Below are 72,089 nucleotides of genomic sequence, written 5' to 3'. Positions count from 1 at the left end.
CAGTGAAATGAAGCCCCGAAATAATTTCGATAAAAACGTGAAACTAAACAACGGTATGAATGAGCGAGTACACAGGAAAAACAAGCACAGCTGCAGCGGTATTCTAGGACAAGCGCTTTCGAGATATTTTGCGAGTCTGGATACTGCATGTGTTTGTGTAACTCTACGTGGGGCTTGGTACACCGGCAGAACACTGTCCGCAGATACGCGCATGTGTCCGATGCAAATAACACTTGTGGAGGCGAAACCATCATATCTAAGAAAGGAATCGCCCGTGAAAAGCGCAACCTCATCATGCAGACATGGTGTCGTACGTGTCAAAACCATGGCTTCATTGCTAGTAAGAGTGTGCAATAATTCTGACCGCCTGCCATTCCATAGCGTGCTGCAGTATTTAAGCACATGTGTGTTCTTGCTCTTTCTTGCTCTTCGCCCCCGTCGGAATGCGGCTGCTGTGGCCCAGGGTCGACCCCATCCTCGAGGTTAGCAGCGCGACACAACAGCAAACTTTATCGAAGTTTGTACGATGGAGCGCGGGCACCGTTGGCGATTGTACTGCGAGTATTATTGTTTTACTGCGAGCATTATCGATGCTGCTTTCATCATTCATCAGAATTTTGAGAGAGGCAAAAAGCGGCCGCAAACAACAGAACAGCGTACGAAGCGAGCGCACCTATGTAGGTACGCCACCGCGGGCGTCTAAGAGTCCGTGCCGTGACGTCACCCGGGTCTCCCGTCAGGCGGCGCCACCCCAACTTTTTATGGCTAATAGGCGACATGGGGTGTTAGGCTCCTACATTAAGTTGTCCTGAATCTGTGTACAGCGATTCAGCTAAGAAGATAGCAGGCTCTGGTGTTTTTTTATTTATGCCTAACACTTAACTGGCTGTATTTGAAACTATTTCAAACCAAATTTATGCTCTGATGTCGTATCCATCATGCAGCTAAACAATATCTCCCCTTTTTGGATTGTTCTAATAAACGCGAAACATTTCTTTGTCAAGTGCGACTTTGAGCATATCTATCTATCTATCTATCTATCTATCTATCTATCTATCTATCTATCTATCTATCTATCTATCTATCTATCTATCTATCTATCTATCTATCTATCTATCTATCTATCTATCTATCTATCTATCTATCTATCTATCTATCTATCTATCTATCTATCTAGTAGCCTACGTCTGTGTGCTCTTGTAGTCTCCTACTTCGAGGGTCACTAAAGGCAAATAACAATTTATGGCAGAGTGAAAGCTCAATGTATGAAAATTTCTAAAACGGCAATATTATCAACAGCAGTGCCCTACTTACTGAGAAATTAAGCTAAATGTATCACGTGATGAGCGCCACGAGTGGGACATTTTCGAAGTGATTCCGATGACGTATGAGAGTCTGCCTACAATAAATCACTAGTAATCAAACTAGCAGCAATAAAAAAAGAACCTTCCGTGCATCAAAAGACGTAATAAAATGCTGTTCGTTCGTTTCCGTTTGATTTGTGGAAAAAAGAAGCTCTGTGGTGTTGCCATGGGGAACGGCATGCGTGGTTCAGAGGTTCCGTTTTCGCCGAACTGCACTTCGCCCGGCGCCCTGCTTCCCCCACGCGGTCGCGTCTCAGTGGTAGTTTCGGGATCGCGTACTGCCGTGTGTGTTTTGCGCGCTCGTGAAAGTCGCTCTGAAAGAAAGTTCAACAAAATGCCGCATCCAACGACGCCGGCACTACGAGCCCTCAGCAGCATACCGCGTTCATCGGGGCTCAAGTCGCTGAATTGGAGCCCAGCGTCGCGAGCCAATGTCTCTTTGTCAAGTTCTCCGTCCACATCCACTGCGGCGATTGCGGCAAGCTTCGATGGCTTCGATGGCCGTTGTTGCTGCTGTGGGTCCCGCTATTTCGCTCTGCTGCTACTAGGGTCGGCGGCCGCGCAGTAAAGGCGGGCAACGTTGGGCACGGCAGCAGTGACGTAAGAAAATCTGATTTGAGGCGGGTGATTTGAAGTGTGATAACTCGATGCGGACCACTAATGCGTAATTTTATTTCAAAATAAGCACTATCTTGGCATAAAAGTAGCACTACGAGGTTTCTCGACCGCTATTTTGAAGAATCAACGTCGGCTTAATATTTGGCTTTAGTGTCCATTTAACCTGGTGTAGCCCAAAATTGGCATGGGAAGGTCAGAGGGCTTGAAGAATATACCCTCTGCTCATGACATGAATGACATGGAAATCTTGTCAGTACGTTGTAAAACCCTTTCCTCCAGACACGTGTGGCACATACCCGTATACCATGGGCCGTGGTATGCGGGTATACGCCACAGGTGATTCATAGGTTATATCTAGCCAGGTACAGCGAGAACAGAAATTGATAATTTAAACGCGAGAGCGTTAAGAAAAAACGCCAGGCCTGCGCTGAAATCGCAGCAGAGTCACAGCGAAAGCTGGAGGAGCGGCGTTTCTAGAGCCCGTTGTAAGCTCTCTTGGGGCTACAATAGAAGTACACTAGAATGGTACCCACTACGCCATAAATCACAATTTTTGTGAAGTTGGGAAGCACCTACTGAGACATTATTCGTCATTCTGCGGAGAAGCGAGGCACCAGCTACACGTCTGAAAGGCATTATGTGCACTTTGTTGACACGACGACTGATGACGATGAAGAATTATGGCTCAGCCCTTTGTAATGGGTTGGAAGCTTTAAACGGCCCACCAGTTATGCAATTTACATTGGGTGACGCCCGGTCGCTATTTCCCTCTCCCGTCATGCTGTATAACATACGTTGACGTGGGAGAGAGACGGGGGGGGGCGAAGACCTTTACTGAGACCCCGAGGTTATGGATCATGCGCTTATGGGCTTCCTTGGCAATCAATACAAGTGAACTTGCGGGGAGCCCACTACGCTCTAAATCATTGTAGTTTTACTGAGACCCCGAGAAAATGGATCATGCGCTTATGGGCTTCCTTGGCAACCAATACAAGTGCACTTGCGAGGAACCCACTACGCTATAAATCATTGTAGTTTTTGAGAAGTAGGGCAGCAGGCACTGTGCCATTTTTCGTCATTCTACGGAGAGGCGTGGTACCTGCGAAACACATGTAAGACATTATGCACACTTTGTTGATGCTGTGCCTGATGACGACGAAGAATTATGGGAATGCTTCCAACCCTTTGTAATGGGTTGGAAGCATTCAACAACCTACTCGTTGCGCAATTCGCATTGTGTGACGCCTGGTTACAGAATTCGCGTTGTGCGACGCTTGGTGCTTATTTTACTCTTCTATCACGCTATATTGCATATGCTAATGTGGTTCCTTCCCGACATGAAGCCTGTATAGGACCTTTTTGCAAAGCAGTTTCAAGCACCGGCACGGCTCAGAGGTTGAATACTGGGCTCCCACGCAGAGGGCCCAGGTTCGAACCTCGTTCCATCCTGGAATTTTTTTCTTATTTAGTTTTTTTTCTTATTTCGAGCGATACTGGTTACGGACACCGGCGGCAGCGGCGGCGGCGGCGGTGCACAACTACGGCGCCAAAAACGGCCGGTGAAATGATCTCATAACAGCTTTCGCTGTAAAACCGAAATGGGCAGCGTTAACCTGACGAATGCAAACAATAAAAATCAGGATCCCAGCAGGAATCCAGCCCAAGTATTCCGTGTGGCAGACAGGCATTTAACTACACAGCCACGCCAGGTCTTGAAATAGCTTTGGAAGAAGACCCCATGCAGGCATACTGTCGCTGCAACGTCAATTTCGCTTTCAGTGCTGGCTATCTAATTTTGTAACAAATGAAAAAAACATTACATATGTACTCCTATGATACAGTCATGTCGGGTTAACGTCAATCGTGGTTCCAGTGTTGGCTCCGCTCTTGCAGCAGTCCAATAAACATTGCATTTGTATTCCTATGATTCAGCAAGCTTTATTCAAGCGTTGCTAGATCCCGGAGGAATAGGCAAACAAAATTTACGTATGATATTCATCATCGCATCGTAAATGTACTTCGTTTTGACAATACTGACGCTATAATGTGTGTGCTGACGTTATGTCAAGCCATAAGCTACTCTTTTAACACCAGTGTAGTCGACGTTCCTGATAAGCCCAAGATGTGCACAGAACTGCTTCCAACACATGTCGATCCATCTCATAACGCTTGACTTAATGCCCAAAAATGCAGCATAGACGATAACTCGCCAACTGCTTCGCATGAAACCGATTCCATAAGGGCGTAGCATCTGCCGAATTTTATTTAATGGGACATGTAGCAAATTGGCATGGCATGACACGACTGTATGACGAACGTCAATAAAAGATCATCACATGAAAATCATGATATGCATGCCATTAACGACATCATTTACAATGCCTACAGGATGGTATGGCGCGACAAGAGTGTACGACGATCATCACTGACAGGTCCTAATGAGCAAACCATGACACCCACGCTTGTACGGCACGATGTACACGACATGGTCTCGTGGAGCTAGCGGCTGTTTAATTTCATGGATGCATACTAAAATTAGTATGGCGAGATGTTCTTGTATGGGGAACATAAGTGACAGGTGGTAGCCTGAAATTCATGATAAGCATGTGGCATGCACATGATTTGCATATGCCACTCACAGGGATTATCGTGGCCGTTTCGCGACTGAATGAAAAAAAAACGATGTGCGAAATGACGCCTGAAACCTCTGTCATAGGAATCGGCATAACACTAAAGTGAAATGTGTCGTCACTGAAGTAGTTGATTGTTTTAGTGCATTAATATATGAGAGCTTGTACAATGTCTACTGTTGTTTCGCAGATATATCACCGCTTGCTGTGGATGCGCTCGCGTTGACGCTACTTATTAACTGTTCGGATCCAGATAAAGATATGTGGATTACCTTTTTAACTGGAACTTATATGGAACCAGATTAAGAGTGTAGTGGCACATTTCCGTACCGATGATTAACGCCCATGATCATCATTTAACCCTTGCGCTAGCTGATGTTCTCAACATATACGTGGACACCGCATATTGTGAATCCCGCGAAAATATGCAATCAAACAGCACGTAATAAACACTGGTACTGAATATGCACTCCTTCAAAGCGTCGTGAAACGCGAAGAGAAATGCTACGCGTGTCGTGTCTTCCCTCTAGCCTGGCCGTGAATTCTCACAGGGCGAGCGGGGAACGTGGTGCGACAGGCAGGCGAGCGTCCGAGAGCTATTCTTCGATATGGATAGATGCTATGAACGAGGCTTGGGCTAAAGCCACCAGCTCGCGGTGTGTTAAAGCGTTAATCAAATTACACTTTCATTGGAAATGCGCCGAATGCGACGGTCGGAGCAACAGCGCGTTTTTTAAATTCCTTAGCGAACCCCAGGCACTAAAACCGTTTCTAAGCATCTATCTATCTATCTATCTATCTATCTATCTATCTATCTATCTATCTATCTATCTATCTATCTATCTATCTATCTATCTATCTATCTATCTATCTATCTATCTATCTATCTATCTATCTATCTATCTATCTATCTATCTATCTATCTATCTATCTATCTATCTATCTAGTTGCCTACGTCTGGTTGCTTTCGCGAATGCCTGCTTAGCTTGGTGTAGGGCAAAATTGGTATGGGAGGGTAAGAGGGCTTGATGAATATGACTGTGTGGTCATGACATGAATAATGTGAAAGTCCGGTCGCTTACGTCATCAAACCCTTTCCTTCAGACACGTGTAGCAAATACCCGTATACCATAGGCCACGGGGAGCGGGTATGCGCCACACGTTAATGGCAGTGTACATCTTCCCACGAAGGGCGAGAAAAGACATCGGCAATTTAAATGCGTGAGCGTAAGAAAAACCGACATCGGCATGGCTGAGCCGATGAATGGAAAGAATCCCACAGGCATCGAACCGAAGCCTTCCGCATGGCAGTCAGGTATTCTATCGCAGAGCCATGACACGTCTTGAAACTGCTTTCGAAAAAGACCCTATGCAGGGTCAATGTCCGTGCAACGTCATTTGTGGTTGGAGTGCTGGCTACCTAATTTCATAACAGAGCAATAAACATTACATACGCTATTCTATGATACAGGTGCCATGCCGGGTTAACGTCAATTCTGGGTCCAGTGTTCACTCCGCTTTTATATAGGTCTAATAAACAATACATTTGTATTCCTATGATTCAACAAGCTATACTGAAGCGTTTCTCCACCCTGGAGGAATAGGCTAAGGAAAGTTATGTATGATGTTCGCAGACGCCAGTGTAGTCGACATGCGTGGTAAAGCCACGATGTGCACACAAATAATACGCTCACAAAACACGTTGATTCACCTCGTAACGCTTGGCCCAAAGCCGGAAAATGCTGCGTAAACAATTACTCGCTCATTGCTTCGCACTGAAACCGATTCCAATAGGCCGGGGGATCTGCCGGATTTTTTTTCTTTTTGAGCCTCTTGGCGCGCATGTAAACGTCCTCTTATAAAGGGCACGCTCATTGCATCCATCCATCCATCCATCCATCCATCCATCCATCCATCCATCCATCCATCCATCCATCCAAGAGCACTGTGAGAGTAAAGTGTGAAAGATAAAAGGCGTGTTCATGTAGTCTCCGTTATTTGTTTGGCGGCAGCTGAGTAGGCTAAACGCCCGCCAGCGATCGTCGCGGACCGAGAGGTCCTGGGTTCCACTCTTTTCAACTGAACGTTCTCTATAGTATTTTCTTTACCATTTGATGGCGTTCATTTTGCTACCATATTTCCGTGACGGAAATACGTCATGAAAGCCTTGGTGGACCCCGGCACGAAACACTTTCGTGTTAAAACACTAGGACCATCAGGAACACTTACAACAGGAGAGCGCGAACTATCAACTGAGTTTTTTTAAGAACGTTGAATACTTATACATGAAAAAGCCCATATCACCATCATGACGTGCTATGGCTCTATCGCTACATGAAGGCAATCTCTTTTTCCTCAAATGCCACTGACGCGCAGCCAATGCGCGTGTCTCCTGCGTGCAATGTAAATGTTTTTGCGCATCGTCTTAGCGCATCCAAGTCCAAGTAGTCAAGAGGAAGAACCTAAAGACATCCTGGACCGTCCAACTAGCCGGCGGCAGTTAGGACTCAAGCCAGACTACGGACCCCTTCCAGGCAATGCCTGGTAACCTAACGCTCTGACTTCTACCGCAACGATGACCAAAACAGTAGCGCCTACATCGATCTGGCTTCATCAGCCCCGGAGCCACCAACCTTCCACGGGTCATAGCTACTAGTTCCGGACAGCTGGCTGGAGGGGTACGACCAGGTCGCTGTCTTCAACAACTGCACGAATGAAGACAAACAACGGCATGTTTATTTCGCCCTAGAAGACACCGCTCGGACATGGTTCGAGAACAGAGAAGCGACGCTCACGACCTCGGACCTTTTTCGCGACGCATTTCTGGACACCTTCGGTAGCGTCGTTCCTGTTGGAGACCCGTGTACAGGCCTGAATGAAGTTATTGTGATGTACGCCGAAGAAAGGACCCGATTGTTCCGGCACGCCAACCCCGCTATGTCCGAAGAAAAAAAAAGCTCCGTTTCCTGATGCGGGGTGTGAAGCACGAGCTGTTTGCCGCACTTGTACGGAACCTGCCCAGATAGTCCCGGAGTTCATTCCGGAGGCCACAACAATTGCAAAGGCCCTAGAAATGCGAATGAGCCAATACAACCGCCGCATGCCGACGGCGAACTACGAGGAAGCGCAAGCGCTGTGTACCGACGACCTGCGTAAGCCAATCAGAGCGCTCGTGCATGAACAGCTGCGACAGATGTTTCCTGCATCGCTACCCCGGTCCGCTCCGTAGGCGACTTCGTTCGCGAGGAGCTTCAACATTCGCTGGGAATCACTGTACCACCGCGACCTGAACCAGAAGCCATAAGTTATGCTGCCGTTGCGTGCCATGCTCTCGTCACTCCGCGCAGTCAGCAAAGCCCCGCGCCGTCGCAGTTCCGTCGCCAGACACCCCCGCCACCTTCGACACCATCCCGCCCGCCTGCAGGTCAAAACTACGCCCCCCGAAATACCGAGGTTTGGTGTGCCCCTGACAACCAACCGTTCCGCTATCACTTCGGGGATGCCGGCCACACCCGCCATTACCAGTACCGCCAGATGGGCCTACACGGATTCGCCGCCAACGCACCGCTTCCACAGCGTGGTGAGCTGCCCCGAGACATCGCCGACTACTTGGCCACCACTGAATGGACACCTTGACGTACGTCGCGTTCGCCGTCGCCTGGCCGCTACCTGTGCCCTAAGCGACGATAGCAGTACAGCGGCCCTAACCGGGGCCGTTCCGCGAGCCCATATTCCGAAAACTCCGCTACCGCCGACGACGCCTCTATGAACCCTTCAGAACACGACGCGAACGAGGCAGACTCCTGACATGAACCCTCACGGGCAGAAGTGGACCTGACTACGCAACATGGAAGCAGCGGAACAAACCGACGCCGCCGTTATCCGACGCCACGACCTAACCGCAACGCAAGACGACGAACTAGCGCCCTCGACGTTCATAACGAGGCCCACAGCATCACAGCTCTCGTCGACACTGGAGCCCACTATTCCGTCGTCAGTAGGCCGTTTGCCGCGAAGTTGAAGAAATTTAGGACTGCTTGGAAAGGCCACGAAATCCGTACCGGAGGTCATCTAATAACGCCGTCTGGAGTCTGCACGGCAAGACTCACAATCCATAACCGAGGATAGCTTTGGCGCTAATCAAACGAGGACACATAACACAAAAGAATGTGTCCTCGTTCGATTCGCGCCAAAAGTATCCTCAGTTAGAAACCCGTACCAACTAACTCAAACCAGAATTCTGCTATAATCAAAAATTCGGCAGATCCCACGTACCGTGGGAGTCGATGTTATGCGAAGCATGCGGCGGGTAGGTGACTGTGACTTAACTTTGTTTACTGAGCGACACGTTACAAAATGACGGTAAAGATTTGTATGAACTTTATACGCCCACATATATATGTTGAAGAGCCGCATATGTGTTATAAAACCAGTTGTTTACGGTTGGGTAACGCTGCCAGTGGCAACGTGGGTATTGCCAACACCAGAAGCGGTAAGCTGATATGTAGTGCTCATACGTGTCCCGAGAATGCACGCACGTTTCACGAACCCGTGTGCATGTGTGCAAGACGTTCTTTACAGTTCTTGAGCAAGGACATCATCACCGTGATGAGTGAGCACCAGCAGTTTGTCATGACTTGTTATAGGATCCGGTCGTGATCGTGGTGACGAGGGTCCATGTGTAGTGAAGTATGTTGTATAGTAGAGCTGTTGGAATTCGTGGATGCCTCGGTCATTTCGTCGACAAATTGTCTGTCGACAGAGCCGGCGACATATCGGAACATGAAGCCACCCTTCGCGTTGGTGAGGTATAGGCCGTCAAGGCTAGTAGCCCTGGATAGTGCTACGAGACCAACATCAGTGGATGGTGTTTGTCGTATTCGTAGACTACCTGGGCGTATGTGGCATACGTAGCCTAGTCTACAAAGCGGTTGTCAATGAACCTGGCATCATCCTCGGTCAGCATGAGGCCATCGCCCAGCCTGCGTCGTTCTGGTGGACGAAGTGCACTTTACGGTGCGGTGATGTGGATATCATATGTAACTTTCGTTAATGTATTCCTCCGGGGTCGAGCAATGCTTCAATATAGCTTGCTGAATCGTAGGAATACAAAGGTAATGTTTATTAGACTGCTATGAAAGCGGAGCCCACACTGGAACTACAGAGGTTAATCTGATATGACGCCTGTATCGTAGGGGTACACGTCGTAGGAGTATCATGAAGTGTTTATTGCTTTCTTGTAAAATTAGATAGCCAGCACCACAATCACAATTGACATTGTGCCGATATTACGCCTGCGTAGGCTGTTTTTTCAAACCAATTTATAGACCTGGCGTGGCTTAGTGGTAAAATACCTGATTGCCACGCAGAATGCTTGGGTTCGATTCCTGCTGGCATCGTAATTTTCATTCTTTCCTTTCGTTGAGTCAACGCTGCCGATGTTGGTTTTCCTTAACGCTCTAGCATTTAAGTTACTAATGTCTCTTCTCGCCGTTCCTGGGTAGATATAAACTGTCAATCACCTGTGGCGCATACCCGTACACCGCCGTCCGTGGTAAACGGGTATGTGCTACACGTGTCTAGTGGAAAGGGTTTCACGACGTACGCGACAGGATTTTAATGTTATTCATGTCATGACCCGGTAATCATATTCGTCAGATCCTCTTACCCTTCCATGCAAATTTTGGTCTACACCAAGTTAAGGAGGCGATCATGAGAGCACCCAGACGTAGGCGGCTAGATAGATAGATAGGTAGATAGATAGATAGATACGTGGATAGAAACGCTCAAAGTGCCAGAGGTTCGCTAAGAAATGCTTCGCATTTAATAATAGCACTTATCCTGTGAGCTTCGTAATCTTGCAACGATGCTGCAGGGTTGTCCTAATTGGCATGGACTTTTTAAACCATTGCGGCGCCGTCATCAACTTAAGAACCAAATCGATAAGTCTATCGTCGGACAAAACGGCAGCTCCGGATACGAATCTATGTCAACGTGCCCTGAACGTGCTCGAGGATCAAGTCACCATTCCGCCTCGCTCCAGCGTTATAATTTTCGTCGATACTGAAAAAGCTGAAGACATTGAAGGTCAAGGCGTCATCGAAAGCACGGTGTTAGAAGTATTATAGGTGGACCGACGGCGCCTCCGGAAGCGGCGAACTTTTGTCCGCGGTTTGTGGCGTCTTGTTCACAGGGCCCTAGATGGCGCTACACTACTGGTGGCTCAAGAGCGGTATCAGGCGTGGTCGCTTCGGAGCCGCGACCGCCCCTCGAAATGAATAAAAAAACTGTGCGTTCGCGCTATAACGAGCGCAAAAATAAATAAATAAATAATAGCTTCGAATAAATCGAAATTTAGACGATACAGCCGCTACCTGTTGAATATGTTGAATTTGCCACCGCGAAGGTTGGCGGTGGCAAATTCAACATATGCTTTCCTCATTCGGACAATCAGTGACGTCACGCTGAAATATGACAAAAATTAGTTCTATTTGTAGAAGTATAGTTTAGATAGTGAGAAAAAATACCGCATTAGCGGTAGTATTACAACAGAAAATGCACAGCTGTCTTTGCTGTCGCGAACATTCGAAGTAATTTGCGGTCGTTGATCGCGGATAAAAAAATGTGTCACGAATACGACTGTTTAGCTGGTCGTGCATAAAATACTGAATTTTAGCGAATGCCAGCAGCTAAGTTTGAGGCACCGACGAAGGATATGAAAAAGCATCCTGGTTTGGCACTGCGAGAAGGGGAGACATTATGAATGGTGGATATATGTTTCCGATTCTTCTCTGTTGCCAACTGAGGAATATATTTCACTGTTTATGTCTCGCATAGTCACCCGAAGACAGCGCTACTACTTCGTCTTTCAAGGAACACGTCGATCGCGGTGTGCGGAGTCTTTACGAGCGTAGCCAGTCAACCGCGATGGTACACCGGTTACGGTACTCGGCTGCTGACCGAAGTTCCCTAGTTCGATCCCAGCCGCGGCGGTCGCATTTTGATGGAGGCGGCGTGCTAGAGACCCGTGTACTCTACGATGTCAGTGCATGTTATATAACACCACATTGCCGAAATTTGTGGAGCTCTGCCACGGCGTCCCTCATAATCATAACCTGGCGTCATTAGCCAGAGCCGCCTTTCGTGATGTGCTCACAAGAACGTGCCCTTTGTACACTGCTTCCCACGTCTTCGTTATGTACCTCGGCTCGAAGTGCTTCTCGCACACGTAATCAGTCGACTGCAGCAAGCGGTCCTTGCGCGGAATCGCATGGCGCCAAACATTCAGGCGTTCCGCATCTCAGGGTGCAGAAAAATCGACTTTTCAGTGCAGGTCTTGTACACAGAGTTGCACCGCGGCACAAAACACTTTTTGCCCATTTCACGGCTTTCTCACTCGAATAGCATGACCTGCCATCGCACAAAAAGAATTAAACGAGGAAGTAATGTGGCGACAACTGCTTCGTCACCGTGGCTTGGTCGGAAGAGAGGCCGGCGCGCGCCGCTGTGAGCCTCTTGACTGCTCCTGCCATCTCGCGGCATGACGGCGCGGAGGAACCGAAGTTCGACGCAGCGAGCGCACGGCGCCGGTGCTGCGTCGTTCCACCTCTACTTCTAACACCGTGATCGAAAGCAATCAGCGTTTGCTGCCAGACCGGGGCATTTGCGTCGCAGGAGTCATTGCTCGGTTGCATGAAGAGAAATGAAGCGTGATGCTAACAAACTTCAACCAAGAATAGAGACACTTGAGCAGTGTAATGGCGATCGCATACATCGAAGAAATCTTGGCCGTCAGCGATGCGTTTCCCTTTTGAGATACTGTCGAAGGTACAACGACGACCCCAATACCTGAGCTAGCCTTCGGCGCAAACCTAAGTCTTCCCGCCCACCCACAGCAACAGCATCCATGCCTTCTGCAGGAACACAAGGACTGTTTCTCGTCGTCATCGCGGGTCCGACAAACCTCCCTTGCGAAGCACCGCATCATAACAGAAGAAAATGCTCGACCACTCCGTCAAGGTCCCTACCGAATTTCAACACGGGAACGGGAGGCCGTTAAGAAAGAAGTCGACGAATTGCTACGCGACGACATCCAGCCGTCCAAGAATCAATGGGTTGGCTCCCGTGGAGTTAGTTAAGAAGAACGATGGGACCCTACATTTCTGCGTCGATCATCGGCGCCTGAACAAAATCACGAGGAAGGACGTGTACCCTCTTCCACGGATAGACGGCAGCATGGATCGACTCCACAATGCAAAGTACATTTCGTCGATGGACCTCAAGACCGGCTACAGGCAAACTGAAGTTAACGAGAAAGCGAGAAAAGACTGCCCTTATAACACCAGACGGCCTGTTCGAGTTTAAGGCCTGCGATGCTACCCCTCAGAGCAGTACTGGTTTGTCCCCCTTTTAATTACTGTATGGCAGGCACTCGTCGCACACAATCGACACAATGCTTCCATACAAGCCGGATCGATATGAGTGTGGGCCTATTTCTGCCACAGCCCAACTTGCTGGATAGTGTCGCGAACTTGCAAGACCTTTACTACACATGACCAAGAGCGGCAGAGGAGCATTCGCGGTGTCACAACCACTTCTGAGCCCACGTTTTTCCCTGGAGCGCTAGTATGGCTCTCGGTGCCTACCACCGCAACTGGCCTCTCTTCAAAACTCCTGCCCAGATACGAAAATCCCTACCATGTCGTCGAAAGCACAACCCCTCTAAACTACTTGATCGAACCCATTGACCCATCTGCCGTCGAGGCCGCGACATTGTCAACGTGGAGCGCCTCAAGACCTACCATGACCCGCTCATAGTGACAATCTTTTACGTCGCCAGGCGGCTCCCTTTTCGCACCCGGGGTAATTGTAGCGAAGCCTTGGAACTCTGCAGTGGGTCGTCCTCTCCAACCCCTTCTAGTGGGTTGTGCTCTTCAGCTCTTTTCGGAGAGAACGCAGCTCGTGCTGAGAGGCGGCCTCGCCTTGACTGTCGTTGTCGTGCATCGTCGCCGAGTCGCCGCTAATAAACGTCTTTACAAGACGACGGACAGCCGCCGTAACAATCATCGACGACACTTCGTGGAATACCAGCGCGGCGACCGTGTTTCGGTCTGGACGCCGATACCCCAACGTATACTTCGTGAAAAACTTTTTCACGAAGTGAAAAAGTTTGCACTTCGAGCTCTAGACCACGAGGGCGTCCCGGACGACCTGAAGTCGTCCGTATCGTGCGCCTTAAGCCGTTTTATATGCGTTAGCGAACCTTAGCACTCATTTTTCCTCTATAATTGTATTTTATTTGTATATGCACTTTCCCCCCTTCCATCATGTTCTGTTCCGAGCATCGGAACGATGCTTTTTTAGAGGGTGGCAATGCCACGCGCGCTTCTTTTGTTATTTTAATGTAACTAGTCCGTTTCACGCGTAGCCGCTGCCTTGCGCGAGCCGCGCCCTAACACCTGGGAACCTTCTAGATTATTTTAGAATCCTCTTATATGCTTGAGCACGCAAACGCGAGCAGTTGAGATTATTGTGAAACTGACGCGGCCACCAGCGATAAGACTCGAATGTTCGATTTATAAATGCCGACGCGCCTTGCTGCAGATCAGATTATAGACGGCCGACGTTGTGTTCGCCGCTATCATTATACAGCGTGCATTGCGTGCAGTTTGACTTTCCGTTTCCTGGCCAGAAGTTCGGCCAAATAAATAGTTACGTGTTTCCGAGTTCTGCTGGAGTCTTCTTCGCCGTCACGACCACGTGACAATATACACCAAAACTGGTATGGCGTGACGTGACCGTATGACGAACATAGACAGGTGTTATATGAAAATCATGAGTTAATTTCCTTTCCCTACTATCCTCTGCTAGCTTCAACACTAGCTAAGGAGGGAAGGTGTTTGAGGTTCGAATCGGCGCCCCTCGATGACTCGAGTGCACGGTGGCAGCGCGAAGGAAGAGCCGTTGTCCAGTGAAGAGACGCTTTATTGCCACGCTCAGGCGTCTGCCCGGGTCCAAGCCCGAACCTCCGCTCTCCTCTCACATCCAAAACAGCCTCTTTTCAACGTTCAGTTAGACAAAGAGTCCCTCAACAAACCAATCACACTTGGGGTTGGCATCACCACAACCAATGGCACAAACACTTTCATGACAGACACGGCATTGGTCTAACGTACGACACAATCTACAACACGCGAGGGGATAGGTTCACTGCGCAACACGTGTCATCTCGCTCTCCCCTACGTTATAGTCTGAGCATGCCCCTGACGTCCGTCAGCGCCGAAAGCTCGGCTCGGGCTCAACCGGCCCGCGTACCAACGTCTCTTTCAAGAAGCCGCCACACAAGCAGCCAGAAATTCCCCAGGCCCTGGCCACTGGTGAAATGTGTACGCGATAGTGCGTTGCTCGCCAGTCTAATGACACTCGGTCATTACATGCAGCTGGGGGCCGGTTCACCTGAACGCTCCGAGTTCCGTAATTACGACCAGACAGCGATTGTACACAAAGACATCCCCCGGTCGCATCCGGCCAAGCGGTCGCAAGACCAATTCCTCGCGTTCCCTTTTGCGGCGCCGACACGTGTTTCTTGTTAGCAGCAGGTTCTCGGAACGGCAGCGCAGGTAAACGCTCAAAGGGGTGCATGCGGATGCTAAACAATAACTGAAACCAGGCGGCCGTGTGTCGCGGTCGTCCCACCGGCGCGACGGTCTTCCCGTTCAGCTCCTATCTCCTCCCTTTTGTTACAAGCAAGGAGGCGGCTTTGGCGGCCCTGCGCTTTGACGGCGTCACCACAGAGTCGCCTTTCTTTCCCAGAGCGGGGCCTTCCGCGTCTGCTCTTTGCGGCGCCGACACGCGGGAATCTCTCTACGCTGCGCAGTTTGTACACTGAACCACACAACAACACGCCGACTCTGCATGCCTCAGACTGACTCCTCCCCCCTCAAGAGTGTTACTGGACACTCGATGTCCACGTAACACGATAAAAAAAACAAAAAAACACCGCACAAAATAAATACAAAACTCTTCACGCACGCAAGTGCTGGACCAATTTCCATTTCACACTCAAAATTACAACTTTCTCGACATACTGCGGAGAAGAAACAAACAAAATCCGTGCGACGACCAACAATTATGACACACTCTGAATGAAATCAACAGTATTAATGAGCTCAGGGTAGCTTGACACAAGGCACGCAAACTTTCCGGAGTCCTGTTGCATAGTGTCTCTCACATTCACCGCACCATCATTGTCCCAACACGTGATACTCACTTTGTGCGCCCTTCAGGCCCCGCAGAACACACTCAAAGGAGGCGACGGACTCCGCGTCAGCTATATCTTAGGCTCAAAGGATCGCACCCGGTTCGAAAAAGAATCAACACATTCCCCAAAACATCGCTTCGTTACATAGCAACACTGGCCCTACAAAACAAATCTGATACACCTATACACACAGTTCTATGACTTAAGGGTAAGTCTACACTGCAATAACAAAAGGAATGCCTACGATAACAAGACATTTTCATATATACACAAATGTTCGTCTTTCTGAGCTACTTTACAAACACTTGACACTTATATCCGAAATGCAAAAAGAAAACTTGCTCATTCATTCGATCCAGAGTAACTAGTCCAATGGCTACCGATAAAGTAATAAACAGTCTGCTTCAAACATAACAGGCTACTTACATAACATTTATAACAGTCTACTGACATAACGGTTGTATGAACACAACCCAAATGATCATCCGAGACGCGAGAGAGCATCAGCAGCCTTGTTCAGCGCGCCTTTGATATGAACAATTTCTATGTCATATTTTTGGATCGCCAATGCCCACCGCGTTAGCCTAGCACTTGAGGGGGCCGCGCGAGTCAGGAAAGTCAGCGGGTCATGGTCGGTCATTATTTTGACCTTTGTGCCAAATAGCCACGTACCCAAAGACTCTAGCGCCCACACAATTGCAAACGCCTCCCGTTCAATTGTGGACCACCTTTGTTGCGACGGGCTGAATTTCTTACTAAGGAATGCAACTGGCCGTTCAGTTTCACCTATCCTTTGGGAGAGGCAAGCTCCAATTGCCGTTTCCGATGCATCCGTGGCCAAACAAAAGGGTTTGCTGGGGTCTGGTGCTGTCATCCCAGGAATTGACGCGAGGGCCTCTTTAACTGAATCGAAAGCAACCTGTGCCTCCGAGTTCCACGGCAGTGTGTTCGGCACCCTTTTGTTTGTGAGTGCTGTTAGGGGCAAGACGAGCCTTGAATACTTCGGCACATAGTCCCGATAGTAGTTCAGAAGCCCTAGGACACTCCTCAGTTCGCGTTTTGTCGTAGGCGGCTTCAGCCGTTGGATAGCGCGTACCTTGTCAGAGTCCGGAGCGTGTAAACCTGACCCCACCACATGTCCGAGATATTTGACCTGTGGCTGAGCGAACTTGCATTTTGCCGGGTTTACCGTGAGGCCTGACTCCTGAATTGCTCGCAATACTGCCTGTAGGTGGCTCATGTGGTCTTGCCATGTCTCAGAATATATAGCTATATCGTCAATGTAAGCACATGCATACTGACGATGGTTGCTGAGCAACTCATTTACTACTCGCTGAAACGTTGCCGCAGAATTACGCAACCCGTAAGGCATAACCTTCCATGCATACAAGCCACTGGGTGTTGCAAACGCTGTCAACCTTTGCGATTCTTCGTCTAGCGGTATTTGCCAATACCCGCGGGTCATGTCTAATACTGATATATATTTTGCCCTGGCTATAGAGTACAAGAGCTCGGTCACATTTCCCATAGGGAATTGGTCAGGTTCTGTAACGGAGTTCAAGCTTCTGTAATCTACACATATCCTGATGGATCCGTCCTGTTTGGCCGCACATACCACTGGATGGGCAAAGGCACTCTGCACGGGGTAGATAAAGTCCCACGCCAGCAATTCGTGCATTTGCCGTTCAACTTCTGCCCTTAAGGCCATTGGTACTCTATACATATGTGGTCGTGTCTGCTTAGCACCGGGTGACAATGTGATTTTGTGCTCACCAAACTTGCTTCGGCCAGGCCGGTCCGACATCACCTCTCTATACTCATGAAGAACCGCACTGAGTTCCTCCCTTTGGCTAGAACTTAAATAAGTTGCTTGGGCAGCCACAGAAACTTGGCCGCACGACTTTACAGCATGCGGTGCCATCTCGATGTTCCCGAACTCTGCGTCGGCCTCGAATACCACCCCTACATTGTTAGCCCGCGCATGATACGGTCGGAGCTTATTAGCATGAACTAGCCTCTCAGCACCCGTTGCGTCCACTACAACGTAACTGTCGGCCCGCGTTCTCTCTTTTACGGCCACTGGTCCTTGCCACTTCGGTTGCAATTTGCTGCCGCCCTCACTTTGCATGACGAGGACTTGATCCCCCACTGAAAACTCCTTCCGGGTGGAGCGAAGGTTATACTTCTGTGTATAAAGCTTCTGGATTTCGCTGCTACGCTCATCCACAACTTTTGCGACCTCACTCATTTGTTGTCTCAGCTCTTTCAAATAGACTGCCGCTGGTTTTCTTTGCCCAATCGGAGGAGTCCATTCGCCAGTCCACGATTTACGGAGAATGCTGAGGGGCCCATGTGGTGCGCGACCATACATAAGTTCGAACGGTGACTTCCCCGTAATGTCATGCGCCACTTCGCGATACGCCCACAGCAAGCAAGGCACGTAGCGGTCCCAATCTCTCCCGTGCGTGCCGATTACGTGGCGCAGCATACCTTTGAACGTCCCATTCCAGCGTTCCACGATGCCGTTACTCTGCGGGTGATCGGGCGTCGCCAACCTCATTTTACGCCTAACCTATCCATGAGCTCTACCGTTAGTTTAGCCGTGAAATTTGTCCCTTGGTCGCTACATATCAGCTCAGGCGTTCCGCAGCGACTAAACACATCTATTAGAGCTTGACACGTTGCCTTGGCTGTCAATGCCCGCAGTGGAATCACTTCTGCCCACCGTGTACACAGGTCAACAACACTTAAAGCATACTTATGACCCCGCGAGGAAGCTGGCTCAAGGGGGCCTATGCAGTCAAGGTAAATTACCTCAAAAGGTGTCTGCGGTCTGTTCAAAGGCGTTATAGGCACCCGATCGGTCTTCAGCCTACGCGCGTGAACCTGACACCCATGACAGCTCTGACAATGTTGCTTTACATCCGATCCCAATGATGGCCAATAAAAGGACGCTTTAATGCGCTTTTTCGTTTCTTTTCTGAGAAGTGACCACCGCAAGGGCTGTCGTGTGCTAACTCTAGCACTTCGGCTCGGCGCGACTATAGTACTACTAACTGGAGGCACTGTTTCCCGTCTAACTGCTCCCTATGATAGAGCAACTGACCGTCAGTTACCATGCCGTGCGACCCGTCTTTTGCCTGGCGCCACGCATCGGCCAGTGACTCATCTCGTTTTTGCTCCTCTGCGAAAGAACTCTCAGTGACCGGCCCAAGCCGCTCGCTGTCCTCAATAATATCTTCTCCTACAGAATTCTGACTTTCAACCTGCCCCTGCTCCAAACCTGACGTGAAATTAGACGCCTGCGGTTCCAACGCCTGTGCGTCCTGCTCCTCATCTCCTTTATCTTCTAACGAGGTGTTAGGTACCTGTTGCTCACTGCTTGGTGGTTCCTCTAATGTGCGCTGCACGGCGTTAGCACTAGGGTTAGAGCCTTGAGACACCTGCTCTTGGTCTCTCAATGGTAAATGCTGCTCCGGTGCCATCTCCTGTGTAATGCAGCTGATTCCCATATCATACTCCTTCAGGTCACTCATTAACTCTTGACGGCAGAGACGAAGGCATTCGTAATCTTCCGAAGTAGTACGGACGCACTGGTACTCAACTGATCAGTTACGGCGCAAAGTAAAGTCACACGCTGAGTAGCGCTCCCTGACGAGTGTGGAAGGCCGAGGGGCACATACATTAGGCGCGCTGTAACGCCCTGACCGAAAGCACCAGTTAGCTTTATTATGCCACTACTCTGACCCAAAATCTCGGCAGTTACCTCCTTCGCCCGTATCACTGTTATATCCGCACCTGAGTCAATGCGCGCGAAACAGGGCTTGTCTCCGACGAAAATTTCGATCCTCGGATCTCCCATCAGTGAATTGTTCATAAAGGCAGGGTACCGCGACGGTGTGGCTGGTCTCTCAAATGACCTTTCCTTCTGGGGAGCTACGCACGCAACCTCTGCTTTCTTAGCGGCAGTGTCTCGTGAAGACTCGCAATCCCTTTGAAAGTGGCCCCTTTGTCCGCATCCAAAACATACTCCTGAGTTAGGGCTGAAGTTTGGACCAGTGGATTGTTTGGGGTGCGGCCTATAATTCTGATTTCTTGATGCAGTGCCGCGGTAAGTGCTCTGCCTGCTGCCGTCGAGGCTTTCTTCAAAATTTGCGGCTAACTCCGCTATATCCTTGGGCTTCAACCAGCCCTTTACTTCCTGCTGAGTGACCAGTGAGCGGAGATCACTTGACATTAACTGCTTCAGCCTATCTGCTATCAGCACTTCCTGAAGGCTCTCAAATGACTGCACCTCTCTACTTCTGAGGTAGTATGTGAACATTGTCTCCAGGCGTGCTGTCACTTGGCTCCAAGACTCATCTGCCTCTCTTTTAATTTCTAGAAACATTCGGCGGTACTCACTTGGAGTCATCCGCAGTTCCTTTAAAACTTTAGATTTTAGATCTGGGTACGCCATTACCCCAGCCTCCGATTGATTGGCAACGAATGTCCGCATCTTGTCACTTAAGAATGGCAATATAACAGTGCCCTGCACTTCCTCAGGTATGCTCAACGCCGCAAAAAGGGCGTCCACATTCTTGAACCAGGCGGGAATCATTGGCTCATTAGTGGGCATGGGCGCAAGGACTGCTTTCAGCTCTTTCGCGTACCATCCAATACCACTATGCCGGTTCCGGATTTCCGGCTCCTCTGAAGAGGCACGCGACGACCTCATCTTCTCCAGCTCAAGCTTGAGCTTTAATGCTTCTATCTCAAGCATCAACTCACGAGTGCGATCTGATCCATTTACACTGTCACCTTCCATAACATTTCCCTCTGAATCCGACATCTCCCAGAGTGTGCCTGAACGCAAGTGCATTCAGTAAAAAGGGCCCCGAGAGAGCACAAAGCGAGCCTCCCCTTGCCGTGATGCGTCGCCCGCCGTCGTTGTCAGTTGCAGCTGCGTCAGTTCCGTCTCTGACGCTTGTCGTTACGAAGTCGCTCGATGCTCACGGTGCTCCACCGGACCACCCTCGCCGTTGCGTCAGTCCCTCACGTCTACGTCTCTTGCCGCTCTCCTCCCGATGCAGGACACCGCAGCGCCTCGTCAGTCGCTCAACGAAGTCGTTCGGCTTCGCCCTTGTTCGCTGACACCTAGCGCTCACGTGTCGCTCAACTCCTGGCTCCAAAGTTGACCGGCAGGCTCGGAATGTCAATACTGCTTCAGGCAGCTCACCAGCAGGTCCCAATAGCTGCGAGCGTCTTGACAGCTTCGCCGGGCTTCAGCACCTTCCTCGCTGCGGGCTCTCCGATCCTGTCGACTGCGCCAGTTAATTTCCTTTCCCTACTATCCTCTGCTAGCTTCAACACTAGCTAAGGAGGGAAGGTGTTTGAGGTTCGAATCGGCGCCCCTCGATGACTCGAGTGCACGGTGGCAGCGCGAAGGAAGAGCCGTTGTCCAGTGAAGAGACGCTTTATTGCCACGCTCAGGCGTCTGCCCGGGTCCAAGCCCGAACCTCCGCTCTCCTCTCACATCCAAAACAGCCTCTTTTCAACGTTCAGTTAGACAAAGAGTCCCTCAACAAACCAATCACACTTGGGGGTTGGCATCACCACAACCAATGGCACAAACACTTTCATGACAGACACGGCATTGGTCTAACGTACGACACAATCTACAACACGCGAGGGGATGGTTCACTGCGCAACATGTGTCATCTCACTCTCCCCTACGTTATAGTCTGAGCATGCCCCTGACGTCCGCCAGCGCCGAAAGCTCGGCTCGGGCTCAACCGGCCCGCGTACCAACGTCTCTTTCAAGAAGCCGCCACACAAGCAGCGAGAAATTCCCCAGGCCCTGGCCACTGGTGAAATGTGTACGCGATAGTGCGTTGCTCGCCAGTCTAATGACACTCGGTCATTACATGCAGCTGGGGGCCGGTTCACCTGAACGCTCCGAGTTCCGTAATTACGACCAGACAGCGATTGTACACAAAGACATCCCCCGGTCGCATCCGGCCAAGCGGTCGCAAGACCAATTCCTCGCGTTCCCTTTTGCGGCGCCGACACGTGTTTCTTGTTAGCAGCAGGTTCTCGGAACGGCAGCGCAGGTAAACGCTCAAAGGGGTGCATGCGGATGCTAAACAATAACTGAAACCAGGCGGCCGTGTGTCGCGGTCGTCCCACCGGCGCGACGGTCTTCCCGTTCAGCTCCTATCTCCTCCCTTTTGTTACAAGCAAGGAGGCGGCTTTGGCGGCCCTGCGCTTTGACGGCGTCACCACAGAGTCGCCTTTCTTTCCCAGAGCGGGGCCTTCCGCGTCTGCTCTTTGCGGCGCCGACACGCGGGAATCTCTCTGCGCTGCGCAGTTTGTACACTGAACCACACAACAACACGCCGACTCTGCATGCCTCAGACTGACTTCATGACATGCATGTCATGTATAACATTAATTACATGCCGCGCTCATGGTGAGCTCGCAAGCGGTTCGCTAGCTTGATATACACCAAAACTGGTATTGCATCACGTGACTGTATGACAGACATAAATGACATGTAGGAACATGACATGTATGTTATGTACTGCATGGCGCACATGCCACCTCATGGTGCGCTCGCGGCCGGTTCGCTAGCTTGATATACGCCAAAACTGGTATTGTGCGACGTGGCTGTATGACGAATATAAATCACAGGTGGTAATACGAAAATGACGACATGCATGAAATGTAGGGCATGATTTACATTCCGCGCTCATGGTGCGTACGCGGCCAGTTCGCTAGCTTGATATCAATCAAAAGTGCTACTGCATGACGTGATTGTATGACGAACGTAAATGACAATGGCAACACGACATGCATGCCATGTACGGCATGAGTTACATGCCATGCTTATGGTGCGCTTGCGGCCGTTTCACTAGCTTAATATACAACAATATTGGTATTGTGCGACGTCAGTATATGAGGAATAGAAATGTCAAGTTGTAACATGAAAATCACGGTATGCATGTGATGTACGAGAGGGTATATGTATGTATATATATATATATATATATATATATATATATGCCACATCATGTTGCGCTCACAGCCGTTTCACTAGGTTGATATACATCGAAACTGGTGCGACGTGAATGTATGAGGAACATAAATGAAAGGCGGTGACAGGAAATTAATTACATGCATGTCATGTACGGCATGGTTTACATGGCACTGTCTTGGTGCGCTTTCGGCCGTTTTGTTAACTGGATATGTACCAAAATTGGTATGGAATGACATCAGTGTGTGGCGAACATACATGGGAGGCCATGCATTGTTTGTACCAGAATATACGTTTTAGTTACATAGTATAGTACACCAGATTGTACACGCATGCACGCATGACAAACATGCGATAGTGAGCTACATGTCATGACCTAACTGACTTCGTTTGTCTCACATACAAACAAGGCGATGTATGCGGCTGTTTGCTGGCAGCTTGGCAATACATCGATTCCCACAGTGCGTGAGATCTGCCGGATTTGTTTTTTGGCAGTTTTTTACCTGAACCGGAAGTCGGTAGGTGAAGCTGATGTGCAGCGCAAGAAACAAGAGTGCAGTATTGTGTGTCCATGTGCTTCGGGTTATTCACTAATTCAATCTCGCGCTGCCACCAATCGTTAGCATCCTGGTTAGCTCATTTAATAGAGCGAGCCCCCCCCCAAAAGTCGTGGTTTCCGGTTTCAATCCCCGGACCAGGGTTTCATCATCTAAGAAGTTTTCCTTTCTGAGAAATGAGTGTGGATTTCCTTGTGGCTACGTGATAGAAACGGATTATTTTCAAATACCTCTTTCAGGAAACGAGAGTTTCATACAGTACTCCCGCCACAATACGTCAGAAAGTTGTCGGGTGCACATCCGCTACGCTTTGTTGATTGGTACGACAGCTGTTGTATGTGTAGGATGAAGAATGCGATGAATGGTGCACTCACAGATGTAGAGCGACTGCATTAGTTTCGCCAGAGTTCTTTAACGCCGTGGGGGAGCAGTGGAGAGTTAGCCGCGGAACTTACTCTTTCCTTGAAGGCAGAGTAAAAGAGACCGCGAACTCTGTGCTACTCAGATAGCGTTCCCAATCCACAGAACTCCCGCCCGACGTAGCGTGAACAGGGTCGGGAAGCAGACGGAGTACAAGCTATCGCGAGCTTCTGGCCGACGCCGCATAGCGATGTATAACTGTCTCTTAACGATAATCCTCCGAGCGTAGACGCCACACTTGTCACTTTAATGTACAAGTTAATAGGATAGCTTTCAGTAAAATCAAAAGAAAGTGTTTGTGATCGCGAACCTTGTGTTTCTGAAACGCCAACAGAGGCAGCTTCGAAGCCTCGAACATCAACTTATAACGCATCGCCAGCTTAGTTTACGACGCAATCTAATTGCCACTGGAACAAGGTAGACACTAAAGCATTATTGCAATAAAAAGAAAGAGGCGTGAAAAAAAGGAAAGAAAACGCCTGGCAGGAGGAATCGAACCTGCAACCCTCAAATTCGCAGCCGAGGTCTCTACCACTACGCCACGCCCCAACACATCACTCATGCCGTAAAACGACTAGTCAAGACAGAGCTCACCGCTCGGCTTCATCTTTACGGGTCGCATACTGAAGACAGTCGCGATCTTCCTTTGCAAATAAAATTCGCTTCTTCATAACAAACAAACAGCTACCAACCACGAAAGACATGGAATAACGTGTATTTTCTCGTGCAATCGACGATACACCAGTACAGCGGCCTTGTCAGTGTACTGATTTGCATCTCAATCGATAGGTGCAACTATACACATAACCGATCGCCAAACACCAAATTGAACTTGCAAAAAAGTATGCCATCATGTTAGATCAACAAGGCGTACTAATTTACAAGTCTGTGTCAGCAAGTGCCGCCGAGTGCGCCCGGCGTCTTTCGGTGGCTGCTGGGGTGCGTTTGCTGAAAGCGCATCGTAACGATGCCCATCGCTTCTTGTACGGACACCGTGCGCAAGAAAAAATGGTTTATTGAAGTGAATCGATACAAAAGCTCTACTGTTCACTCATTCGTACACGTCGGAATTGCGTATCCTTAACCCAGAAGCGCCGACAGCATGTACACAGGGACTCGGCAGGTGCGCTAGGCCTACCTTCGCTGCGAGTCGTACGGGTCACATTGAGTGCGACCTATCTCGGCGCAAGTGGCTGGCGAAGGTTGAAAAATGCGTATTTTAGCATCGAAAGTTTTTCACTGTTACATTAAAATGCGACCGAGGCAAGCGAAAGTGCGAGAATCGCCAGAGATGCGTTTACATTGTGGTTATGTTGACTGGCGTTATTTTCCGGCCTATGTACATGCCGCGGCACCGCATGTCCGATCGGACGCCAGATCGTAACGTCTTAACGTATTCATCAGCCAGCCCTGGTAAAAGATCGTCGTACGTGTATTTGTATGCGCGTGGCTACAACTCTCAGACTTGGGCATGAGCGGCTGTACTGTGTTGAGCCGATATTACAGTGTCCCAGCTGATATTTGGAGTTTACTGATGAAAACAATGTCGAATATTATGCTGTTTTATAGTAAAAGTCGAATGTGCCAACATTATCCCAATTGATCATTAGATACTTACACGTGTTCCGCCTATATTTGCTGTGTAAATAGGCACAGCAGAGCTGTTGCCACCGGCACTGGAAGTGGGAAAAACATCATGGATACATATACCGGTTATCGGGTGCATGGTTGTGTGGAGCGCCAGTAGTAAATACGTTAAGTGTTGCTGTGTTGTGAATGAATGAGTGTGCTGATGTGAGTTCTGTGTATGTGTGAGGTAAGCTACAGGCATTGCAGCAAGGTTCACTGTTACAATGTAGAAAACGCACGACGGTTTTCTTCTTTTTTCCCCTTATTTAGACGTTAGTCCTAGCAGCAAGAGTGATTCTACTCTTGGAGGGAGTTCATGCACTGTAGCCCAACCAGCATTGTAAAACTCTGCGAGGGAGTAACGTAATTCCAGCCGAGAGTGTATGTACTCCTATTCAAGAGCGTGACTTTATTCTGGCGAGGGAGCTTGTTCACTCTCGTCGTTCAGCCAGAGTACCAGAACTCTGTCGAGAGAGCGTGCCTACTCTGTGCATAGGAGAGTCCCCAGCACTCCTGAAAAGGGAGTGAAATATGGGACAAGCGTTTACTCTCGCAAAGAGAGTTGCTAGCACTCTCTTGCCGCTGTGAGTGTGGTTCTCTGAGTAACCACAGGAAGTTGTACTCAGTCCACTTTAATGTATAATATCAGGGTCCTAATTACTACCGTACAATAGAACAAAAACAAATACTGTCCTCATGTTTTGTTTAGTATCCTTTCGATGCTAAGCATCGAAAGTATGCTAAGCATCCTTTCGATGGCCTCATCGATGCCCTCAATCCTCCATTTTTCATATTTCTACAGGAAAGATGTGGTCCCGGCACACTTTATTTGTTAGGAAAGCGTGCGAGAATTTATGCTCAGCCACCGGCTCAATAAAAAAATGACGTGCTACGTGGCGACAATTCGCCAAAAATTCGTCTTCACAGCTATGACACGCTCTGCCTAACACCCTGAGCGTTGCAATACGGTAATTTCTAATAGTGTAGACAAGGAAACGACCGCCACAGTAGCTGACTTCATAAAACATGGGACATGTACTTCGAAGGTGGTTGGTTTACTCCTTACCCAAGGTAACTGGCTTTTTTTCGCCCATATTAACTAATATACATTAACGTAAAAATTACGATACTACTAATAAAACTGCAATCTTTTCTTGGCTTCACTATTTGTTCGCTTCATTAGAATATGTGGGCGAAGTGACCTTTTTAAGTAATGCATATGCAGTCTATGGGTGTCCGAGAATGAAGTATCTGCGTTTTTGTTTATTGAAATCTCAACTTGTATGCTGGAAAATAATCCCACACTTGAGTGGCTTCATATAACTCAATGTAATGAAATGTCAGGGCCGAGAAGCCTTACTGAGGTAGATATAGAAGCGTAAAAATAATGAAAAGAAAAGAACTTGAAATAACTTTGCTTGTTTTTTTTTATTTCCTTGTGTAATAACGTATCACCCTGTGCACAGATGGCACACCCTATAAATCTCATGTGTCAGACACCAGAAAACAAACAAATTGCACATAAAATTATCTTAGCCAATGCCGACTTGTGCGTAGGATGCATCTCCAGCTTTATTGATTGTGCTTGAGCATAAAATTAAAATGAACTTTCTGTCTAAGAAAATGCCTCAATATATTAGATGCGCATTGGCTGTGATTGCATTACGCCAACCGCGACATTTAATATAAATTGTCGCTCTGTCTACAGCATTCTAACGTTTACCATCAGGTTGCCCACACTACGGCTTCTACTGAGTTCATAGTATTTGCTTGGTTCTTGGCAGCGGTTTAGGGAAGGGTAAGTGTAATTGTGATTTGGTAATGTCAAATGATCGGAATCAGTGGTGCTGGGTTTTTCATTTCATAATTTTTAGTAACTGATATGACTTTTCAATGATTTACCAGCACGGAACGAGACACTATGGTCGACACTCGGTGTCGTACCAACTTGCTGGCGGACGTAAACATCTTTCTCAAACATCGCCAAACACTAAACTGCTTGGACCTGCGCAACCATCAGTTGAAGCTGTTCAGGCGCGTCATTAGCAATGGGCCATTGAAGGCTAAGAAAAATTTAGAAACACTGATCGAGTAGTACTTGAGAACGTGTAAAGATCCTGTGCTTTGTCAATCGGGATAACAAATAAATGGCGGGCAAGAAATAAGGCTTAAGCCCTAAGTTCAAATATTTGTTCCATTATACCTCACCTTCTGCGTATGGTTATGTCACTAGTACTAAACCATGTCTATAAAATTTCCTTTCTTGGTATAATAATACGGCGTAAAATGCAATCCTTGGGAAGTATATCTTTCTGACGTTAGCCCGGTGACAACTCGCACCGCAGCAGCAATTTTCTCTGCCACAGACACTAACCTCAAATGCTGTGCTTTTGGGTAATATGTAGGCGAGCGTCAACAAATGAGACCAGAATAAATAATGATTTCTATGTTGATTATTAACAATTACTGGGTTGGTACGTTTCTAAACCGGGATATAATTATGAGAAACGCCGTAGTGCAGGTGTCTGAAAGTATCCATCAACTGGGTTCATTAACGTGACCTAAATGTAAGCTCATGAGCCTCTAACGTTTTGCTTCCATCAAAATGCGGCCGCCACAGACTTGATTCTATCCAGCGACATTTGGGCCAGCAGTCTTGCTGGCCCAAATGTCGCTGGATAGAATCAAGTCTGTAACCACTGCACTATCGCAGTGGGTGACCGGTATGTTTAGAGAGAGAGAGCGAGAGAATAAGAACAGAAGAAAGGCAGGTATGTTAACCAGAGCTGAGACCGGTAGGCTAGCCTGCTCTGGGGAACAGGGGAGGGGGAAAGAAAGTGACAGATGTGGAGAGAAAAGTCACTGTTCAGCCGGCGTAACGCTTCCGCGTTTGACATCACAAACGGCAAATCAGTCCGGCATCCTTGAGAAAACGCAACAGCGCTTTCGTTGCCTTTCGGAACTGTGATGGGCAGCCCCATGGTCCCAATATCTTCGGGACAGTGAAAGCGCTTCCGTACAGTTGATCTAGTGCAGTGTGGAGGTGAAGCCTCTCGTTTGCGTATGTCGGGTAGTAACAAAAAAGGTGCTCAATCGTTTCATCAACGGCACAGTCGTTGCACTCGGCCTTGTCAGCCATCTCGATTTTGAATGAGCAGGCACTGGTGAATGCTACACTCAGACGCAGACGGGATATCGCTTTATCTTCCTCCAGAGCAAGACAAGATAGTAGCCGCAGTCGCAGAGATGTGTCTAGAGAACTGTGTTGTTTGCCACTTTTGCAGTGTCATGTTCTGCGTCAGCTTATTTAGGTGTCGAGCCGCGTCAATCCTGGATAACGGTGTAGAAACAAGGTTTGTTTTACGTGTGCATTTGTGGCAGCTTCATCGGCGAGGTCGTTGCCGGAGATGCCGCAATGACTTGGTATCCACTGAAACACAAGGTTGTGTCCTTTTTAAATTGCATAGTGCAGCATTTCTCGTATCTAACACACAAGTTGTTCGTACGACGCGAAGGAGTGCCGACGAAAGACATTGTAGAGCCACCTTTGAGTCTCAGAACACTGCCCATCAATTAACCGGCGGTTGTTTGATATAATCGGCGGCACCTCGCAGGGCACCGAGCTCCGAACAAGTTGATGTACTCACGTGACAAATTTGTAAGTGAGGTTGATGTGTCGTGATGGGATGACGGTGGCGCCGGTGGAGCTGGTCGGGGTGGTAGAGCCTTCCGTGAATACGTGCATACTGTTTAAGCTTCCATGAGCCTATTATGCTCTACTATTCATTCTCATTTCTATGCCATTCTGTCTGACATCACATTGACATTAGCATAAACACAAACAAGGCCAGGAATACTTGAGGAGTCCATTAAAACTCTTTTGCTGTTTACAGGGAATCCGTAAATTTTTCTTTGGAAATGAATAATATACATGCCCTCATAGTTTCCTCTGGTCGACGAATGAAATGAGTCGATGAGTAGGAGTGGTGAGGATTTTGTTGGGCAACGCTTGAAGGTCTAAGGCGAAACAGCGGAGGATGATGGTTCCGCATGCCCCTCCTGTTCACCCTTTTCTCTTTGCGGCTTACAACAAGGCGTCAAAGACATCATCAGCGAAGATTTCGAGGAGCGGAACGATGCCTAAAACGCTAAGGGCTGCCTCAAAAGCGTCATACTATGACTGAATATATCAAATAAATTAATGTTAACCGGTAGCTACGGGTAGGTCTTGAGACTGATCGACAGGTAGTGATCTTTGATACCATGTAAGAGAAGCAGTGTGCGCCTATTCCGTGAAACTTTAAATCCTTTTTGATCTAACACGCGTTTAGTGCGTACACATCATTTCAATATCTTTACCTTTCGTGGGAACATTTCGCGGCAGCGGCTGCAGCAAAAGAACGTCGTATTTGAGTACGTGTCAAACGAACGTTGCACATCTACATAAAACACTGCCTCATGGTTTACCCGCCAGTTTTAGTTCCGAGATGAAAGCGTTTTCTGTGCATGAACTCTACATATTTGCGTAAGCAGTTTGAACTGGCAGCAAACCTCCAGCTACACTTCACAAAGACACATTGCTCTGTATGGTTAACAGTAAATTGCCCTAATACTTTTGATTTAGAAATGAGGTGCTTTTTTCCAGCTCGACCTAGTAAGTGAGAATTTTGTGCTATGAATGAACACAGTGTCCTAGCCTAAGGGCAAGAAATAAAGGCAAAGAGAATAGGACGAAGTACCTTTCAATTATGAAGTTAAATGTGTGCTTTTCGCATATGCTTTCTCGATAAAATTATGAAAGATCCTGGATATAAACATACTGTGTGCTTGCTTTTCAGGAAATAAATTATGAAACCAGCGTTTCGTCAAAACGTTCTGTTCCTTCTGCGCATATTTGTTCTTGTGTTCATGATAGAACATGTGCCCACGTACATACTTGCGTTGAATCCGGGTATGTATTTCCTTTCTTTAATTTTCACACGTAAAGCGAAACAGAAGCAGTAGGTAGATGCGAAATCAGAAAAGTGGCCGCTGTTATGCAAGAAAACAAACTATAGCGAGCCCAAGGCTGTAAGAGAGGACTTGGTCCCATTGCACTTAGCCGGCATTTTATCAGCGTGCAAGACAGAGATGAAAACGTTGCATGAGTTCAATGAAAACCAACGGGCAATCAAGGCAACGAAAGCATATGGGACGTCATCTACAGTAATTATGGTGTAAATGTGAAGAAATAAAGTGGACGAACAGACAACTGGGCGCCGGCAGGCGGTATTGTCTTTTCTCATTGAAGTTGTGTCTAACAAAGAAGAACGAAACCTTAAATTCCCCTTCTTTCTTTCATTTAGAGCTGTATGTGGCCGTTATTGGGGGGAGCTACATGAATTATGAGCTCAACGTTACTCGAGAATGTTTTGACGAGAACGACAACTGAGAAGCACTTCCTCGTACGGCTATTAATTACATCAAATCGGTTCTGCGGAATCCCGCAAGGTTGTGCAAAGATTGACGAAGGGAATTTGAAAACCACACGTTTGTAGCACGAAGCTTTAATAAGCCACAAGGAAATCTATGTGAATTTCCGTGTGGTTTTTTGCTAAAAACGGGAGGTTGTCAGTTTTCCTTCCTTAACTGCTATTAGTTGTAGACGTTGAATACATGGAAATCAAAATCCATTGGTAAAGCCTGCAAAATGGCGAGCAAAATATCCGGCGATAGATATAGAAGCATTATGCTTTTGCCGTGGGTATAATGCATGCAATACCAACCAAACTTCACGTCTAGACATTTATGTTGAATTACGAGCAGAATACTGTAAGAGGAAAAAAATCAGATATAGGCAGTCCCGCTATCAATAACTTGTATTTATTTGGAAGCCAGCATATGCTCAAGCAGTTTTCACTAATCAGCTTCCGCTTATGCCCCGCGTCGGCTTGACTACGACTGCCATTTTGAGCCAATAAATTATTCAGTGAAGCTCTTTGTGGTGCAGCTGTATATCCCAACTTGGATGATCGGTGCTTCTCAACTGAACACAGTGATATCTGTACAGGGTCATTCCACGCCAAACGCCCCAAACATTACGCTCGACCCTCTCCAATTTTATTCTAAAAAATTGTGGACGTTCATATCAGTGCACTATTTGCAATGAAATCGTTCTCTGCTCCGACTACTAACCGGCAGCCTTTAGTGCCCTTCCGAAACATTCTGCCAGCCATATACACTGTTTGTAAGTTTTCAGCAACGTGAAAACTCACAGCAGCACACGATCGTGCCACCCGCGTGGGCGCTGCATACTTCCGTTGCCCCAAGGAACAGTCGTGGCGCAGTGAAGTGGACTTACGGGCCCGCACCCAGGCACGCCGCGGACGCTCAACATAAATTTTTGTTTCTCGCCTAAAACAAAACACACTCCGATTAAACTTTCACAAATAAATCTCCTTTGTTTACTCTTCGCAATAGACCAAGCGTGCATTTTTACTTGGATCGCATCACCACTATACATGTGCCTGAACGTGGGGCTTTTCAAACATTTTTCAATGTTTGCGCCCCTTCCACTTCGAAACTACTCGGCCATCGACTTCAATACTTTTTTGACACGCTTACTGCCAACTATCCAGCCATGCGATATAGTCCAACTTTGTCTCTAATATTCGTAGAATGTTTAAAAAATAATCAAAATGGGCGCAGAATTGTAGCATTGCATCACCACAAAGCACATCGTGAGACAAAGTAGTGGTGGTCAATGGGCGATAATAAGACAGTGACATTCCTTTTCAAGTAAACAGCAAATATTTAAGGCGTTCCGTAAAGTATTGTATTTTTAGAGTATTTTTTCGCAACCTATGTTTCACCCACTACGGCAAAATTCAAATCACTGTAACAGACAAGAAATTTTTTTTCCAAAAAATACTTTCCGAGGGCAAATAGTGCACTGATATGAACGTCCACATTTTTTTACAATACAAATTGGAGAGGGTCGAGCGCAATGTTTGGGACGTTTGGCGTGGAATGACCCTACAGGGAAAGATCAATGCAGACGATGCATTCGTAGAACCATCAGCGGTCCTTTGTAAAAGGCTGCACAAGCCTTGCGCTATGCTGCACTAGTGAATAGGTAGCGATGTATGAGATCAGCATGCTGCGTAGTATCCGGCAAAAGTTTTTGAAAGTTTTTGATAGCAATATAATTATAACTATTGGCCGTTGGAGTCCTACGCCCCAAAATGACGATATCATATTGAGAGACGAGAGGGCTGCAGAAATTTCGACTACCTCAGGTTTTTTAGTGAGCGTCTTAATCTAAACACATAGGCCTGTAGCATTCTACCTCCAACGAAATGTGGCCGCCGCGGCCGGGATTCAATCCCGCGACCTTCGGGTCAGTAGTCGAGTACGGTAACCACAAAACCACGGCAGCGGGTATCTAAAAGCACGCCTCTAAATTTTTTTTTATTTTGTAACTGCTTAAATCATGAAACACGATAAACGTGCTATTTTGAAATTTGGGATATTGTTATTTACTGTGAGAAGAGCGCTCGCTCATATTTTACTGGTAGGCGCGTGACACCAGCCATTCTCATCCTCAGAGAGCAGCGGCAGATGCCGGAATATTTTCGCAAGGTTGTCGGGGGTTGAGAAGTGGCTGCAGGCCTACGTTGATCTTGTTGTCGCCATTCGAGATGGGCACTCGTAAACCACCGAGCGCGAACTCTGGGTACTTCTCTGCTCACTAAGTACACTGATAAGCTGCCAGTCGGTACTGATTATGCAAATCCGGCAGCTCCTGAATAGGAAGCAGACATTCCGCTATTTTTTTCACGGCAGCGGTTGTGAAATCAGCGCAAAGGTGATCGGAATCAGCTTGACCATCACTGTAGAGCTCATAGTCATTTCGCATCTCCCCGTAAAAAGAAAAAGAAAAACACCTGATTTTCCGATCACAGTTAACCCTGCGGCCACGGGCCAGTAGACGTTCCCAACTTTTTAAGAGGCCAGTGAACCAACCTCCATCTCTGATATTCCATTTCTGGCGCATTCCTTGAAAACGGGCTCGTTCATCGAATGAAACACACAAACCATCGCTTTTTTCGTGTGAGGGCGTCCTGCTGCAAGATCTAGCCATTCGTGCTCAGATGTTATTTCTTTATGCTGAGGACAGAACAGCTCGGCACATTCCAATGGGAGGTCGTCTGAAAACCAGAACTACTTACGTTCATGACTGTTAAAGATGCGGGAGTAGATCCGTGTTTGTCAATGCGCTTGTTTCCAAGCACGTCCTGACACGTAGGTACAAAAGAACGGGAATTTAAGCAAGTATGATGGTATTCATCATGAAAGAAAGTGAGCCGTACGCACACAAAACGTATGGGTACTTCAGGGACTGCTCCATAGGCCTTCATTTTCAGTACGCACGAACAGCCAGGTTAACGATGGCTTACAACAGTTAGGGGCGTAAAATGCACACAGCAAGCGCTAATTTTCGTTCAAGGCTTAAGGCCTGCGGAGAAGCGAACCGCTGAAGCGGTCCCCTTGTGGCATCTCCTGGTTAACGTGCCTCAAAAGAGTTGTTAGCTCCCAAAATTTAACGTCACTTACTCCATAGCTTTATCAATGCATTGGGATACGCTACTGCATTTTTAAGTTGTTTTCCTGTCCCGATGCTGCTTAAGTTTTGTCTTTGAGGCACCTTTTTAATGTTCCACTCCTGGCGTTTCGAGCACTCCAGCAAACCATTTTCGACCGAATTCGGAGCACTCCTATTATTGCGGTCCCAAGCCTAGTCAACCAAGGCATTTAGGGGACGCAGTGTCTTGGCTCCTGATTTAGCTAGCTCTTTACCTGAGACATGCTCTTTTATCTTGGTGATGTTTGGCGGAACATAAAACAGCGTATGTTCGCTATCGTGCACTTGGGTATCACGCTTCTGGGTTAGCAACGTTGAGTATGCATGAGTAGTTGCAGGCCAGTGACTGCTGTTTCTTTTTGCCTGAAGATACCCGTTTTTGTGTACTGATGCCTATACATCGCTTATTTTCTGTTTTATACATAGTTTTCGGTTCTTAGTCTTTCTGCAAGGCCATTCGCTGAATTAGTTCCACAACATCTGGCAGCACTTATATGCGTTGTCGCAGTTGCCACGCACCTAGAAATGCAGCGTAGCAAACAACTAAGGCTGTCGGTGTTCGTTGAGCTTCCAAAGCATACCATTTGCACTGCAGCTGTTTGTAATGCCAGATAAAAATGTATCTTCAGCGAAACGTACTATGCGGGTTGTCTTCAAAGTACGGACTGGCATAAAACCGCGCGCTTTTATGCCCGGCGAAGCCCTCCATCCAAGCTCTCACGATATGCAGTAGTTGCATTCTCAGACAATGAATATTGACCCCACAAGTTCGATGCGTCCATCATATCATTGCTTTAGATTTTTATTTTAACTACAGTGCATACCTGACGAAACTAGTTGAGTGACTTCAAAGCACCACAATAAAGTACGCTACATCACAACAGAGATCGCATCGACCGAGAAATTGAGCATTGATGGCGATGGAAAGCCTTAGATAGCCACAAAAAGAAATTATCCTAGTGTTATTCGGCATTTATATTACTGTAATAATCGATTATAAATAAGCAACAATCACCATGTCACGCACGCACATGCAAACACGAATCCACCGCGCTCGTCTGCGAACGCTGGCTGCCTCAAAGCTAGCGTCATGAGCATTGGAAATAGAAGTGACCAAACGAAATGCATTACCGATACATGCGTAGTCTGTACAACGATACAAATGCTTACGAATGCAAAGGAATCTTGGGCTAGATTTGAGCACAATCTTGTGGTGCAGTTATTTTGCCTGAAAATAATCCTCTCTCCGCGCTCAATTATTTCTTCTCTATACGGCAGGAAATGAACCAATTTACACCCTCGCTGGACACCCGGGAAATCCGAAAGATAGAATAAATATGCCTCTCCCACCGCTACCTAACAAGGGTACGTAAGTACTCGGTTTTATGCATTAGATCTTAAATATAAAAAGAAACCGAATGTACAAGCTCGACAGGAAATGTGCTAGCAAAGATGGAGAATACCGCAGCATATAGATCGAGACACTGTGCCTCTTGTGACCCAGCACGGCAAGAAAAGGGTTGCAAGCATGATCTACCTGTTAAAGATGGACCGACCGGCAATAAGCAGCGCATTTTAAGGACCAAATTTCCAATGCTGTTTGAGGTTTTGTTGGTCTGGTCATCGGTAACTAGTGTGAAGTTTTTTTTTTGTCCCCGGTGACTGTACCTTGCCTAGGTAAAAAAACTCCAAAATTTAATGCCAGTAATGTGCATAACCTTTTTCCACCGTGTATAGTTTGTGTCACATGGGTGTACTGGCTCATGCTCACTTGTACCACTGTGAATATCACTTAGCATAGCCGGGTTCCAAGTTGCATGGCGTTGTGATCTAGAAAAAGTGCTCACACTAGTTTCTATACTTAAACTACTGATAGTACGTTTTATTCCGTGAGCGTTGTGCATGCCAAATCGCGTTGTGCGTTTCAAACCTTGTAATAATAAGTATTCACATTATTCAGGCGCTCCATTGTTTGCAGAATAAGTTGCGTGATTGACAACATATGTGGTGCTCAAAAGCAATGTTTTGTTCTCCTATTGACATGTATATCCAAATAAGAACGGATATGCTGTTAGGTTAATAACGTATCTGCACTGCACGTTCTTCATCAACAAGTTGATTGTATTTGAAAGATTACATGAGAGAGAGAGTGGAGAAACGATAAATTATGAAGGAATGGCTGCAAAATAGTTGAAGATGCACACGCGAGCGCATGCACATAAGCAGACGCAAAAACACATACACACGCTTACACTGTGCGCAACATTTTCACGTTCGGATCCTCCAGCAGACCACATGTGTTTCCAGATTTCGTTTGTGTAGTGATTGCTAAGGAGTTCAGCTGAAACTTCCGTGAACACTGAAATTTAGTATGGCGTACCTAGAGTCCATAACGATGCTACATACTTAAGAACGCCACGTTCGGCATATAGCCGAGGAGCAGAAGTTCTTGCCACGCGCTTTATGCCAAACGCGGCGCTGTTAAGTACGCAACGCCGTTACGGACGCCACATACGTGGTACTAGGACTCAGTAAGAAGGAACTCAGATAAAGGTTTCGTGGCATGAATTTGAAGTAACCGATTATCATGCATATTTTTCGCCTCGAAATATTTTGCGCTCTGGGCCTGATTCTTTCTTCTGTATGCGTTAGCGAACGAACCGATTTACAGCCTTCTTGGACCATCGAGAAACCCAAATGATAGATTAAATATGCCTCTCCCACCGACACCTGCTCAGGGTACGTATTTACTCGGGTTTATGCATTACATTGTAAATCGTAAGATAAACCGTATGTACGGAGCTCATTGAATGTAACGCATATAACTTTGTGTCCACAGTAATTAGATTTGTCGCATCAGTACAATATTCGTTTGTACACTTACATGAGAGTCAACATCACCTATAGTAGCTGAATACGTAGTGACATGACGTGTTTATGAGGAGAAATTAGCGTACAAGTTATTAGAACTTTATTAGTCTTACAACTTAATCTTGTTCCTCATATGGAATTTCATTCCGCGGCCAGTGTACATTCCCTGTCGCAAAGCCATTTCATATCAAGCAGCTCATACAAGTAAAGTGCAGCCCTATATTCAGATGGAGGTTTCGTTACTTATGATTTTGATGTTGTTCTGAAGCGACACTATGTATTCCTATTCACATCCACATTAACCCATGTATGCAGAAACTCAGTAAAAAATGACAAAACAAATATTCTTTTTTACAAAAAGTGTACTTCGACCCTCAAAAGGAAGCGCAAGTGCTTTATTTACTGCCAGGTAAATGAAAGACTGTTTTTCAAGCCGTCCTATACATATAGGACACTGGGCATTACGGATGCGATGTGCGGGTGCGGTAAGCCTTGAAACATTTCACATGCACACCGACATTGCACTTCTTCCTCTCCATGACGTTTTTCACACAAAGCACGCGTTTGCCCGGAGAAAGCGGTCGGCACGTGGTAGCATGAAGGCAAGCAATGTCTAGGCTAGCACACGTTGAGAATGAGGCCTGCTTGATGTGCTGTAGGTGGCGCTAGTCATCAGCTAAAGAAATAGCGATGTTAGAGTGCATCAAAACGCATCCTATATGTAGCGCACTGGACAAATATGGGTGAAGTAAAGAAAGGGGAAACTGATCCTTTGAGTGCATTACGTACCTCCACTGGACGTTCTCCTTGGAAAAGTTGCTTGTGATTAAATAGCACGTAAGGGAGTGTAGGAACAATAAAATGGCTGAGTGGCTGTAGAATGGTTCAAGGGCCACCTTTTTTACTCGAGAAGCACACACAGGTACTTAACTGTCTTTCTTTATCTCTCACACACACGCACGCACGCACGCAACACGCACGCGCACACACAAACACGTACGCATATAGCGTGCGTGTGCATAAATTTAAATATTTAAACATGTCGCAAAGGCAATAAAGGTTAGGTTTTCATCATGACCAATAGTAAAGATGAAATGTTCGTCCATGCTTCACCATGCAGCAGCAGAACAAAAAATTTGTGCTTCGACTTATTGGGAAAGGTGTGCTGTTCCAGAAACGAGGTGACAGGTATTCTACTGAAACATTTTTGAGACATGGACACACGACAGAACTAACTTTCAGCACTATTGAAACTGAGTGTGCATATGCTCCTTCTTGCACATATATATATAAAAGCGTTCTAGTTCAAATTTTCTGAGAATATACCGGTCAACCAAAGCAGAAGTGAAGCCCTGCACGATGTGATGAGTTGGCCATGACGATGTTCCTGACATGATGACAATAGTAATCACTTGGGTCGAGTGATGCATAGTTAAGGATCCCGATGACCTTATCTGCCCGTTCAACCTGATCAATCAGCGCTCGCTGGTCGTCCCGGTCATGCTGGAAATTCGCGCCTCACAGTAATGCAACGTGTCTGTTGGCGTGATCTCTGTGTCTGTGAAGCTTGGGGCCTGTCGTGAGCAACCTCAGGTAATGTGGTACAATGTAGGACTTTCTCCACACCAGCGGCAGAAAACTCTAGACGTGTACAATTTTACAAGGCAACGGCATTCCTCGTCAAATACGGATGAATATGAGCATGCACCAATGGGCGCGTACATTCGTACTTTCCTACATGTGATTGGCGTCAAGAGTCGTACTGCCGAGCCACGGAAGCAATGGGTGGTCATGCTTCGGTCATGGGGGCGTGTCCTCTTCTGCTTTATTAAGTTGTATCCGACTAGTATAGGCTGTTCCACTTGGGCGAAGAACTGAAGAATGAAAGGCACGTCGGAAGGGAATTGAGCCGCTCGCATCCTATTGCCACTAAGCTATAGGTACTAAGCCTTTATTTGCGCATTAGCTAACCTAAGTATTTGATTATTGGCTGAAGACTCAAAGCAGGAAAGCAGAATTCTAGCGCACCTTCACAAACCACCGACTGAATTGCTTCCTGTAAGATACGTCTCACATTGTCCTTTTTTCCGTGTTGCATAGAAAGCCCGCGAAATATGAAAAAAAAAATGCCACGTGGCGTAGCGCTTGCGCACTGTAATTGTGCTGCTCCCAAGCGTGTAATCCTAGAATCAGGTCGCATGCAGCGTGAATGTGGCCACAGGGTAGCGACAGTGTTTTTGTGGTGGCTCGCATCTGGTACACGAGTTTGCGTAGAATGGCGACACAAACACATGATTGTAATTTGTCAGTTTAAAGTGAGTAATGGTTTTACTTTAGTGACGCGTTAAACTGAAAACGTTTAAAATTCTGCCCACTGGAAGTTTGTCTTAATATCAAAGTACAATTGCTTTTGTGATGAGAACAAAAACGTCTGTCATTTGATTTTCAGGGATTAGACGTATACCTCATGGTCCTGCACCAAACCCTAATCGTCAATTAAAGCCCGGATCGAGTCAGAGTAGGTATTCTCGCTCCCTCCTGCTCCCACAGTGGAGTTTAATACGCCATAAAATTAAATCATGTTGTATTTAAAGTATTACGCTGCTAGAAACGCAGATTGTGAATGCTTTGATAAACATTTATGGGGTTTTACGTGCCAAAAAGTATCATATGATTGTAAGGGATGCTGTAATGGGAGACGCTGGATGAATCTCAAAGCCATGGTTTTTTAAAGTAAGCCTAAATGTAAGCAAACATATTTTCTTTTTTTATTTCGTCCCACGTCTCAGAACCCCCTGCCACTCAGTTTTGTAACTGCCCTTTGATGAATGAAGCCTCCCATGTTCACAAATCAAGGAGGCGTTAAATAAATACGAAGAAAGTTATACATCAAGCGATGCATAAGCCTCATGGAATACAGCTACTTTCATTGCGATCGAAATTATCTGGACACATTAGGCGAGTTTTGCCGTCGCAATCACGTTCTGTTATTATATATATATATATATATATATATATATATATATATATATATATATATATATATATATATATATATATATATATATATATATATATATGCGTATACGAAGGCCACAGAAAAATCGCAACAAAAAAATCGGCAGACCTCACGCCTTGTGGGAATCGGTTTCATGCGAAGCAGTCAGCGACTAATTGTCTATGCTGCATGTCTTGGCTCTGAGCCAAGCGCTAAGAGGCGGGTCGAGATTTGTTTTTGTAAGTGTAGTAGTTGCATCCACATCGTGGGCTTACCAGGAACGTTGACTGCACTGGCATTTAAAGGGTAACTTATGATCTGACGTAACGTAAGCACACACCTTAGAGCGTAGACGTCAGTATTATCAAAACGAAGTGCACTTTAGGGTGTGATGATGTGAATATCATACGTAAACCTCGTTAGCGTATTCTTCCGGGGTCTAGCAACGCTTGAATATAGCCCGCTGAATCATATTAATGCAAATGTAATGTTTATTGGACTGTAATAAAAGGGGAGCCAACAATGGACCCACAATTGACGTTAACCCGACATGACGCCTGTATGCTAGGAGTAAATATGTAATGTTTAGTGCTTCGGTATATAAATAAATACCCCGCACTGCAAATAGTCAGCATATTGCACCGACATTACGCCTGCATAGGGTCTTTTTCCAAAGCAGTTTGAAGACCTGGCGTGGCTCTGTGGTAGAATACCTAATAGTCGCGCCGAATGCTTGGGTTCCATTCTTGCTTGGATCCTGATTTTAACACGAAAGTGTTCTATGCCGGGGTCCACCAAGGCTTCACTTTCATATTTCCGTCACGGAAATAAGAAGTGCGCACGACGTTCTACGGCACACGGCCTTCTATACAGCTTGCGCTGAAAAAAGGGCTACGACAGTGAGCTTGCCGTAGCCGGGATAAGGTTGAATTTTTCTGGCGCTTACGACATGTTCGAGAATCTCTAGCTCTTGATACCAAATTGACGCTTTTGCTATTGAAATGTATGACGAGGTAATACGACCACTCTTAACAAATGTTAAAGTTTTTTTAGAGAACTACGTCATCAAGGTATACGGGGCAGATTCATAGGGTCAGTCCAGCGAAAACATTGTCAAACATTTGCTAGATGGTACATGTGATTCATCTCGAACCAAAACAAGGTTATCAGAGCTCGTAGAATCCGTGGAAAGTCACAAACGGCATTTTTTTGTCGTCAGGCTCGTCTACCTCTGTCTGCCAATAGTGTTATTTGAATCGAAAAGAGGAAGAAAAATGCTGGATACACCGTGGTCTACTAATAATTCTCCGATGAGAGTAGCGGGCACACGTTATTACAAAGTCATGTTTCTCAGCCTCCAGCAGTTCACTTAAAAGTGTGGCGTTCCGCGTTTCTTTCCGTCTGCACATGGCAGCGAGTTTTTTATAGGTATCTTAAAGCTATCACCAAGCATCTCTCGAAAATGTAAAAGATTGGCTTCGTACTTCCTTGCCGACAGGTGACAGCACTTACGGTGCATCAGGTTCGTGTCATATCACGTGACAGCTATCTCTCTTGTAATGAGACTCTGGCGCACCTTATTCAAAATGCCAGAAGATGCTACTATTTTGTGATAGAGCTCAGGCATATTGTTGACTGATTATTGCTCAGCAGTTCAAAATAGTGTCGGTGAGGCCTCTTAACGTGTCTGTTATGCTTTCTGCTTGGGAAATGAAGAGCGGTTCGTATATCGTTCGAAACATTATGTAATAAATGTTACACAAAAGGTAAATTTGCTTACAGTTGGTTTGTATGAAATGAAATGATACTATTGCAAGTCGAGTCCATCGGCTTTCTTGTGCCGTAAGAGAAGCTGGCAATTCACCAACAAGGTGGCTGAAAAAAAAATGAAATACAGTGAACTCTCAATTGAGTGAACTTCAAGGGACCCAAGGAAATAGTTCACTTAACTGAAAGTTCACTAAAGTGAATATTCACTAGAATATGGAACAGCATTGGGCACAGCAGACATTAGAGTCAAAAGTGTGAAATGCAATTTATTTTGAAAAGAAATCTGTAATTTCCATTTGGACTGGTGCCCTTAAAGCGCAAGAAGAGACAAAGCTTTCCAGAGAGTCTACGTTTCTGTGCACTGCCTCTGGCGCAGCTTGTTGCTGAGACACGAAGTCTCGCAACTTTCTAACATACTCTACGACTCTACCGTGTCGGCTAGAGTTACAGGATTTGAACCTGCCTCAGCCGTTACGACTTCCTCGTCGCACTCTTCTTCTTCTGGTTCCGGACGAACACTCGAAACAATTTCCAAATCAGATAGTTCTCACATGTGACAAGATCACTGTCACACTGCACATAGTCCTCAAATGAAGCACCACTGTCAACGTCCAGCTGTTGTTTCCCGAAATGAACATGTCCGCACAATACCGATGATGCCGATGAGACAGACAAAAGAAGAAGGGGCGAACTGATGCGCACGTGGCTCGCTTTCGTCACCCGCACGGCCGCTTTGCCTCGGCGGCGCTGCATGCACAAGCGATGTCGCGCCGCCGCCGATGGATGGGCGATTTAGTGGCGGCTCGCATCGGCTATGCCAGTGCTGCAGTGCACAAAACTTCGTTGAATTGGTTTAAAAAATGAGCTTGGGTCCGCGGATCAAGTTCGTTCAACTGAAAAATTCAGTATTCTGAAATTCGTTTAACTGAAAGATTTTTGCATAGAATGCATAAGAAAAATGGCCGGGGATTTTCTAAAAGTTCGTTATTCTGAAATATTCGTTAAACCGACGTTCGTACAAGTGAGAGTTTACTGTAATTGGTTTACTACAGTAAGGCTTTTTCATGATTAGTGTCAACTTATTATATATCAATGCACAATCGTTCTCTGATCCTAGGCCGTATAATATAGGTGTAAGAACACGAACTAGGCATTCAGATGTTCTTTCTAAATAAGGATGTTTCCCTAAAAGTGCATATCTCTTTCATAAACGCATTAACTATAACATTTTCGGTTAACACTTTCTTTTCGGGACTCTAGTTTCGTTCCTAAAAAAAGTTGGTTATTTATTCCCCCAAGGCCTAGTGACATTAGCGCAGTGTTGCTAGAGCAACGTGCCTCACGATGGTTATGTGCTTGGCGACACATCTAAAAGACAAGGCTGCATCTTCTATTGTACCAAGCAGGAAACTTTGACACTGAACTATAGCGGATGTGTTCACCGTATACATATACAAGCACTAATACCACTTGGCGTAATATGCGTATTGACAGGGAGCTGGCCTGTTTTTAGCCCGGAAAGGCTTGCCATGCAATTTTGTACAACCTGTGTTTGCTTGCCTTGAAGCCTCAAGATTCAACACTTTATGTCAGTCTCTGACCATAAAAATTAGCTATAAAAATTCGCTACACGAAGCCCATCGTATTTTACGAATTGTTCGTAAGCGCCCGTAAATGACAAGAAACCTGGGTGCTTGTAAAACATCATGACTAAAGAAGCTTCACCAGAATGCGTAAAAGAACTCAATTTTTAGGTGTTTATGGCTTTACCTGTTGCTTCCATTCCGCGCCGGTCTTGAGGCTACAGGAGCGACAATTCTAGCAGCACTACGCCATGTGTACTGTAACTCAGAGGAAACATTAGATGGTGTGCAAAAACAGGCACAATCTAGAGTAATCGTCATCATCATCATTTATATGTCCTTAAGAACCGTCGATAGGGCATTACAAAAAGATGAATGTTTGCCTCAAAGTCTATTACTTCATAAAATGCTTCTATCGCACTAACCCCATGATTTACGTTTCGCAGCACCTCCGCGCGTACCACCGCGTGTTCCTCAGCGACCTCCAAGTACGTATAATCGTGTACACGTTTCTTCATCCAATTGAGAGCACAATTGACAACATATATTCTGTTTCACAATGTCTTCGCAAGAAGCTTTGCAAGTATATAAATCATTGATTTATCGTACAAGTGCATCGCAAATGACGCTGCGTGTGCTACGGTACTTCTCGCTCCAGGCTAAGCCATCCGCTTTTTAGGGATTTCCCAACATCTGTGCAATCGCGAACCAAGCACAAATACTTCGGCGGTGCCATGACAACTGACTGGCAAGGCACGGCGGCGGTGTTTTCTATCGAAAATGATGGAGCGACGAGCACAAATTAAAACACCAGTGATTAATAATGAAAAACGGGGACGGTGTGTCTGTTCCGAACGCAGTATGCAGTTATGTAAAATATAATTTAGGAATACGCAAGAATTCTGAATTTTCAGCTTGCTAATCAAATTTGGCGCGTCAGTATTATTAATACCTACGCGCCAAAGGATGCGTAAGCGTCTGGTTTCCTTACTAATATGAACACATGGAGCGAATGCTGAAGAACAGCACGCATGTCTATGAGCAAGGATGGAAACAGGAAGGAGCAAAAGATATGGGTGTAACCCAGTTCAGGGTAAGAATTTTCCAGATGCTACCATACAGTGAGGAGGGGGATAAAATCACATGGATTGTTAAGGGCCTAAGAAGAGAGTGGCGTACTCTAAAAACGAAGAAGACATGTTCTGTCCGAATCGTTTGCATTGATTTATTATGCTCGCATTCGACACAGTTGTTACGCCTGTGTATTGTAAATTTTGGAAGGCTGTTTAAACGGGAAAAGCCAGAGGAATTAACCTCTCATTCTGCAAGGGATATCACTGCTGATCTTCAAATGATCTTAAATCCCCGTTTCTAGATAAACAAGGAGGCATCTCTGCCTTCGCTAAGACAGAGAGGCCCGAACTACAGCCACATCGGTGTGAATGTGAATGGAATATGTGTCCTCGGTATGCCTTGCATTTCTGTGCATGATCGAAAGTTCCAGTACCGCGAGCAAAGGGCATAAGTTAAGCAAAACTGCTCAGTCGAAAAAATGAGTCACAGTACATTTACACAAGACATGTACTACAACCCTAGAGTTTTAGGGGCGAAGCTCCTTAAGGCGGCACCCGTTCGTCCCTTGTAGTCGTCGTCATCGTAGTAGTCCGCAACAAGTCTTACGCTTTGACCTCCAAGGCGGGGCCGGTGGGAGATTTCTCCTGTGCGTTGTTGAGCAATAGAAAATTCGCAGCGTGCGCGTTAACTAAAAGCCGAATTCTTCTGTCTCTCATTCCCCATTAGCAGCCATTGGCATGTTCCAGTAGGAAACGTTAGTAGAAGTAGAAGTGTAAGTGTTAGCTAAAAGCCGACTTCTTCTGTCTCTCATTCCCATTAGCAGCCATTGTTTACCTCCAAGGTAGTGCCTGGTGAGATTTCTCCTGTGCGTGATTAAACAATAAAAATTTTGTTCAAAACGCCGTTGATTGATGAAATAAACCAACGAAAGACGCCAGATGTTTTGTAAAAGCAGAACGAAAGAACGCCAGATTTTTTTCTTAAAGTGTAGTAGTAGTAGTTGTATGTAGCCACCTCGCCCGATCGTCAACGGGCGAGGTGGACCGGCAACGGCGCGAGGACCCTGCCGTACGAGAGTTAAATCACACTAAAAGACATACTTTGCGGGCGATACACTCTAGTGAGCTTTCAACTTTTCGTCTTAATGTACATGATAAAGAAATTATTTCTACGAAAAACGCAAGGCACACCTTGAGCAATATATTTGGTTTTGGGACGCTAAATGGAACCATGAGGCGATGCGAAGCCGGAGCACTTGCACGATCGCGTTCCGTTGGCTTTCGTTGGGCATGCTACCGACCTCGCGTCGTGGAACGCGCGTCCTGTCTTCCCTCTAGCCTTGCCTTTAATTCGCACAGGGCGAGCGGGGAATGCGGTCGCTCTTGGCGCTCTTTCGCTCGGGAGCGGACTTCTTCCTTGAATTTCACCGATCACAAGTGATAATGAAGGGACCACGTAAACCAACGGTACAATAAAAGTTTGATGTTTAATATATACACGATGTTTCACACTCTTTATATTATGTACTGGGCGCATTTCACGGAAGAGTTTCACGGTTTACAGATGATTCCCTCCGTAGCTTCGCCCCACTCATCATCATTCACCCCGTGGATATGCTGTGATTTTTTTTTAAAAGGTACACCGGAAATTAAGCAGTGAAAATTAAAGGCTCTGTCACAGTAGCTGACTGTGTTCACTGACAATGTCAAAGGTTTAGGTTTGACACATGAGCTCACAAAGTATGGTAAATTGAAATTCCTAGATCTACAGCTCTCCTGACAAGCGCGTCACACCTGCTGGATATACTCGCCAGTGGCACGTAATGGTCTTTTGCATTGTGAACCTGCGCACTCAAACCTTGTGAAACGCGCCATTGATTGGCGTGTCTGGAATCCTCCTTATTGAAATCGTGCCATCACACTGCGAACAAGAGCTTCAGTGTGCAGTTTAAGAGATTGCAGGAGGCGCGTTACCTGAGTGTAGTAGTGACGTCAGTCTCTGAAGTTTTGCTTCAGAAGCTGAAAGGCAACTGCCAGAGATGCAAGAGTGATACAGAGAAAGGAATACCTGTAGCTGTGCCTTATTGCCACTGAGGTGCCCCCAATATTAAGAATGTCTCTGCTAGGTACGAAGTTGCAATGTTATTTTCTACCCAGGAACCTGTCATTGTTGTGCATCTGTATTTGCAAAGAAAATGATAAACCGGAATGTGAAAAGAAGCACCTGAAGTTTGAAGAATGCAGCGTTGGTGTGGTCTACCAGATTCCATTCTCTTGTTGCAAAGTTTATGTAGGTCAGTCAGGCCACTGTGTTAATAAGCGTCTTAGTCAACAAGAGAGATTCCTTCTTATAGGCAGAGGTTTTCATTCGGCTCCATGCTGCAAAATGTGCAATTGTGAAACTTTCATTAAAAAGGCATTTGTTTTAAAGAATAGATGTAGGTCAGTCAGGCCATTATGTTAATGAGTGCCTTAGAGACTATGAGCGACCGCTATCTTCAGGTAGCTCAACACTGCAAAAAGTGGAATTGCCGAGCTTTATTTAGACAGACCTATTATAAAGAACAGCAGTGACACTACCGCCCGAGAATTAGAGGAAGCTTTTTTCGTACAGTCATTCGGTTCACAGTGCATCAGTGTTCCTTCTTTAATGTTGGTTTAGCACTGAATGTTCATTTTGTATTCGGTATGATGACTGCGCTCTGTTAATCACGTTGCGGTGGTTGCTGCGCATGGTGTACACTTCTCGTGTTCTTCTGGTAGCTGTTCTGTATAAAAAGTGGAGTGACGCAATATTGATGTCAGTTGAGAGTAGTGTTTTGTCCTGTCTTCTGTCTTGTGGTGTCGTTTCGCGCGAATAAAAAAGAAACGCTATGGAATCACACCAGCCACCCGCCGACGCAATTTGTTGAACTATAATATTGTCGCGGTGCACCGTAAACGGACGACCAAGACATTTTGCAGAAGAGCAAAGAGCCCGTTTGATGCAGCAGCATAGGAAAAAATCACAAAAGACGTCTTCTTGTGTGGTCAGAGTCTCGTTCCGCGAGACCGTCAGCGCACACCATCTTCGTTGCCTGCAAAGAGCGGGTGTGGCATTCGCCTCCCTTTAAAAGCGCGTCACCGCGATGCTATAGTCGGGTCAGTTGTGCATAAAGACGCTCTGTACAAGTGAAATTATGTTGTTTTGAGAAATGTTACATCTTTAATGCTTTGATATTTATTACTTTGCGCATTACCACACAGGTGGAGTTTCCCCTCCAAGACCAAGACCCGGTCGGAGTACGTACCTTGTTCACGGATCAGCTTGCAAAAAAAGTTACACCTTTGCAGTTGAATTTTTCTGCGCCATGTTATGTTAAAGATGCGAAGTACCATGTCTTCGTTAAGCAATTCTGATTCGTTTACCCTTCTCTTGCATATATCGCGCGCGCTGCCTTGTCAGTTAGCTGCGCGTTATTTTCCTATTTTGTGCAAACGCTGGTAGAAATGCATTCGAGCAAACTCCTGCCGGATTGACGAAAAATGTTGGAATTGCCATAACTTCAAGCTTTCCGACCTATACTACTGCGACCCACGCAGCTTACACGCTGTGAATGTATTTTACTGATTGTTGTCGGTACAGAACTTTCATTTAGATAAATTCTGTGACACTGCAACTCCATATTCATGTAAATTTGTTTATTGCTCGATTTGGAGACTCCTGCAAACAATGCAGCAAATGTTGAGGTTTATTGTGATAGTCTTCACAATGGCTACCGCATTCTGGCTACAGTAGCTGCCGTATGCGAAGGCAATATGCAACCGATGAAGGCACATTCTCAGTGATAAAGCTTGAAGTAATTTTGCCCATGCACTATTCCTTCAGAAAATCCATATTCGACGGCGTGGGAACTCGAATTTTACAACTTTCAAGTGTTTATATGTGAAGATTAGCAGCCGTCTTTAAGAGCTATGAGGTTTTGAAATTAAGCCTCTGTCCTGAAGCGCCAGTAAAACTTCGAGCACTTGTATTACGTATTAATGAGGCATTTCCTTAGAAAACTTTGTATCCCTTCCAAGTACTTTTATTTTCTCCTTTCCGAGCTAATGAAAGCTTCTAATTCATCCATGCTAAAAAACTCAACGAGTAAGCATATGCTTTATTGACACATTCACCAAAGCTGCACATTTATAAATTTTTCTGCGGTATAAACAAAACATCGCTGCGAAAACAACGCTTCAAAAGCAATGTAAAGTGCTCTTTTTTAGGGTGACACCTCTTTTGCAACGAACAAGCGTAGACTCATGACGTGTACATGAATTCCCGAAAAGGCCCCGTTTACACAAAACTTTTGTCTGTGAATGCTGATGCGCGCACAAGTTCAAAAAGACATTATTTTACACAATATAACAACCTGTCACCTGGCAGGGGTAAATGAAGCCTGTAATGCTGCTGCAAAAAGTTACACGATTACATGTATTTTAATATGTCAAAAACTAAACTTTTGAGTTACACATTGACCTGTAAGTTACACATTTGTAGAAGATCTAAACTACTCAGGCAAGCAAGAATGTTCTCCAGACGAATAGCTACACCAAATTGCCAGGTTTTTCTGAGGCAAATGGTCAATAAGCATCCACTTACTAGCACATTTTTGCGCAAAACAGAAGCAGTACTAAGACAAGCGATTTGGATTTGCTAACCTTAAAATCAATTTTACGTATATTCTGTCACAAAAGTAAGCTTACAGCGGATTGGTTAAATTAACACAGTTTATGTTTCTAGTATCAAAATCTCTTTTATTCGCTGAAGTGTTTTCTGAAGATATGCTATGAGGCGACTTGGAAAATAACCTCTCTGATTGGATGATACCGGTCACAGTTTCGTGGGCACACAATAATTTGTTAATTCATGAAAGACTTCATTGGATCAGAATGCATAAATCGCATATGAGAATCTCTGATGCCGTCTAAAAAGTCAGAATTAGATAGCGGGCACTCTACGTCAGAAAGAAATATAGAGGTGCAAAGCTGCAGGCTTATGTCTTCGGCAAACTGCAGCTTAGTGTTAAAGAAGTACTACAAATATAATAAGGGAAGGATTAGAAATCTTATCGCTCACCTGAACATTTTCTTTCACCAACAGGATAGTTCAAGAGGACATACCCTGTTCAAGGATGCTTCATATCGTTATTGGGCTGAATACAATAAAATTTTCCCCAAGCGGTGCCTGTATTCCTGAATGATAGCGGCCATTTTCACGAATGCTTCGAATCTGAATGAGCAATTGTGCATGTACTGTACACGATATGATTGTTTCTGTACGCTATGAAAGTGTCAGTCTGTCCCTCGCTGTACATACCTTAAGAGACTCTGTTAAGCCAACCAAGTCGACCATTGCTACATTTTCTTACGTGCATGCACAGACTCTTGGCTTCCATGCCAACCAAATTTCAAGAACTGGCATGGTCCTTGTTGCATTCGCCTTAGAGGACTGAAAGGCGAAAGCCATCTGTTGTGACAATTTCGTCACAGTCATGAGAGCTTGGAAGGACACGTGAGTACTCGCGCACTTTATTGACGTAGTGGCCGATGATAATGATGAAATTATAGCTCAGGCACTTTTTTATGGGCTGGGAACTTACAACCGCGCATACGTTAGCACTTGACGTGGCGTCACAACCGGCGCCATTCTACGCTTCCGCCAAGTGATATCGCATTGGTTAACGCGACTCCTTCTCCGACATTACCAGTGTAGAGGGTCTTCTTCCGGAGCGGAGCTGTGGCTGTTTGGCTCTGTGGCAGAATACCTGACCGCCACAAGGAATACCTGGTTTCGATTCCTCCTTGTAGCTTGACTTTTAACCGATTTTTATAAGGTAACGTGGGTTCGTGTAGCAGACGCCGTGGCTTCCAAGGCCGCCATCTGATGATTAATTTAAGGCTTTCGCCTAAGTATATTACCTGATTTCATTTACGAACTCCCAGAGATGTCGAGGCGGTGTAAGATAACATAGACCACACTATGGCCCACGCGGTGCTATGGAAGCCAATGATTCAGCACAGGTTTTTGAGCAGTCTCTGGACACCATGGACTGAAATACACGACTTACGCAGATGGCCGCGACAGCAAGACGCTCGTGGCATTGACGAATCTGTACGCTATGGATGTGATGTCGAATAAAGTCAATGTGTTGGCCACGTACAAACGCAAATGAGAACAGGGCTGCGCTACACAAATGGTGGCATACTTGAAGACGCTAGGGAAATACAAAGACGACCAAACGTTTAGTTAATTCCCTGGTAGGACGCACCCTTAGAAGGAACATAGTACGTGTGATACTTGTTGCAACCTTGTTCGATGCTAATAATGCAATTTGCACACGGTGCCCCCTTGTTGGGCAGGCACGGGGACCTTTGGCTTGTAGACAGAAATGTTTGCGCCTCGTACCACATCTCCGCGATCATGACAACGGACGTTCATGACCATCGGCACAGTAGTCTTTGACGTTACGCCTGGTCAAGGTGGGAGTTAAAAAATTGTACAAGCAAATCCGAAAGGATTGTACGTATGGTGTTTCGCTAACTGCATTCCAATTATGCGAAAATAAAAAAAGCACCATCTCCCGCTAAAGGGAATCATGTGTGGATGCGAAGCAGCGGGGAGATGGTTAGCCTGAGCCTCTCTGCAGTCTACGCCATTGGTGTCGTCGTGAGATTATTCAGCGAGGGAAGGAGAGCACCTGCGCCCCGCGTCTAGAGCCACAGAAGCAGAGGCGGCCATGGGCCGCTCGTGCCGCGTCAAGACGCCGGAGGCGTCGCTGCTGCCTACTCATCGCAGGAGAGAATGAGGCGTGGAAAAGGGGGAGCGGAAAGGGGGAGGGGAGAGAGAGTGGAGAGGAGGTGTGGGGAGAGGGTTTGCGCATGCGCAGCAAGGGTGATCACACCGCACACCATCACCACCACGACCACGACCACCGGATTGAACTCCGCCATAAGATGCCTCGCATCTAAAAGAAGCAGGAAGGTACTTGAAAGCGCAAAACACACAAACTACACAAGAAGAACTGGACAAGACGAGACTGGATCAGTACAAACTCGCCCAACCATTCGCGGGCCGGAGGCCATCTTGCGGCTTTGCTTCATGCAGGGCATCACCTCTGTAAGCGGCTTTGCCGAAGATACGAGCATTGTTGTCACGCTCTAAAGCACATGTGGCAAGCTTGTAAGTTGTGCCGAGCTTAGGAGTTTGCGGTGAGCGTAGCACCAAAGTTCGTACTACGCTCCTTGGACGCTTTCATACTGTGCTTTATTTCTTCGCACTATGCGCTTGAGACGCACTTCCCGTAGGCGTAAACTCTATTTCGTTGGCTTACGCTCAAAAGGCCATTCAATCAGCAGTGAGTAACTGATATTATCTGAACCCTTTATGTTTTTTTTCAATGCGCGTATAAAATCGATTTACGAAGGCATTTACCCTTGGCCCCAAAATAGGCAACCCCAGGGACCGGTAATCACAACCGCTTCATCGTGTTCAACAGTAATCAATCCAGCTCGTAGGAAATGGTGTTTCCACGACTAGGATCTATGCGTTCCCATGTCATGCATTAATTGCATTCAGAGGAGGATTTGATGTTTCCGCTTTTCGCGTTCTCCAGAAAAAGTAGATCAAACGCTTATCTGGACGAAGCACGAAAGAGTAAATAACTCCCCAACCTAGCTACAACATATACTGGGTTCCAAGAAATTGATGCATTCGGCATTTTGATAAAAGCTACGTGTAAAGAAGTGTAAATATAGTCCTCGTTCCCTGAAGTTTTAGATTATCATCTTCGGTGCTTAGTTTGGTGGCAGGCATAGCAGAAGCTCAAGAAAATGCCCCGAAGACGCACGAGGTAGCAAACAAGTACCCTGGCTTGTCGCGACAAGTAATACTTTCGAAGAGATGCGTGCATTTTTAATTTTTAAAATTACATCTCAATAAATGCTAAAATTGACCACTCGAGCCTCGCAGCTTAATAAGTTTTGCATTGCTTCGTCGTCCTCGTGGGCGCCAAGGAAAATGCGAATGATGTCAAAAGCATCAAGAACTTCTCGCGAACTTACATGTCTTTCTTGCGTTTTGTTGCTTTCCTCACTCTCGTCGTGACTCTCATATTCCTTTCGCACACTTTTGTTGATAGAGTCATCGCTGAACTCTTTGTGCATGATCAGGTCGGTGTCAGCCGACAAAAAAAGCGTGCAGTTCAGGAGCGTCTGGTATTGTTTCATCGACACGTCGAAGCGTGTTCCATGATTCAGATAATGGTTGCAGGTCAGTGCTGCTGGCCCACGAAGCACCCGCTTCCGTGTCCGGCAAGGCCGCCCAATTTGCCGAATGAACGGTGCTGCAATTCTCAAACTTCTGGGTTCTCAACTAGCACATGAATTGAAAAAAATATTGCGGATAAATACCTGAAACTTCTGTTTTTGCGGGAGCGCTATTTAAAACCTCTTCACTGTCGACAGGGGGCAGATGCATCGAACTCGATGGACGTTCGCCGTGGACGCCAGATTTCTTCGTTGCCGCGAGAATTTCGTTCTTGAGGGCTTTCGTTTTGCGGGGTTCAACTGTAGTTGTGTGCCTATCGTGGGCTTACCAGGCATATCGACTACACTGGTCTTCAAAGGGTACCTCATGGTGTGGCGACACAGCAAAAAAGTCAGTTGTTTCGAAATTAAGCGCATGGTACGGTGCGATTACGTGCATACCATAGGAGCATTCGTCAGCGTACTGCTTGGTGATTCGAGCAACGCTTGAATATCTCGCCGATGCGTAGAAGTAGATATGTAATGCTTATTACATTTTTATATGAGTGGATAGCCAACACTGCAACTACAGTTAACGTTTTCTCAATATCACACCTGCTTAGGGTCTTTTTCTAAAGCAGTTTGAAGATCTGTGGTGGCTTGTCGTAGAATACCTGACTGCCAAAAAGGATGCCTGGGTTCGATTCTGGCTGGGAACCTGAAATTTATTCTGTGCATCTGTCGAGATTTTTCACTCGCCGACAACAACGGGGTCTTTTCTGCAACAGGGGCTCCTTAATGCTCTGGCGTTCAAATTTCTAATGTGTGACTGGCTGTTCGCGTGTTGAATATGTCTTGGCAAAGTCAACTGTGGTTGCAGCGGTCGTTAACGGCGTTTGTAACAATGTAATAAACATTACATATTCACTCCCACGACTCGACAATCTGTGTTCAACCATTGCTTAACCCGGAGGAATAGGGCAAAACCGCTTTTTAAGACGTGCCCATCATCGCACCGTAGTGTGCAGTTCATTTCGCTAAAACTGGCATCTGCGCGCTAAGGTGAGTACCGATGTCACGTCGGAACATATGATACCCTTTGGGCGTCAGTGTAGTCGACGTGCTTGGTAAGCCGACGATAAATCCCGTAGGCAGTGCAAAGGGGGCCCTAGGAGCCCCCTAACCCAAATTGTTGCTTCCTCAAAAAAATATACTTTCCTCAAAATAGGTGATTTCCTCAAATTGTCAAGGCCTTGAGCAAGTGCTCCACTCCTCCAGTCTACCACGCCCCAAAAAATGTTCCTCACCGCATGCCTGCCCGTGATATACTCATAACTACTCAAAATGCACAAAGAAGTCGGCCGAAGTCGCAACGATTGACTCAATGCAATAAAATATTTCGGTATAGGTCACTAATCGCTTACTGCTTCGCGTGACATCGATTCTCATAATGAGTGGTATCTGCTGATTTTTCCCCTAAAAGGCCGCAAAAAAGTTTGCCTATTGCGTTTCATCATTCTGAGGCAACTCATAAGTGATGTATAACCCTCCACCATGCTCTTCGGGTTGTCTTATTCCTATGATAACCTCTGCTTCAATTATACTTCGCCACGAAAATACGGTAACAATCAATAAATCACAAAATAAAATTCACCTAATCTGCCCAATAGGCTTTCATGTAGCTTGCAAACTTATAAACTACTGAAGATAGTGGAGCGTCTAAAAAGAGTTTCAATTTCTGATGAATTTACTGCGACATCTCCCCAACCAAGCAGCGTGGACTGCATTCATCTACACACGATTACTAAAAAGATCCATCATTGGAACACTATATTTTCTCATGAAAACCTTCTCCTGCGCTTCTTCCCCAATTCATTATTCGACACAATTCAAAAAGATATAGATGCGCACATAGTAATATAGGTATTCAGTATTGGTGCTACAAACGATCTTTGGCATATTCTGTTTCGACGGCAGGTGCACAGTGCATTGGCTACATCAATACAGTTTTATTTTTATCCTCTCGAAAGTCGTTTAATTACGGATAAACATTATAGTGAAGGTACGCTGCCTTGGATAAATCACAAGATAGCCCATTTTCGTTTTATACCTCCACTTCCTGCGGCATCCCCACAAAACTAACGAAAAGTCGGATTGGAGCATAACACATCAGTATTTATAATTACAATTATTGCGGTTGAACGTCCCAAAGTCACGATTCTAACCATGAGAGACGCCGTAGTGGAGGGCCCAAGAAATTTCGGCCGCCTGGGGTTCTTTAACGTGCACCTTAATATATGCAGACGGGCCTCAAGCATTTTCGCCTCCGTCAAAAATGCGGCCGCCGCGGCCGGCATTCGATCCCGTGACTTGCGGCTCAGTAGCAGAGCACCATCATCACTAGACCAGCGTGGCAGGTCGAGAACACATCAGTTACGCATAGAATCCGTGATTCCCGCGATGGTGTCTGAACCAAACAGCGGCCGATACTTCATCTTGGTGGGAAAAAATAGAAGGGGAGGAGGTAGCTCCCTAACCGACACGGCCTGTGGAAGCAGAACACGACGAAACAGGCGTCTTTCTTACTCTTTTTCTCGATTCTTCCTTACTCCATGTCCGTTATTGCGCCTCCCATTCTTCCGTCAGGATGAACACATACCAAGCAGACAAAATGTCCGTTTTGCTGCAGTACAGGGCGGTATATCTCAGTAACAAATCTTGTGTCACACTGTGGCAGGCTTAATATTTCGTAATTTCTAGCATACAGGTGCAGAAGAAGCTACTGCGAATATATTTACGGTACAACTTTTCACGATGTCCCTCAGGTGCACTTTTTCTTTTAGGGTCATGGAATTAGTGCAAGCCACAGTGCCACACTACTCCCCCGGAGAACTGACAATAAGTTGGAACGTTGCGCAGCGCAAGGACCAAAGGACGCAGCATCTGTCAGTGCGCAAGTCATCACAATATATAATCTGCTGTACAAGGATAAATAAACTGTCATTGAAGTGAACAAAATACAAACTGCAGCATCGTATGTGGTTTCATGAGTACCACAAGCACATGTTCTGGGACTATTTAGCGCGGAGTCCTGCCAATATACCGCGTCATCCAAACACGGTCATGCTCGTAGAAAGAGCATCGGTTAGACTAGAAATAGATCTTCCGACAAAACACTCGAATGGTTGGATATATCAGACTACGACTGCCTTGACCTTCAATTTGTGATCTTTTAATAATGTCTCGATATTTTTCGCCACTGCTTGGAGATTGAACCGTCGAATATGCATGTACAGTCAGCTATGTCGGTGCTTCAGCGCCTTAAAAACTTCTCGTCGGTCCCTAACTAAGAAAGATCTTTTGATAAAATATATTCTGCAAATTAATTGACAACTGCTCACCTCCCTTGTGTGATTGCATGCGCTATTTACTTTCGCTTCTACAGAATTTCGATACACTGCCTACTTGCATTTTTGTACACAAAAGAATGCAGGACGGCGTAAATTCACATCATCGTTATCGTAACCATCAGCATCATCAGCCAGACCGCGCCCACTGCCGGGCAAATACTTCTCTCATGTTCTGCCAATTAAACCGGTCCTGTGCTTGCTGCGGCCACATTATATGCGCAAACTTCTTATACTCGCCTGCCCACCTGATTTTGTCTCCAACTTGCGCGTTTACCTCTTCCTGCAATGCCGCGGCGGCTGCATTTTCGATGGAGGCGGAAATGGTTGAGGCCCGTGTGCTTAGATTTAGGTGCACGTTAAAGAACCCCAGGGGGTCGAAACTTCCGTAGCCCTCCACTACGGCGTCTCTCTTAATCATATCGTGGTTTTTGGACGTTAAACCACAGATGATATTATTATTCTCCTGGAATCCACTCTGTTACTCTTGATGACCAGCGGTTATCTTGCCTACGTGCTACAAGCCCTGCCCAAACCATTTCTTCTTGACGTCGACAAAGATGTGCTAAACACCCGTTTGTTCCCGTTTCCCGTCACCTCTCTCCTTGTCCCTTCAAGGGATACTGAAGAGAATTTGAAAAAGCTAAGAAAACACTTACATTCGACTCGGACGACACGACTGTTTCTATACTCAGAGTTTATTTCACGTAATATCGAGCAGTCGGTTGTATCTTTAGTTGATTCTGATGGCGCGGCGGCTGCACGCCACTGCGCTTGTCGACGGCGGTGACGTCGAATGCCCCAGTATAGCACTGCACGGACCGTGATTCTCGGCCCGGGCCTGGCCCGGGCCCGACACTTGTAGAAGTTTACCCGCCCGAACACGGCCCGGCGACTCAAAGCGAGACCCGTGCCTGGTCCGAACCCGAGAAACAATTTCACCTACCCGGCCCGGTCCGGTCTCTGGCTGAAATGAAGGTTGTTTCAACAAATTTCAGCACCCAGTCTTTCAAGTGGGCCATTTATCTCGGCGGCGAAAATTTTGTTCAGTATCTCTTTAAGGTTACACCTATCATTTTCCTCTTCATTGCTCGCTGCGTCGTCCGCTTGTGTTCCGTATACATTGTTGCATGTGTTCCGTTACACCAAGAGAATTTTAAGTGAAATTGTTGGAAACTCAAATAATAAACGTTCTAACTATTTTTTTAGATGCGAAGCATCTTATGGCGGTGTTCAATCCGGTGGTGGTGGCCTGCGGCGTGACTACTACCCTTACTACGCATGCGCAAACCCTCTACGCGCACCTCCTCCCCACACACCTCCTCTCCACTCCCCCCTAGCGCGTCTCATTCTCTCCTGCGATGAGTAGGCAGCAGCGACGTCTCCACCGTCTTGACGTGGCATCAGCGGCTGATGGCCGCCTCTGCTTCTGTGGCTTTAGACGCGGGGCGCTCGTGCTCTCCTTCCCTCCTCGCTGAATAACCGCACGACGATACCAATGGCATGGACTGCAGAGAGGCTCAAGCTAACCATCTCCCCGCTGCTTCGCATCCACACATGGTTCTCCTTAGCGGGAGATGGTGTAATTTTTGTTCTGAAAAATAACATTTTCTTTGCAGCCACTGAATATGCGGAATTGATATTTTTAATATTGCTAAATACCGGTGGCCACTAGTGAAGAAAAAAAAAATGGGTTGCCTTTGCGATTTCGTTATTAAAACTGCTGCTTTAAGAAAGCAAAGCCACCGTTCCATCATTATACGCGTCTTCCCAGTCTGAAACAAGAAAGATGCTCCTTCCACGCCTAAAAATGAACGTAATAGGAAGCACCGCCCTGACGACTTCACCTACCGACTGCAGTAGCGGGAGTATCTACATACGTGCAAAGTTCACAACGACGGCGGACGAAGCGCATCTAACAACTGATATAATAATAAAAAAAAACAAAAAGAGGTGGGCAAGGACATAAAATGAGAGGGCATTCTGAGCAAACCACGCATGTGGAAAGCTAAATGTTAACAATGGTAAAGACACATGTGCATTTTTGTCTTGGAGGTTTGCGTTAACAAAATGTCATGTCAGAACACTAGATCAAACATGTGCGGCGATTAGAACTGCCTTTGTATCTCTTGAAATGACGCCCTCCTGCCTGTGAGTACAATCGGTGGAGAGCTCATGCATGCGCCAAACTTCCCCGACAGAATAGTGTATGCTTCTACAAGTGTTGTGTTAATTTTCTCTCTGCTCTGTGCCAAAATAGTTCTGCTACTGAAATTCGGGTTACACTTAAAGGCAGATCACTGCTAGACAAGATTCCCTTCGATTACAACTGCACTACAAAAATTCTCGTGTTCCTGAAGCCTTTCGGTGAGGCAACTGCCCGCCTGTCCACTGTAGGATGCCCTGCAAAACAGAGTAATCCTATAAAGTACTCGTACTTTGTACTCAATAAATCGCTTGATATGTTTGACGTTACATTTTGCATCTCGGGGTTCTCTGTCACTGCTCTGTATGTTATCTTTTCGACACAACCGTACCAGTTATTTGGACGCCGAGAATATGACCTGGACATCATACCGGGAAGTCACCTTTTCTTTTATTCTGCTTACCGCACACGTTCGACCTAGTATTCTGATACGGCATTTTGTTGCCGCAAGTTTCCGAGAGAAAAATGCCCGTGTGCTTTTACCACAGTTAGCATTTAGGTTTGCACCGGCACGGTTTGCCCACAGTGCACTCTCTTTTTATTGTGATATCAACTATATGGACACTCCCGGCTGATTTTTGCCGTCACCGTCATGTCCCGTGTATGTATATTTATGTAGTTAAGCATAAAAGCCACAAATAAAAAATATTCAGAAGTAAAAAGTTCGAAGCGCGCTCCTGCGGATTAGAATCGGCGACCCCTCGAACGGCAGGGTGCTGCCTTAGACAATTACGCCATGCGTCATTCGTTCTCCAGGATACTAACGGCAGAATAGAAACGCAAGCGGCATTGTGTGAAACACACAGGACGCCACACGTGGCGAAATTAAAATTATGCTGGACGCGGGTCATCCTGTTTCGATGTCAGCGCTGCGTTTTCGTCGTATCGCTGGCGACCCACGATAGTTCTTCATTTTGGGGTTGTAGCGCCGCGCTACTCGTGACCAGTCGGCAAGGGAAACAGAAAAGCGTCCCGTGGCTCGTGTTGGCGCGAGCTAGTGGGAACGTTTTCGCTCTTTAGGCTCATGCCACAGGAAGAAAGACACGAGACGGCTGAACGACAATCACAGTATATATCTTGCACCGTGACCAGAATCCTGAGGTTAAAATTACAGCGCAAACGCACATGACACCCACGAAGAAAAGAAACATGACACAGCGCTAACAACTGCCTTATTCTTTCATACGCCAATGCATTATAAGCCCAAGGGAACTAGGCCCAAATGAAGTTTTAATTCAGTGACCAGAAGCGACGCCCGCAGGGAACGCGAGCCGTGGCTTCACGTGCCACTGCCAATCGCCGTCTTTATTTTTTAGATGCGAAGTACCTTAAGGTCGAGCTCAATCCGGCGGTGGTGGCGGTGGTGGTGTGCGGTGTGACCACCCTTACTGCGCATGCGCATACCCTCTCCACACACCTCCTCTCCACTCACCCTCTCCCCTTCCCCTCTCCACTTTCCCTCCCACTTTCCCTCTCCACTTTCCCTCTCCCCTCACCCTCTCTCATACCCCTCTCCTCTCCCCCTTTCCACTCTTCCTCTGAAACGCGGGCTAGACATGCCGAAATTCTCTCCTGCGCAACGCCGCGCTGAGCTCGAGCGCATGCGCGTCCTCTCCCCTTCTCTCTCCTCTCCTACGCTGCCCCCCTCTCGCCCGCCTGTCGACCGCGTTCCCCGCTCGCCCTGTGAGAATTAACGGCCAGGCTAGATGGAAGATACGACGCGCGTAGCGTCCCTCTTCGCGTTCCACGACGCGAGGTCGGTAGCATGCCCAAGGAACGCCAACGGAACGCGATCGTGCAAGCGCTCCGGCTTCGCATCGCCTCATGGTCCCCTTTAGCGGGAGATGGTGTAATTTTTTTCTCTTGAGTTGGTGCGCTCTCTGGTTTTGTTCGCCGCCAAAACGAAGGCGCTGCAGGGCCTTAGGCAATGCGAGTGCAAGAGTCCGAGAGTGGCTTGCGTTCGGCGCATGCATGTTGGCGGCTCTCAAACTTCTTGGGTCCGCAATTCTTAAACTGTCTAGTGTTTCTCCGGAGTTCAAATGTGCGCCTCCGACTTGTGCTTTGACATACAGGGCATGGTCGACCGTGCTGGCGCCATTATCTCTTGAGGGGGAATTTTGTACGTCTTGTGATTTCACCACTAAGCTTGCGTTGAAGCTATAGGCTGCATCGTTGTGAAATTTGCAGCGCTGCCAATTTCATCCATTATATTCCAGCTAACCCCTACAGACGCTCTTGTTTACATCCCGTGAGTACCGAAAAATAACCTAAATATCAAACGTTCGAATGTCATGTATGCATTGCATTCATTAGAGTTATTTTTTGTACCACTTTTCAAGTTCTCTGTGATAAGTAGCTCGAAGAACCATATGTAAAAAGCATGGCAATGAAAAGAGCTCTGCAAGCTCGCTGCGATATGTACTAACTTTTAAGAACTCTCTGCATTCGGTATTTTCATATACATTGCGTGAAAAGAGATCTTTGTCTTTATAAGAGTAGTTTTAGATTATCAGTTTCGGTGTTATGTCTTGTGAGAGGCGTAGCAGAAGCTCAAGAAAGTGCCTGAAAGACGCACGACACAGCAAACAGATACCCCAGGCTAGTCGCGACAACTTAAAACTTGGAACCGATGCATGCATTTACAATTTTTTAAGCTACATCTCAATAATGCCAATGATATCGTCCGGGTGTCCCTGAGAAACGCTTTCGTTGTATTATTCGGGTTTTAGCTTAGAGACGGGCGCGTACCATTCTTCAAACGCTACGTCAGCTCATATTCATTATAGCGACGAAAGCACGTGTTTCTTATAGGTACATAACTAGTGTCGGTGAATAACAACTATCAGTCTCTTCATATGGGAATGTGCATACTTTGAACACGTTATTTATATGCCCTCATGGTTTCCAAAATCTGCACTTTTATTTTTCTATAAATAATGTGTATTTACAACGTCAACAGATGTATGTTGGCTACTGTATTGAGAAAAAAATAATGAGACAAAGAAAGAAACTCTACTTGCTGACATCTGTTCCCCGAATGCACCCTCAAAAATAATATGTAAATGATATGTCGGAGGTCGTAACGCATTGGGTAGAAGTACATATAAAAAGGTCAAAACAGCGCTATATACACAAGCAATAATGGCACAGAGAGATACAGAAAGAGCGCTATGTTAAAGCAGAGGTAAACAAAAGAACGAAACTTCCGTACTCCGGTGCGGAGGGCTTCGTTGTGGTGGTTGCGGAACACGTATGGAACGCATGTCACAACAACGAAATATTAAAGTAGGTCAACACCACCAAACACGTATTTCTTGAAAACAAGTTCTTTTTATTTAGAATTTCTAAGGCACCTGTTCCAGAATAGTTCGGAAAAGGGAACTTTGTTACCTCAAGGCGTTCAAATGTTTTGACGACTCTTCCAATGCCTGATAGACGCAACGAATACCGAAACTGAATTTTTACGATTCCACACCACCTCCCAGCTCGTCAGAATTGCCTCTTCGTGTAAATATGACGTAATTACAATTTATTTAGCATGTTTTGAGGCTTTCGGAAGCTTGTTGTGCGACATGATGTTATCAATTTATTTAAACATTTCCACTGCAGGGCGGCACCCTGTGTTTTGCGTTGTGCGTGATGGCATTGGGTTGCGCTTGCGACTCGGCTGTCTGTGCTTTTTTCGTACACGATTTCAAGCTAGCGGATTTAGTTGTGGTCCTTCAAGAAGAACGTTATATTACTCACTGAAATATAAGAAGGGCAAGGCGTAAAGAAAACCTCAACGCAAGTTCAGAAGGGTTCAACATACCAAGCGTGGACACGCAGTCATCACATTGACATCAGCCACATGTGTACGCAACACCGGAAAGAAAAAAAAATGCGTGTTTTAGCTCACTCAAAAGGATAATAACAATAATAATATCTGGGATTTAACGTCCCAATATCGCTATATGATTATGGGAGATGCCGTAGTGGAGGGCTCCGGAAATTTCGACCACCTGGGGTTATTTAACGTGCACCTAAATTTCAGTACACGGGCCTCAAACATTTTCGCCTATCACTCAAAACGAGATCCTGCTTTTATCAAGGAAGGCCCGAGCTATAAGCATTGTGGATTGAGGATTTTACGCAACGTTTTCATTACATAGACATTTGGTTGAAAATTTTGAAGCCATTTGAAAAGAGATTGATGTTATTCTTGCATGCTGCAGTTACTCTATACGCGTTAACGTTCCTTCTAATAAATATTTTCGCATAAAACTCTTTCTGTTATTTGTTTATATTTTCACGTCGTCGTGACTTCGACGGAAACAGCAGTCGGCGTGTTCAAGATGAAACTCTTTATTTGGCCGAACTTGAGGCCGGAAAATGAAAACTCAAGCTACAGCAATACACGTTGTACACTGATAGCGGCGAGCAGGGTATCGGCCGCAATAAACTGCTCAGCGGTAAGACGTGTCGTCATTCATACATGCGGCATCGAACATTCGAGCCTTATCGCTGGTGGCCGCGTTAGCTCCAGAATGAACTCAACTGTTCGCGTTTGCGCGCTCAAGCCTATAAGAAGGTTCTGAAATAATCTGGAAGGTTCCCAGACATTCGGGCGCGGTTTGTACAAGATAGTGATTATGCGTGTAACGGACTAGGGGGCCTTGGTTCGATTCTCACGCAAACCGAAGATTATAATGATGTATTTTATTTGCATCTTCATGGATTTTTCGGTCACGGATAGCGCTGATTTTTCGCTCACAACCAAGGAATCCGACACCGACGCCAACACCGAAACCGCAATTTCTGCGAAACGATATCTTTAACGCTGTCACGTTAATATAAAGAAGCGATGTGATACCATCAACACCACAATTTTTCACACTCTGCAGATCATCAGCCGCTTGAGCCCCCTGACCTCGTGGTCGAAGGCCCAAGGCAGTAAGCTAGCAAGTGAGGCCCGCGTCCAGGTTGTTGCCTTACGGCAACAACCTCGACGCATATCAGTTACACCGGAGTGCGTGTGCGTGTCGCCCGCGTGCAGCCATGCCCTCAATTAATCCCGTAACCAATGATAGCCGTTTCGCTTCCACTGGTGAGGGAAATGGCTCATGAAAGAAAGAAAGAAAGAAAGAAAGAAGGAAAAGTATTATGCCAGGCACGCACACCCACAGCTTTCCTTGCTCCCATTTCCCCAATAAGGGAACGGCTCCTGAATTTATTTCTTCTATAGTAAATATCTTTCTTATATGAGGCGATTACTACACTAAAATAAAAACAGTAAAATTAGTGTCCAATGTGCATTCTTTGTCTTCATTACCTGTTGGCTTCATTAGAATATGGCGGTGAACTTTTCAAACTACAAGCAATGCTGCAGCAGTGTTTGAGAGCACGGGCCCCCATAAGGAGTACCTGCCATATGTATATCTAAAACGCAACGTGACCTTATAAAGTCACCGTACATTTTCAGGGCTTGCAACGTACTCACCATAATGAAATCCCAAGATTGTGAAGCCTTTCTCAAGGAGATTTAGAAACATGAAGTGTAACGCAAACGAAATAACTTCAAAGAATGTGTCCTTAATTTGTTATTCTTCATTGTCTTGTTGCAATAAGTTCTCACCATGCAGACGGAAGGCACACTTATAAATATCAAGTGTGACACCAGCACACAAACAATCAACTAAATATCAGGTCTGAGGCAATGACAACTTTTGCGGGGAACGCACTCTTGTCTCAATCGTTGTGTTGGAGAAAACAAGTAAGGTGAATTGTATCTTCAAAGAAATGTGTTATTGCGCGTGCACGTGATATGTCCCAAAGCCCTTATTACATTACCCCACCGCCGACCTTTAGTGTGAATTGTCTATCTGTCTGCAGAATTCTGCGGTTCATCGTGGCCACACTACGGCTTCTACTGACGCCAGAGTACTTTCTGGTTTCTTGGCTGGTGTGAACAAGGGGTACGTGTAGTTGTGTTTTGTTAATGAAAAATTGTGAGAATTGCTGGTACTGGGTTTTTATTGAATATTTGTAAATAACTATTCTAAGGACTTTCGAATGTTTACCGCTTTGGAACGCGTGAGTACAAGCAACACTTTTCATCCCACCGTCACGCTAGCCGGCGTACTGTTCTCGCTGTAAGAGCACCAAACAATACGTTCTCCATACATGGGCAATGAAGTCAACTAACAATTCAGATACACTGATCAATTATTAGCTAAGTACGAACGTCTAAACTAACAAGATTATATAGCACTTTGTTAGCCAAGATTCACAGTTATTAATTCACAGACAAGAAATGGGACTCCAGCAGGACGTGTCAATATTAGTTCCATGTCGTGGAACATTCTCGGTGTAATGTTATGGCTAGTACTGAACCACGTCAAGGAAAAATGCTAATTTGATCACGTAATTATACGGGATAAATGCCGCATTCATGCGTTTATGTAAAACACCTGGAAAACATAAGTTTGTGGTGTTAGCCTGGTGCTGAAAGACGCACGTCAAAGACAATTTACTCTGTGTAACAGACCATAACCTAAAAGGCTGTGCTTTTGCGTACGCTGTGAGACACCTTCAACAAGAAGAACCGAAGGGAAGTCATGAACGCTTTGTTTAAGATCCATGAACCTCATAAGGCAGAGCCACTCTGTCCTGCACTGTTTCTATTCCATTCTGCCTAACGTCAGATATGCATCACCACCTACACAACGGAGGGCGTGGAGTATGAGAAGACCAGTCACACTTTCTGCCTGGTTGCCGGGAACCCGTTTCTTTGGATTACACTAACAGCGGTTGCACGATTTTATTATGTCGCTGATTGCGCCGATGACCTGGAAGTAGGAGAGAGGATTTTGTATGGACCATGTTTGAAGACCTCAGAGGAACACCGCGGGATGTTGCTTCCGCCTTAAGTTGTCAAGATTCATTTCTCCTTGGTTTTCATGTGGCGCTTTGCAACAAGGCTTTAAAGAAACATTCTCAGCAATGAAAAGTTGATGGAGCAATGCAATCAGGCTACGGGCTGCCTCAAAAGTGTTGTACTATCACTAAAATATTAGCTATGCGCAAATAAATTGATTAGTATCGGCAGCTGCGAGTAGGTATCGCCAAATTAATGTCATTAGAAAAGACCACTGAGCGACTATTCTGTGACAGTGTAAATCCTGTTAAGCCTAATAATGCGCGTTAAGTGCGCTAGCGTCATCTTAACGTCGTTATGCTTCTCGGTGTCATGGCGCCGCGAGACAGGAAGGCGATTCTATCGCAGACGAAAAAAGTTTTTTCAATTATACCGAAAGACCAAGGGCGGGAAAAATTCGTTTCCAAATACAATTCATTATTTTACGCTACACTTGTTCGAGCGTAGGCAGTCGTTATTCAATTGCGTGTTTTAGTGGCTTCCGCTGCATCGCTCGACGCACAAGCTCTGTAGGCATGGTTCAGCATATTTCGAGTAATCATGGATAGTTTGTCGCAGGTACGCTATAGGCAAACAATGAAATAGTGATAAGTTATGCTGGTCAAGGATGGTGACTTAACGCGTGCCATCTTCCAGGGCGCCTGCTTAGGTGAGCTGAGTTGTGTGCGTCAAGGTAAGAAGGCTTTGGTTCTGAGAATGTGCCGGCAAGAGGAACAGCGAGAGATTACGTTGAAATGCGATAGGGCCGTCACAAATTGCGACACAATGGTGGCATCTGGGAGGTGACAGATGCCTGATTAAGGGGTGTACTTTGCAAATCCACAATATCAATGTGAACTACGTTGTAGTATGGCTAAAACGATAAGATAAAGTGGATGCTTGGGCGGGTTGGTACGATATAGCGGAAAGAATACAGCGCAAAAGACGGAGCACTAGAGAAAAGGAACCACAAACAACATCGCCGACTCACAACAATGCTTTGATCGTCAACACCACGCAATATATGCTAGCGCAGTGCAAAACGATGGAAATAAGGGACAATGATAAACAAAATATAGCATGAACAAACTATCAGAATCATCGCAGTGGCCCATGCGAAATTTGCGTACAACCATCAGACAGATAATCACTTTCCTGTCCTGTCAAGGCTCCGTCTTTTGCGCTGTTTGCTTTCCGCGATAAGTAAGTGGTGTAGAAAGTTTTTTCGATAGATATGGCTTTAGAAGACGGCGCCATAACGCTGACTGAACTGAAAGACGTCTCACGTGAAGCGCAATCGCATCGATTCTTCCGTCCTGGATACTTACGTACGTAACAAATCTAGGACCAACGCAACTGGCCTCCCAAGGTAGCCTTCACTTGGAAGCATAGTATACCAGAAATACCAAATAATGCTTGCGCGTGTGATTGCCATTGCATTCAAGGTGTCCAGGGGAGCAGATTATGTGGAATGCGTTCATCGTATTTTTTTTACTACGTGTCAGTCGCATGTTAGAGTTTTGTAAAAAACGGAGCCTTGTGGTTTACCTATCAGCTTTTATTATCAAATGAAAGAATGTTTGTTGGGGATGAACAGAGTGCGTTTGCATAACAATTATAAGGTCTGATATGTTGTTCAGGACACTTCCAGCTACGCTTCACACGAAGGCATATGTCTGCTCCAATACTTTAAATGACGCCAGTTCTTTTCATCCAGAAAGACAGCGCTCTTTTGCCGCCCGAGATACGAAGAGAAAACCTTGCGCTCATGAATTATCCTGACGTCTTTGCCTAATGGCAGAAAAAAAAAACGCAGACAGAATATGACGAAGTATCCAACAATAAAGAAGTAAATTGTGTTGCGCTTCGCGTATGCTTTTTTGATAGAGTTATGTGAGCTTCCGGATATAAACGTAATACGGATTTGCTTTTCAGGTAACCAACTATGAAACTGGCATTTCGTCACAACGTTCTATTCATTCTGAGCACACTTGCTATACTGCTCGTGCTAGAACATGTACTCGCGGTGAACCCTGAAGGTACGTATTTTTTCCACGTGAAAACATACCAAATCCCAAAAGCGTGCAGCAAGGAAACAAACCATAACAAGCCCAAGTTCATAATATAAGGCTTACACACATTCTACACAGGTGGCTTTTATCAGAGTGCGTCAAACGTGCCACAAACTGCACGAGGGCTTCTTTAAGCTAGAACCGGAATTTTGAGCTCCACATTATGCGAGAATGTTTTGAAGAAGAAACGAAAACCATAGAAACATGTTAACATGCAGTTAATAATTGTAGATGTTAACCATAGTGAAGTCCAGCGGTGAGACCTTCGAAATGGCAAGGAAACTATCCCGCGAAAGTTATGTAATCGTTACAGTTTAACTGCAGACCCGTTCAAAGGACATCCCTGTCGTCTTTTAATGTCTCGCGTTGTTGTCACGTAGCTAGCGTCAGGCAGGTCCCACGTTTGATACACATAAGCCTAGCAGGTTGCACGTTTGAAACGGCAGCTCGCGCTTGTACGTGAACGTCAGCGTCGACGAAGGGCTAATTCGTCTGCCCAAGTCATGCAAGCGACAGCGAAACACCAGTGTCGGTAATTAGACGCACGGGGCAGCAAACATTAGGTGAACAATAGAAAGGAGACAATACAACGCAATACAACGCTTAATTGCAAGACAAGCCAGATAGTCGCAAGAAATGAACAGAAAATAATGTAACGCATCACATAAGCACACGAAAAGAACAGAAGAGAGAAGATAAACTGACGATAAACACAAGCAAAACTAGTCGAATCAACGCTTCGCCGTTCGTACAGCACTCCCTTGGGTGGTTGTACAGCACTCCCTTGGGTAGTACTCGCATTTATATTTAAATTCGAAGCATACCGTAGCGAACCTCATTCACTTTGGGCGTTTCTATTTGCGTATATATTTATCTGTCTAGCCCCCTACATCTGGGCGCTCTCCTGGTCGTCTTCATAACTTGTATTATACCAAAACTGGCAGAGCAGGGAATCAGTGTATGACGAACACGATTCACTGGTCATGACATCAGTAACACAAAACGCCTGTCGCGTACGCCGTGGAATCCTTTCCCTCGGTCACGTGTGGCATATACCCGCATACTACAGTTCATGTTATGCAGGTATGTGTCACAGGTGATTCACAGTCTCAATCAACACATTAACGGCAATGATACACATTGAAACGCAACGAAAGTAATGGAGCTGAAGACAGAACACCCCTGGAAGACGCTATACTGCCATCCACTCCCCCACGTGGTTCGCCAGAATGACGCAGTGTTCTCTTCATTTCATATGAGGCTGGGCGATGGCCTGGTACTGAGCGAGGATGGGGTCAGATTGATTTAGAGCCGCTTTGTGACACGCGAAGACACCACCGCTAAGTGCCCTGACGGCGTACAGCAATACTGCAACAATGGAGACGTCGACCGCTATAACGCACCTTGCCACGACGCTGCGGACAACATGTTGTGCCATCCCGCATGCGATAACATAACTGGCTATAAGAACGAGCAGCTCCACAGGGATGCCCTGACCAAGGTGGCCAGCATGAACGCAAGTGACATGGTTAGCCTGCCGGCCTTAATTTACCTTAGCATCGGCAAGCCGTACATGATCTCGGACGAAATCAACGTCAGGGAAAGCCTCGTTATTAAGACATGGGCATCTTGTGGTACATCGAGCGTGATGACCACGGCAACTTCTTGCGGCTGTGGCTTGAGTTTCCAACTTCCACCGTAGGCTTTGTCGTCCCAGCCAGGACGAAGCACGTCACTACCTTACACCCTTAATAGAATTGAGGTGAGTGCCCGTGGGACTGCGAGCCACCACAACCACGACATGCAGAGAAATATATCTCGTGTAAAGGGGCACAGTTTCCCCTTGCGCATGCAAACGCCATAACTATGTTTAAGTCACACAGCGCCACATACGCCCAGGTAGTCTTCGCATGCGATAAGCGCAATCCACTGAAGTCGGTCTACGTAGCACTTTCAAAGACTGCCAACCTCGACGGCCTATATCTCACAAACGCAAAAGGTCACTTCAGGTTGCGACATGTCGCTGTCTATCGACACAGCCTGTCAACGACATGCCCCGGCTGCTTCTAGATATTGTCTGGACATGCCTCTAAAATGCCTCTAGACATTGTCTTGGACCGGGCTACAACCTCCATTTGGTGCCACAACCACAACAAACACCTCGCGCTCGCCGCTCTCAACGTACAGTCCGGTCACGCGCACGTGCACGACCTGTGAAAAGACGCTTTGCTCACAGAAATTGGCGTGTTAGCACTTTGTGTAACAAGGAGCGATGAGCCCACTGCGATCACGGGATTCCAATGTGTCCTCCGCAGTAAGCGGCTTTGTTGTAGGTGTGGCGGCGTGGGCACAAATATGAACACGGTGACGCGCACCTTGAACGTAGGCCGCATCCCACTTCGCTTAGTAGTGCTTCCACTGGGGCTAGTTGGTATGGCATAGTGAAGTGAAAAGATGCGCTGTATAGATCATCTATGCAGCGCTCCTGTTCATCTATGCAGCGCATCTTTTCACTTCACAATCCCACTTCGCCGGCGGTCAGACTCCGAACAAACACAGAGAAGCAGCGGAATCGGCGAGGGCTGCGTTGCACACATCAGTCACAATAAAAAAATATATTGCGCTAAGTAATGCGTTCACACTGTACTCTTTGCAACAAGGTGTACAACATAAAGCTCAATATTTCTCTTAATAAAGGAAACTGCAAAAGAAACAATGGGAACAGCCTCCCACACATTCCCGGTAAAGATTAGGTCGCGGCTGTTTCCCATTTCACCCGAGGGCTTCGAATGGCGTAAAACGGTCCTTCCTTGTCCCCTCGTGTATCCCGCTTTCATATAGAAAAGGCAGACGCGTCTAGCAACTCATTCAGTTCATTAAAAATACCGTGAGTCAACCAAGGGGGTTTAAATTTTAACCTCCTTGGGGTAGACCGCGCAAATTAAAGGCACCAGAAGAACAGCGTGAGTGCAGTGCTAGACGAACGGAACAGGATGCATTGTTGAAAATGGTCGTGGAACCAATCACGGTCTACCAGAGCGAGAACAAAGTGATTATCACTACCATTAGTATGAAGTAATAATAAAGCATAACCCCCGCCCCACCCCCGTCAGTATTATGTGGTGTTTGATACAACTTCGCAGGACATTCACGTTTGCAGGGCTTTCATGGCGGCCAGTTTCTTTGTCATGAGTACACGACGCACTTTTTACATGCCACTTCATATTTGAATACGAATAGAATAATCCACAGGCATCCTGCTATCTGTCTCGCTATGGTTATTGACGCCAGTGCATAATGTGTGCCATCCGAAACCTATTCAGCTTGGTGTCACAAAACTACGAAGTAATACAAAACCGCCAGCTACCATACTCCGGGAATCCCTCTCAAGTGGTGCTCAGGTGGTATGCAGTAGTCTCATTTTCTAGCCAAGAATATTGACGCCACACTTCAGATCCCTAAAAATACGCATGCCTCAGAATTTTATCCGATGTACACAGTGCATCATTCACGAAACTAGTTTCATGACTGCAAAGCACCATGACTGGAGGTTTTACACCATAGAAATTACAAAATTGGCCGTAAGTTTAAGCATCAGTGGCAATAACAATATCTAAGACAGCAACACAAAGGGATAAGTGCAGTTTCATCTGGCCTGTATTTTACTGTAAGAGATAGCTTACTAAGTAAATAACGTGCGTATACGCAACCCTGAAACCATTGCACACAACTGCTAACGCTGGCTGTCGCAAAGAGCAAATACAAGTGAGCAAGTGTAGGGCAATACCGACACATAGATGGGGTATTCTAAGCTATAAAAACTTACAAATGCAAATGAAGGCTGACATAGATTCGAAGTAACAAATTAGGATGCAGGTCTTACGCCTCGAAATACTCTTTGCTCTGTGTTTGTTTCTTTCTTGTGAACACGTTAGGAGAGGATCCGACTTGCTCCCTTCTTCAACACTCGACAAACTCAAATGATAGAACAAAAATGAGTCTTCCACCGAGACCTAATGAGGGTAAGTATTATTCGTTTTAACGCATTATATCGTAAGCAGAATGAGCCAGCGCATGTACAGTGCTCAAAGATTGAAAGACCTCAGTTTAGGACTATGTAATATCCTATAATTCGTTTCAGCCATATTCGAGTCACGTGGCCGCACCGTCCGCTCGAACACTGGCATAAGAGCCAACATCACCCAGAGAGATATGACTTATAGTGACATGATGAATTCGTCTCGAGTAATCGCGATGCTATAATGCTGGCTGAACTCCTGACAACACGCAGGTGTGCTTCTTATGGACCCTTCGTAAAACGTCTGCTCCATTCTCGGCATATTTTTCAGTGTTACCAATAACTCTCTGGATTTGATGACGGAAATGCCTTAGATTGAAGCTTTGAAGTGCTGAAGCGACGACAGCAGAATATTCCTTTCATCAGCACTGATCTGCTTCAAAACATAAGCAATAAGAGGCAAATGCAGTGTAGCTTTACATGGGTATGTCAGCAGAAAGGCAACTCACAAGCCAAACGCGCCTACGCAGACTTGTCGTCTTGGTCTCTTATGACAGCACTGCACTACGCCATGTTCTTGTTGCTCCAAAACAATATACAGTGCATTTTATTAGTTGCGCGCACTGAACGGAAACTGGTATATCCCAATATCTAAATTCAAGTGATCTTCCTTGTGCTTTTTTGTCGCCAATAAATCACTTACCGACAGGCTTGTGCTTCGTCACTCAATGTTTATTTGGAAGACCTGTTGCGTAACTTGAATGAGTACTTCAAAAAGCATGATGTCAAACTATACTTCTCAGCCAAGG

The 72,089-nt window shown here is 46.2% G+C and overlaps 1 protein-coding gene across 1 annotated transcript; it reads left to right on the top strand.

The window, feature by feature from the left end:
• The first annotated feature begins 27,216 nt into the window (after window positions 1–27,216).
• LOC119402869 (uncharacterized) lies at window positions 27,217–49,632 on the top strand. The gene is made up of 8 exons (XM_037669916.1): window positions 27,217–27,291; window positions 30,332–30,444; window positions 35,395–35,481; window positions 36,769–36,855; window positions 39,437–39,505; window positions 43,785–43,826; window positions 47,658–47,693; window positions 49,540–49,632. Exons 2-8 carry the CDS (start codon window positions 30,342–30,344, stop codon window positions 49,542–49,544), a joined length of 429 nt encoding a protein of 142 aa, XP_037525844.1. The 5' UTR covers window positions 27,217–27,291; window positions 30,332–30,341; the 3' UTR covers window positions 49,545–49,632.
• The last annotated feature ends 22,457 nt before the right edge of the window (window positions 49,633–72,089 follow it).

The sequence above is a fragment of the Rhipicephalus sanguineus genome, chromosome 8 (genome assembly GCF_013339695.2).
Source record: "Rhipicephalus sanguineus isolate Rsan-2018 chromosome 8, BIME_Rsan_1.4, whole genome shotgun sequence".
NCBI classification, from domain to species: domain Eukaryota; kingdom Metazoa; phylum Arthropoda; class Arachnida; order Ixodida; family Ixodidae; genus Rhipicephalus; species Rhipicephalus sanguineus.
Note: the sequence above shows the minus strand (reverse complement) of the source record. Positions and strands in the feature narration are given on the sequence as shown.

Coding starts and splice junctions, on each gene's coding strand:
- LOC119402869 (XM_037669916.1), top strand. CDS start 30,342: ATGAAACCAGCGTTTCGTCAAAACGTTCTGTTCCTTCTGCGCATATTT. Junction 30,445..35,394: donor CATACTTGCGTTGAATCCGG/GTATGTATTTCC, acceptor TCTATACGGCAG/GAAATGAACCAATTTACACC. Junction 43,827..47,657: donor TGTTCCTCAGCGACCTCCAA/GTACGTATAATC, acceptor ATTACCACACAG/GTGGAGTTTCCCCTCCAAGA.